Source organism: Melopsittacus undulatus, chromosome 5 (genome assembly GCF_012275295.1).
Source record: "Melopsittacus undulatus isolate bMelUnd1 chromosome 5, bMelUnd1.mat.Z, whole genome shotgun sequence".
Taxonomy (NCBI): Eukaryota; Metazoa; Chordata; class Aves; order Psittaciformes; family Psittaculidae; genus Melopsittacus; species Melopsittacus undulatus.
In genome coordinates this window covers 82259930-82332018 of record NC_047531.1, presented here as the reverse complement: position 1 = coordinate 82332018, position 72089 = coordinate 82259930, and the positions used below count along the sequence as shown (strand labels likewise).

General features: G+C 41.2%; 1 protein-coding gene across 1 annotated transcript; it reads right to left on the bottom strand.

Annotated features, from left to right (window-relative positions):
• Positions 1-19880: 19880 nt before the first annotated feature.
• On the bottom strand, positions 19881-44281 carry LMNTD1 (lamin tail domain containing 1). Its single transcript, XM_034063335.1, has 7 exons — positions 44258-44281; positions 42225-42337; positions 26476-26662; positions 24123-24242; positions 22651-22856; positions 21334-21506; positions 19881-19963 (listed from the first exon to the last, which is right to left on the bottom strand). Exons 1-7 carry the CDS (start codon positions 44279-44281, stop codon positions 19881-19883), a joined length of 906 nt encoding a protein of 301 aa, XP_033919226.1.
• Positions 44282-72089: the final 27808 nt, after the last annotated feature.

The following is a 72089-nucleotide window of genomic DNA, read 5'->3' as shown; positions in this document are numbered from 1 at the left end:
TTATTGTATCTTCATCATGTAAACCCAACAATTTTCAGACAAAGACAATCAAAAAGAGATAATGATAATGATCCTGATAATAAAATGTGAAGCACTGTTTAGTCTAGAAATGCCAGTTTAAAAGTAGGACTGATCAAACTTAAGGCAGTCTTAGGAGAACCAGATGGCAGTCTTAAATCTCAGTAAAGAAGATGCTAGTGCTGTGCTTTCACTCTCCTTGCAAACACAGCAAAAGCTCTGGGTATACTTCATGCATTTCCTTGCTATTCCTCTTGCTTGGTACCTAGTATAGTAAACACAAATTATCTTCAAGTACAAGATTTGAAGTTCTTAACATGTTGCACTCATGTAATTTTTAGGTGCTCCTTCAGTATGTTGAGTAACTGAGCTTTTGGCTCCCCACTGAATCACCTTCTTATGCAAAAAGATAGAGTCGACACTGAGCTTGAGAGCACCCCAAACAGGTGTACTCAGCAAAGTCAATGCACACAGCTTTTATAGTTAACCTCATCACTAGGCAGAAGGCTCTCTGCTCCATGGATCTTGTGGCCGGAGCAGAAGGCACTTTGATGTGGATACTGTAGTCAGAACAGATATCATCTCTGCACATATGGGCACAGGGGGTATGGAAAAAGAAACTAAGAAGATAGTCACTGCTTAGTTATGTAATGTGGAGGTATCAACACACACAGACCATGCGTCTTGAGCCAGCTTTTAGAAGCTTTCCAAGGCTGATATGCAGTTCTTCTCAGGAGCCCATCTGCTCATAGCCACTATGCACCTCTTGCCTTACGAGTGGAGGTGGTTTTCCGTATGTGGTGTCTGCCAGTTCCACCTCTCTTTTAAAGTGACTGCGTGAACTGCCTTAAGTCTTTGTGTTGCATCACAGTAATAGTAGTGCCAATGATTAAAAACCCCACAAAAATTAAACAAAACACCTTGGCTCCAATCATTCACTTCACAGTCTCCTTCTCCCTCTCTCTTCAACCGTTCCTCTAAATAAGGTCTTTTCTTGCTGGAGTTCCGGCCAGCTCCAGTGATTTTTTCCTGTCTACCTGATCTCAATCTAATTAAAAACCAGTCTTTGCAGATGCCTCTGGAGGATCACCAAACTTAAAGTGAGTTTTCAGCAGAAGGAATACAGTCCAAAAACATTGGATGTATATTCCAGTAACAAATTCCCATGACTTCAGGTCGATTCCTTTGATGGAGTAATCTGGCAAGGTTCATTTCTGACAACAGAGGTATGCTGGTTTATACCAGCTGAAGGTTTCATTCTGCCTTTGTTTACTGAATAAATGCTGAGCTTCCAAAAACTAATGAGGTTAACAGGTCACACAGCTGCAGCCTTCCACTCTTGATAGAGAGGCGGAAGGGTTGTCAATCCCACTTTCCTCCTTTCCCAACAGAGCCCTGTCCCACTAGCGGTGCAGAGATGGGGGTCCTTGAGGAGCCTTCTACACTCATTAGTGTCTCCATAACTTGGGAATCATTAGATTTAAAGCAAAAATGGGTAGATATTTGTTCATACAGCAATAATTGCATAAAAATAGGGACTGATACATTCATAGAAGATAGGTGCTGATGATAAAAACTCAGTATTTAATAATACCTGTCACGAGATTCAGCAGGACTAAAAATTGATGACTTTTCATTGAAATTAAAGCAACTCTGAAATTTGGACAAAATTAGAAACAGTTCAAATATTTCTTCCAGGTTCTCAAGCTATCTGCTAAATTCTAGGAGAAAAAGACTTCCAGTGATTCTCCTGCTTCTTTTTAATTAAATTTGCAAACAGGAGTATAAACAAGAATCTAGCCTGTGATTTATTTATCTACTTGGAATATGAACTCTGCTGCTTTGAAAAACCACTATATACAAACTTGTTTCTAGTCAAGGATTTCTTTATAGCAGGAGATTCTTAGAACAAGAAGATTTATGTTCTTCATATCTCTTTGTGCAACCCCACAGAGAGGGAGAGTGTCTGAGTGTGAGAGTGTGTGTATGGATACAAAATCTCAGAGGATGCCCTGCCTTTCAGAAGAGCCAAATATATTCCATAACATTAGTATACAACATACCTTGTTATTTTGGTCACAAATTACCATGGGGACACAGAGCTATTCCAGCTGGGTGTAGATATTCATAGCCTTTGTTTACTACCTACTTGGCAGGAGATATATATGGAACTATCTATATGGCACAAGTGGACTAAGCACCACAGTACTCAATTCAGCCATAAAAATGCTCTAATTTATTGAAGTAGTGTGGTTGGATGACACAAAAACTAATCAAGCTAGTGATTCCACGACTGCCTGGAACAAATCACCCCCATGTACCTCTGTTCAGCCCATTCCTCCATCATTTAGAAGTAATCTCAGCACTATTAAAATGTGCAAGATAGATAGCACTTGAAATTCAAGTTTTCTGTTCTTCTGAGAAACAGATCTAACTAAGGAATGGCAAGGCATTTTCATGCTTGCAATGAGACTGTGTGTTATTCCTGCCAAAAGAAACAACATTACAGCCAGCTCCCTCTTTCCTGCACAGACAAGTTGAACCATGTGAAATCCAAGCAGCTTCTGGTTCTTTGCAGGGCAGCCTCCAGGAATGAAGCTACACTGAATGAAACTACACTGCTTTCTCTAGAAGAAACATAACTGTGCCAAGAGCTGAGACCAAGCAGTTTTGTCTAAACAAACCTGAGCTGGCATCACCCAGTGCTAGTGTGAGTAGCTCTGCCTTAGGTACCTAAGAGCACAGGCTGCAGGTACTGGAATGACTCAGAGAAAAGCCTGAGACCAGCAGAGCTTATGCACTAATGTGCAGCATCACTCTGGACAAACTGAGCTGGCTCCCTGATGCACCACCTTGGTATCCTTCCAGTATGCTCCCCAGCATAACCTGTTATATGTGTATAACCTCAATTAGTCTATTAGTTGGATCTTCCTTGACTTCCACTATCACACATAATTAAGAACTAGCTGTCTTTAAAAAGTACTGCAGCCCTGCAGATTGTCAATATTATTTTATAAAGACTTTCAAGTGCTAGGAGATTCTGGCCATAAGCACTGAAATAATGAATTGAAAGCTCCTTTTCTAGCTGCCTGGGTACATGAAGTGTCCTAAAGGGACATCAAAACTGAAAAACTGGACAAGTGAAAGCCATTTCTTCTGGGTAAAGGGAGAGAGTGGAGGAATGAAATCAGCTACTCTCACTGTAAGCCAGTGACATTGTTCTTCTCTTCTAAGAGAGGCCTATAATAAGCACAGGGTGTTTTGATCCTCAGATCTTCTCAGTTCTATACCATGTAAATTAGCCAACTGTGAGGATGTCTCCTGGCCAACTCATCTCACAGGGTGGTATCTTTATCATGTGCTTCAACTATACAAAGTTAAATAACAGGCTGAGTAACTACTGGGTGTAACTACTAGGCTTCATTCCTTAACAACCACAAATACACTTAAATCTGCTAGCTGGAAGGGCTAGCCAGCCCATGACCTCTACCAAAGAATGTAGTATTTCAGTTCTAGGTGACCTGGAGTTCAATGTCACCACTGGGGAGGACAGGAGGGGCTGCCTATGTTGCATTCACAGAAGACAAGAGAGTTGCCTGTAGATACGTGCCTTTAAAAGAGTTTGGGAATAAGCATTTGTTTATATTTTGAAATAAGAGTTTGCTCTCTGGTATTGCCAATTCAACATTTCCTTTCAGTGAAATGGCAGCAATGCCAAAGGGTATGGTTAGGACAAAACCAATGAAATCATGAAGACAGAGGCAATTCCCTGTGGTTTGTGGTTGTAGCAAGTGATACCATCATACATCCCGAGCAAACCACAGAGCATGTAATCTAGTGAAATGTGGCACAGCTATAAGGCAAGTGTATTTGTCGTGCAATAGAAATGGTTGGAGCAATCATAAGTCCTTTTGTGTGCCCAGGCTTCTTTGCAACGCAGTGCACTGCTGCTGAGTCAATTAACTCTGTGTCTGCAGGTTCCTGCAGTAAACCCTCACTCTGCAGGATGAACGTGACTAGGTGTTTCTCACTGCTGCACATTACTTTCCCATTTGTAATGGGTTTTTTATAGGCTCAGGTTTTGACTGAGGACACAGTGTTCTGGCCCAAAAGGACATGTCTTCGCAATGCATTTAGAGTGAGACTGCATCTGCTCTTGGAGAGGTATGAGTCTAATAGGCAATCTGCTTGATTTATGTACCATGAAGCAGATTAGAGTATGGGTAAAGATTCTCCTTCATTACATAATTTCTTTGAAATGATGAACCTGGTGTGTTTGTTATGAGATCCAAAATAAAGGATCATTAAATGTAAAAGGACATTTTCAAGGTTGGCTTTGAGCTTGTATTTAGCAAATCCTTTTTTGTTGTTCCTCAGACCTATGATAATGTTGTGGATTTAAATTTTTTCCTAACGAAATAAACTTTTTTTTGGGGGTTTTTTTTTGCATTACTTAACCCCATTTGTTTCAGGTACTTTTAAAACAAGCATCATTTAAGCTTCACAAAGGCATTATGCTCTGGATTCAAATGGATAAACTGGGGCAAATGGGCAGCTAAGAGAGTTCCTAGAGAAGCTGAGCTGAATATACACTTCCAATGTGTTAACTAGCACACTGTTGATTCTTAAATATTGCCCAGTTTCCTGGGGTGAAAAATCAATGCTGTCTTCAAAATGCACTATAAGAAAACACAGCATATTCTTGACAGAGACACATTGGCCAGAGATTTCAGTTTTATGCAGTTGTTCTTCATAAAGGGGAACCATGACTTCAAGAGCATAGAGGCATACCTTTAAATAAGTGGTTTCCCACCTGGGCAGGATCCTTGTGCAAAGAATGTTTAGGACCTGATCCAAAGTCTATTGAACTTTTATGCTGGCTTAAGTAAATCTTGGATTGGGACCTAAGGATTGTGCAGAAATGTCTCAAGTGTAAGAAGCGACAGATCAGTTTACGCACAGCTTAAATGAAAAAATAGGGGTAACAAAGGGAAACAGTATCTGCAAAAATAGAGCATGGAAATGGTGGAAGATCATTCAGTTGTCATTATCTTTTTTAAAAGCCAACTGTCAGAGAGGAAGGAGAAAGTAATAACTGGGAAATGAGGTGCACTCCAGCTCTGAAAAGTGTCCTTAAAAGAAGAAAAATCTAATATAGCATTAATTGAGAATCACTCTCATTCTCTCTCCTGTCTTTTTCTAAGTATATGTTTATCTTTTTCTATACAACAATAAATATATGAGGGTTTATGCTATTAGGAGTTAAAACAAAAACAGTTGGACAGTTTCCATGAAATTACTGTTTGAATTTCTGAGACTACTTGTTAAAGATCTTCAAAATACAATCTAATACTCTCTACACCTGCTCCTCAACTAAGGTAAAAAAGCATCTGTCCTCTGAAGCCAATAGAACATCACCAAAAGGAAGATGAGATCTCTTTATGTTGGGTTTCAATTTATACTGCCTGTACAACTCTGTCTCTGCAGCATTCAGAGATGCCTTAGGACACAGAGTACCACTGTCTGAAATACACTGCCCATGAGGCGGGACTGCAGCAACTGGGAAGCATCATACAGCAAGGGAAGTCAATGTGTTGTATATTTGGATGATCATTGTGGCAATTGCTTTGGACTACGGAAAAGAAAGATTGTGAAGTAGCAGACTTTCTTAAGTGATTTCAAGATTTACCCAAACTTTCCTCAAAGTTTCAGTAATAAAGCTTGAGATCAAGGTATTTTCCTTAGAATGAACATGGTAAATAGAAGTGTGCCTTGATAAATGATGCTTCATGCTGTGGAGAGTTTAAGAGTTCTTTGCTTCTCCTTCAATAGACGCTGTGGTCAAGGTCCCTGTTTGGTTAGTTTACAGTTGTTTTTTGCAGATATTAAATGTAACTCAGAATCCATATATGAGAGAAGAAGAAGCTTTTTTTCAGAGACAGGCTGGAACTGTTGAATTCAGAGCCCAGAGCCAGCCTCCTGGCACACAACATTTGCCAAAGTCAGTCCATTTTCAGACAAGAAACACAGCCTTGGATTTTGCTTCCTTCAGGAAAGAAGAGGGAAGAAAAACTATTTCTTGATCTTAGACTACAAAGTATTAGCTGTTAAGAATGAATTTAAACTATCTGTAGGCTGCATGACTTCATAATGAATTATTAATGTAACTTAACTGTCTGCTTACATGGGGAGACATGAAGGGCCATGCTTCCGCAAAAGACACAGCTATACTCTTTCCCCAGGCTTTGCAGGAAAAGCACAACATGGGCATCAAGAGACCTGAGGTCTAGCTAGGCTGATGGCACACACTGTGTAGGAAGGGTTACTTCTGCTGTGTCTGTTAGTGCATCACTCACTACATAAAACATGTGAGATAACTGGGTACAGTACACTGAGGTTGTTGTGTATGATCAGCTTGTCTGCTGCAGCCAGCTTCAGATAGGAGAAATCAGACTCAGACTGAATGAACCTGGAGTTACGTGACCTCTGAGGCACTGTTTGTGCCTTTGCTCTGAGCATTTCTTTACTCTATTTTGGCAACTGCACCTTCACACTGAAAGAGGCAGAGCAGGATTTACATGTTACTGCAGAAGGGAGGAGTGGGAAGAGATGAGCTGAAGGTACCTTCTCAAGCTCCTCACCACCCTGAAGACCAGAGCTCAGATAGTACCCACCTTGCACCTCCTTTTCTGTCCAGTTCCCAGCGTTTTATGTTGCCAGTTCCAGCCCACCATAACAAGTCAGTTTAGTGCTACTTGGCTAGGGAGGAAAGACCTCAGCCATGATTTATGGGGGACTGGGACAAGGCAGGGTCAGGGAGTCTCTCTAAATGACCCCAAGCTTGTTTGCTGCCCTATAGACTGCAGTATTGCCTAGGCTCCCCAGAACTTCTTTGTTGCTCATCACTTTTTATTAAAGGTTCAATCACTGCTTGAAACTCATATGAACAATCTGGCTCCATAGAGGATAAAGGATAAAAGGGGCAAGCTCACAGACTACCTAATCTGCCAGGGCCAGTTTATTGGATAATTCACTCAAAGCAAATAACACACCCAGCACTATGAAAATGTGATGTAATGTGCTTATTTGGTGACTTCTGTGAATGATTAGTTGCCCTTAACCCCACCCTTACTGAGATATTGTTTATCCTCAATAAAGTCTCTACACAGCTGGCAGTGTTATCTCTTTTGACACTCTCAGCAGAGATACTTACAAATGAAAGGGTGCAGAGACTAAAGAATTGTGGACAGTTTTCAGCATACTGCCAGTATGATGAAAGGAAACTTGTCCTGTCATTTCTCAGGCTCCCTCTGTTTTGTGGATAAAAGTTAAGTCCCAAGGAAGATCAGCTTGGAAACTCTGAGGAGCCCTGAGTTTTGCATGTACAGAAGCTTAACAAATGTTGCAAATTAGAAAGGCAACTTCTCATGATTGAAACAGTCAATGATACTACACCACCAAAAGAATTTAGTTCATTCATTTTGAATTGTAGGTTTAGGTTTATATATTTGTAGTAACTCTTCATAGATTCTGTAGCAGGGTGTTGTGAAAGCAATGAAATGACAGATCTGACTACAGCATTCTGAATTCATTACTGACTTTCCAGATGGCAATCATTGGGTCTGCAGAAGAGCTAACTGAGAATGATCAAGATTTTACTGCGGCTAGATGCACAGTATCTAGCACATGGGACTCAGCATGTACAAACAATAAAACAAACAAACAAAAACATAAGTGAGGAAAATCAAATAATACAAAATTAAGTGTTGTCATTAATAATAAAAAAATCAATTCTCTTTAAAGTCAGCTCTCAGGCTCTGTTCCTCTGCACATGCAGAGAGCATACTGCATCTCCTTTGCTCCTCCTGCCTTGTGTCATGATGGGCTCACTCTGGATTCCTGCCTGCACCTCTCACTTCTGTTCTTGCAGTTCCACACACTAAAGAAACAGCTGCTCACAATTTATTTAATCATTAGCTAGCACAATCATCTCCCCACAGTCACTAGGCCAGTGATGCAATGCTGCAAGCTTAATAATGCACCTCCAGCCCCACGTGTCATTCTGAGGCATGCACACATGTACTGATCTTGTACAGCTCTGCAAGAATTGTTTCCAAAGCTGAGATAGATTGGACCTATCTTTCCAAAACGTAATTCATAATTAAAGAAGAAGAAACTACCCTCTGCCTAATTTCTACCTTGCAGCCATTTGATACACTCATATTCAGCATACACTGTGAAATGGTCCAGCACACACTACAACAGCTGCAGGGAAAGCAAATGAAAACACAGCACTCTTAAAGTCTAATGTCAGCTAATGAAACAAAGCTATTTAACATTGTGTGTTTACTTACCAGCTGTTTCACAGGCTGCAGTTCAGTTGCTTTTGGATAAATGGAAACGAATAATAAAGTTGTGTTATGATGGAAGAAGACGCCAATGTCATCCTACACAGACAAAGAACAGATGAACACAAATCCCATGTTTTGAAAGTCAAAGAGGCATGAAAAACAATACACTTCTTGTTGCTTGAGTCATATTGATTCCCTTCAAGAGCAATGGAAAATAAACTAACAAATCTTTTAGCAATTAATTTACTAAATTACCATTGCTGATTTCAGAGGATTGCTATGTCTTTACCATTAGCTACCACAGTGACCTCTCAGTGGCTGCCAGGGATAATGCAATGCAACTTGCATTATCTCTTTTCTGGGACCACACAGTATTTCCTACACACAGAGGCACTGGTCTTGTACATGTCTGCATAAACTACTTTCAAAGCCAACGTGGAAAATGTGATGTACATCACATTTGAAGGCAGAGACTACAACACAGATTTGGAAGAGACAGAGATACATACTTGGGAGGGAGCCAGTAATTGCCCATAGGAGGATGGAGTAGCTGGATAATGAGGTGGTAAAAACAAGGAAGGAGAGCTAACTGGGGAATCTAGGACAGCAGCCAGCTAGCAGAGGTAGGAAGTGTCTGTTAAAAATGCTGGAAAACATACCTGGAGAATACTGGGCCTTGCTAGCAAGCTTGGGCCACGCATAAATCACACAATACATTGAGAGCAGAACAAGACAGGGTGAAGGGCAGAGCTGTAATTCCTCAGGGATCTAAAGGAGGTTGCACAGGATGTCCTAATTCTGGCATTTCTAAGGTTTTGCTCACACAGTTTTGCAAAATGAACAGTCTCTTAATGTAGCTTTTTTCTGTGTAATGTATTTTTTCACTAAAGTAATGAATAAGATGCAATTGCTTTGACTGAACTCAAAGGATCTATTTTCATTTAAAGTTCTTTTACAAGCAGTTTTAGGCACTTGCATGTCACTGTCCTAAGTAGCTTTCCACTATAACACTGGGAAGCCCTGGGCTTGCCTGGTGGGATGCATCAGGACATTTTGGCAAACTAGTCAGAACTGAATCCTTCTTTTCCCCTTTAGTTACATTCTACTTAAAACTGCCAGTGAAACACAAAAATGGGCCCTAAGCTGAACAGATGAAGTTGGTAGTACCTATACTTACTCATAAAAATACATGCACAGACTACTATCACAGAATCATCCTTCCAGTGTTTATGGCTTGAGCTTTGAAACTGTAAAGATGCATCCGATGACAAAGTTTTTTGGCTTTAAGCTTTGTTAGGAAAATTTCTCTCAGCACTGTGGGGAACAAAAAGGGATTGTCAGAAGTACAGCCCTTTTGTAAGGTTTTGGGAATGCATTTTCTTTCAGCAAGGTTACAAAGTAGGTTTCTACAATGTCCTGAGACTCACAGGAACCCTGTTGTCTTTCTAAGCTCTATTACATCTCCTGCCTTTCTAATAACTGTGGTACAAATAGTGTGTGACTCTACTTTGCTTTCAGAGCTCTAGCTAAAGAAAATATGCAGTGACACATGGACATGTACCAGCTCCCTGGGGTTGCACACAGTAATATCAACCTACAGACTGGGCAATCAATATTTAAAATTCATATCAAGTCCATGGGGCATTCACTGTGTGTTACAGGGTCTCCTGGATGGAGCATGCAGCAAAACTGTGATTCACCAAGTACTTTGTTTAACAGAAAAAGAAGCAGGCTAAAACAGGGCACTCTCCATCCACTGTGCATTGTCTGTGTGCTCCTGTGACTGTGCAGTTATTCCAGAGCGGGGTCATGTCTGTGTTGCTGTTGGTTGGCACTTGCACATGATACTCCTGCAGCACAAAACAATTAGGGCCTAAAACTGTGGGCAAAAACTGCTGGTGCATGTGGTATGATCTAGATGTAAGAACTGGTACCCAGATGCTGGGGAGGCCCCTGCACCTGTCTTACTGTGTGCACACACCCCTCCATGCAGGATACGTCATCCGAGTTCCACATTTGGTGGTGACTTTAATACACTCATTTTGCCAAGCTCCTAAAATAACATGATGAAAAAATCTAGGTTTCTCCTATCTCCCATTGAAACACATGAGACAGAGCCTGAAATTCACTTCCAAGGGGAATAACTGTATTCTCTCAGTAACACTTGAATCTACCTAATAACCACTAGGTTCACCTTTTCCTTATTTCTATCAAGTCCTGTATACAAGCCAGGGGACCTGTTTACAACTTCTCATCTCTTCTGAAGTCATAGTGCAGTTAGTGCACAAACATCACCTGGGACACCACCAGTTTTGCACTGCTGTTTGTAACCACCGTGTAAGGATGGGCAGGTGTGTTGTAACCAGATCGGATGTGCCGCCTGTAGGCGTAACATACATGCATAGGATTAAGAATGAAATAGAGCCCTCCCCATGCTATCAGTTTGCTTTTCAGAACTACTTTTTCTCTCTACTAATACTCAAGCTTTTTCTGAAACAGTCTCCTTCATTAAAGGGTAAAACAGAATAGGCAGTGGCCTTGCCCCACATTACTTAAATGGGAGAGAGGACTTCCACGCCATGAAAACTGTCCCATGCCATGAGAACTGTAAACTATAGGGAATATGACAATCAGAGATAACGTACAGATTGATTTAATTTCCTTGGTTTGGAACACCCTGGTTTATCCTGCAGTTTCCAAAGAAGCCTTAGGGGGATATGAAGAACTGAATGGGATAACCCTGCACCAAGCCTTTCTTCATGGATCTTTAGAAGTGTTTTGGTCTATTTTGAGGTATTTGACACTCACTTTGCTTGTAAACGAAGCAATATGGCTAGCCTTGGAGACCAAATGTCAGAGATCCATAAACCCACAACACAGGGTATTAGTAGAAACAGTGCTCTTATGCTACCCATATAATTTGCCTTAAAAGTGTCCCACAGATTTGCTTCTCTTTTATGCCCATGAAGTCCCTGTCTTTGCTATCAGGTTTGCTACTAGCAGCACATAAAGCAGTGACTTCTCTACTAGAGACCAAACTGAGACCTACGAACATGCCCCCACACAGGTTGCAATCTGCTTTTGACAACAACTAGGTCATAACAATCCACACTGCTGACACACAGGTGAGAGAACCTTTGCAATTAAATCCCAGTAATTAGCATCCCCACTGCTGGAGCCATTTAGTCTCAGCACTGTGGAAGAAAATGAGGAAACAAAAGGGTACCAGGAGAGACTACCTGCTCCATCTTTAACAGTAATGTAGAGTGTCACTTGCTCCTGAGCTATTCCAGATGACCTGAAATGCATTGAGGAGGATATCAACATTAATTCTGCACTAGTATTCTGACAATTGCAAGCAGCAGACTGTTTTATCTTTATATGGTTTATTTTGGGATTTTTTCTTCATAGGAAACACTTCAACCAGATTGATTCCTCTTGTCCTGTCTTCAGAAGCTGAAAGATTGAGGTCCAACAAGTTATTCCTGTTTAAGCCAACCAAGGTTTACATTTGCTGTCTCTCCTTCCTCCTAATAGCTGGTGACTGGATACCACATCCTGGGAAGTCCTACTCTTCACTAGATATTTGTGCCTCCTCCTAGAGAAAAGTAAAATTGTAGTGTATATTAAGACGTGAACATCTCTCTGAGATGGACTGAAAGGGAAGGCAGATGGGATCCTCACATGTGCAGTTGTTCTAAGTGAATTTTTAAAGCCTATGGGTCATATGGCAACCTTCCTCACTCCATCTTAACATGGTACTTCTATCTTGATTCAGGAGCCGGAAGGGCCAGATGTCACTCCTATCCCACTCCGTTTTTCACTTGTCTACTAAGACAGCAGATGAAGGAAAGCTATTTATTATGCTGGCAAATACTGTTCACTTGGAATTGGAAGGAAACCCACAGTTCCTCCCAATACCAGATAGCCACTCAGTGCCAATTGAAGATGCATTGCTAAACCAGGAATTTATTGTCATTATTAAGTTATGGGAGCTCAGCTCATACTGATAGTTCTCTACAATTAATATATAGTACAGGACATGTTGCCTATAGGATACTTTGTGAAGGTGTTTATTAAGGTAGTCTGTGGGAAAACTTACTAGTGTAGCCAATGTGACCACCGAGGTCCCAGGGATCTAACTGCCTCTATAGATATCCCATCCAAAATAAGTGGGGGGGAGGAGAGGGGGTGTTGTTATTTAGCTAGTGTCATTTTGAAAGTGAAACAGATTAAGCCAGAAAAAGGGTGTTCTAGTTTGGAATAAGACTATCCATATAGTATGTATCAAATTATTTAATTTTACTTGTTCCAGTTTCCCACATTGAAACCACATTTAAATGGGACTAAACCTTTGTGGTTTCATGACTGAGAAGTTAGGACTATATGAGCATTATGATTGTTTCTATAGGCACATAAGACCATAGTGAGTGAGTAGACCTTACACCCAAATGTTGTCTTAATACTCATTGTTACAACACTACAAATACCTACAGCATTTGAGAAAATCATTAACAACTGCCTGTAACAATCATTAGCAGTAAAATACATAAAATTATCTTTAGTTTATAAGGAATTAGCATGTGAATTTGCTTGTGCTTGAGAGGCCATTCTGCAAAGCTGTGAGTGAGTTCACCTCACTGTATGCACCTTGTGTTTAGAAGCGTGTCCCATGGTCCTTTAAGCTGCAGTAAACTCAGCTGCTCTCTTATTTCTTACCCTTTGCAAGAGCTTACATATCTGTATCTCTCTGTCTCAGCTGGTTTGGACACCTCTCCATGGCAAAGTGGGAAGTGGCCAGCCCAGGTGAGAGTTTCTCTTGGGATTTAATCTGTTGCTCTTGACAGAAAGCATAACTCTATCAGGTGAAAGGATACTGCAAGGAGTATCTGAATGAAAGCTTGACTCAGCTGTGAAAGCAGATATATTTTTAGGGCTCTGCATTCAACCCACCATGGTTTAATGAGTTACTACAGGACAGCAAAGTCAGTGTCAAGCTAAACTTTTAAATGTACTGTAATCTGAAGTATTCTTTTAAACCTCTTTCTCTGAAGATAAAACAAACATCCTTGTTTTCATTTGCTCTGAGAGAACTGTATGCACAGAGTTAGTTACTGCTGATAACATTACAGGTCACAGGACGAGCTGTTTCCTGAGCCGGGAAATTTTCACAGTGTGAACCAGCATCAAAGTCCGTAGCACTAAAGGCTTCCTCCCCATAAAGCTTTAAAATGTCACATAGTTGTATTTGGCTATTGCAATAGTTCCACTGAGCCCTGAATACTGTGTAGCAAATGTAGAGATTAGAAAGCAAGTTACTTGGTCATGGTTTTCTTGAGTGTTCAGCAAGTTTCTCAGGAACTGTAGGATTCTCAATCAAAAAGTATTTAATCTAGTGTCACTGAGAAAAATACTAATTCATTGCACTTCTAAAGTGCCTCTCATCTAAAGATAGAAAAGCTTTTTTACAAACACTGCTGACTCACACTGCCCCTAGGAGATATGTGTTATTACTATCATTTTACATAAGATAAAGCTGTAGCACTGATATGTTTATTTAAGTCTGTACCTGGGCAAAGAACCCCACTTCATGCATACAGTGAGCAGACACAAGCAATAATTCTCCAGTTTCTTTTCTGATACTTACTTCTTATTACTTATACATATACATATAAATGTATATAGAACTTTGGAGAACAGAAACCATGGTAAGTAACATCACTACATATTTCACGCTATAATAATTGTAATATTTAGTTATAATAATTTATAACTAGTTTGCTGGACAAAATCCATCAATTCTCACAGCTTTTGTAACAGAAACTAAGAAGTAGAGATAGGAAATTGGAATGATATTTAACATGTCACAAGACATTTCCAACATCTGCATATCTAAAGATATTTTGTAGTACAAATATAGAGGAAATATTCTATGTTACAATGAATCATGCAACTGATACTAAGTCAAATCAAGCAACCAGCTCCCAAGGAAGGATCTAGAAATCAAGAAGCTTGAAAGAGGAACTTGCAACAACTGAAGTCTGAGGGTATACCCATTTATATTTGAGGACTTCGTTACTGATCCCAGATTCTAGGTCTTTAGGTGAGGCAGTGCAAGCAACAGAGTCTTAAAATAGATAAAATACATATATATACATGGGTGTGCACTTAAACCTTCTTTTTTCCAGAAGGAACAGTGCAAATAGATTCCAACTCAAAGCAAACCTAAGATGTACACATAAAGGTCTCTAGACTGAAAGCAAGTTGCAATTCCTGAATCCAGATGCTTTGTATTTGTGGTCTGGCATAGGCCTTTCTCACAGAGAGAAGACTAAATGAATTCCCAACAAAACAAAGAAATCCTTGCATTCCAGACTGTGGATTTTCCTATGCTCTACTGTTCATTGTTGAGCTTTTTATGTTTGTTTGCTTTAAAAGCTGTATTGCAGCAACTCTACTCACCACTGCTAACAGAGGAGGCTGACTTTTGCCTTTCTCACTCACACAGCTGGGGACTGAAGGACTCTTCTTCTTTCTCACTCCTGCATACAGAGTGCCTGTTGATGACAACAGTCATTATTTCCACATACCTACTTTAGAAAGAAAGTCGGTTTAGGAAACAAGGATGCTAACAACAAAAGCTCTCTGGTTCTTCTGACATGAATGAAGGTGAAAATGAAGAACATTTTATATAAAGCCACGTTGGGATAAATATACAATCACATGCAAGGTCACTAGCTGTCACTAAGACACCTTTACTTTAAAGGATCAAACCCTCTCTAGCAGACTTTCAGTTGACTGGATATTAACAAGCATTCATTGGCCAAAACCACAGTTGCGCTGGCTGTCCAGGAACAACACGTGCTTTTCCAAAACCTTAGCAGCCTCTGAATGGAGATCATGTCATTTTCCTCCCCACTGTCACTTTCCCTCTAGTTGATGCTCTCAGACTATCTGCCTTACACCATCTCCACAAGTTTCACTGCAAAAATCATTGTCTTTGGCTCCCTTTTTTTGCTGCCTGTGGTTCTCCATAAATTCCCGGCAGGGAGGGAACAAACTTTTTCACTCCTTGACCTTAGCTGTGTTCAACCCTAATCTCAGCCCTAGACATACTTTTACCATGGAATCAGCTTTTAAATGACTCCACATTTCTACAGACATGATCACCACCTTTAAGCAAGTTCACTTGGAGATTTTATAAGTGCTGGGTGTTGTTATTACATGAGAGCAATTTTCAGAGGTGAATCTCTGGACTTCATTTTATCACTCTATTATGTGACTCAGTCACAGACTGTATGTTGTAATGGGTGACAAGAAGATAAAGGGTCATCCTTAGTCATGGTTTCTTGAAGGTCAGGTTGTTCTGCCAAAATTATCTGGGAGAGAATTGCTTATTCACAGGCCAACCTGACACTTGCTACCACAGTTTTTCCATAGCAATAAGCTTGCAAAAGAAGCAAAGGGCAGTAAATGTACTTTTCATCCAGACAGCTCTGCTTAGCAGTGTTCGCATCTCAAAGGCACTGCAGCTCTCCAGATTTTCCTTTCAGTGGCAACTGGAGCTTAAAAGTACCAAATGTGTTAGCACATCTCAGCATGGTGACAACATTTTGTCTGGTAGGTGATGCTAATGACCATTAAGCAAGCTGGCTCTACTGTCTTTCTGAGGCAGTTCACAGGACAGCCTGCTTCATACATCCTGCTGTTACTTCTGGTTAGCCAAATCAAAAGTAGCAGAGGTATCTGGATTTCTTAAGTTCTTAAGAAAGCCTCTTACCAAGCTGCTCTCTCTCAACAAACCATTGCTAAATGTTCAGTTCTTTTCAGTGACACTGAAGTATTCACAATGTAATGTATTTGACCATGGTGGAGGTGAGTTGAAAGAGCTGTGCTTGTTTATATTGTTTGAAGATGTTGGCAATAATCTTGTACACATATTTGGCCACAAAGAATTATTATTCACCCCCCCGATTTTCCCAAGTTTTTCCCTCAGAAACAGGTCAGAATGATCTGTTTTGTTTTGTTTTTCATGGAACACTGAAAGTACACAGATGCACATTACATAAGTGTTTCTTAAGCAGTGGATGACAAATAGCTAAGCAAATAATTTTGACAGACTGACATCCTCCCTGACAGGTAGGGAAACACAGTCAGGTCATAAGATATCAAAGCTGAGAAAGCAGGGATAAAGAAACCAGAATTACTGTGTTTCTCATAAAATGATGGTACAGCATTTGGTACCTAACAGACAAAGCCAGTGTATTTTGATAGATTCCTGTCACCAGAATGGTGTCCTTTACCGGACCTCCTTTTCCTTAGCACCACAGAACCTTGGAATTCCATGTAATTAATCTGCACCCAGTGAGAAACTGAAAACTTATTTTAGGGTTTTGAAGGCTACAGAAGAACCTAAGCTGGCAGAGGGCACAAACACACTCAAAGGTGTAGACTACTGGAGCACTTGACGGTCAGCCAGCATGAGTGAGGAAACTGAGATGATTTGCTTTCTGTCTTATTAACGATAGGAAAAGTTAATTGATCTGCACTGGTCAATTGAGATACTGGAGAAAGCAGCTGACTAGTTTCTTACCATGGGATATCACTGTAATATCTTGATTGACCTCTTGCTACTCAGAAAGAAGCATCTGTGTGTTTGTACATCACTTACGTTATTGCCAATAATGTGTCCTCCTCCTAAAGTGAAAGAAAAGAATCTGCAAACATTTCTCACTGCTCCATTAAAATTACATGGGCAGTGCCACAGACAACGGAATCCCTTGGGATAAACCAAATGAACAATGTTGTCATGGTGTAAGTGCATCTCATCTCACCCAACTCTTCAGTTTCTGGAACAAAAACCATGAGAACCAATGGGGAGAACAGAAAGCTAGCAGGCTTGTTCAACTTGCTAGAGAAGGTGGTGATAGGAATCAGCTCCTTTCCACTGAAATGTGTACTAAATATGCTCCTTGTCTGCAGGTTCAATTTGCTACTGAAAGCTTAATTAGCTTTCTTCAGGAACAGGAAACATTGTGATTGACAAAACATGCTGGTTTTGGCTGAGGCTTCAAAGTGCTTACTTCACAAATACGTTCTACTGTTATTTTTAAACTCCTTCCAAAATTCACAGCTGAGCATTTTGATTCAGAGTGAAATTCATCATCAACAACAGAAAAACACCATCACCAGTGATGCATTTCTGAGGGGAATGTGAGGTAGAAGCCCAGCTTGAACTTTGTGAGCTATGAAAGCCACAGTTCTTCCCCTCTTATCTTTCTGTCCAAGGAGAAAATGGGGCTACTTGAGTGAAAAGTAAACCAAACAGTCATCTCAACAGCTAAAGACTCTAAATTAAAGACAGTGAGAAATGAAGCTTTTTGTAGGTAACTTGCAAAGTCTTTTGTTGTCAGCACCAAAGAAAACTGTTCAGAAGGGCCTCAGGAGGGACTTGTAAGGCAAAAGAGGACAAATGGTGTCAGGTAATATTTTATATGGATGTGTATGTGCTGAAAGGAACAGCTACCACACACACCCTACTATCATCTTTTCAACTGCAACAACTCAAGGGTAAAGTGACAGGAGTCACTGGAACCAGTAGTGAAAATCCTGTTCTCTAGCAGCTATAAAGATAAAATGCTGAGCTGCATAAGGAGGGGAGAGGCAAAGGGTTCTCAAAACACCATTATGTCATTAAACAGACTTTGTTTTCTGCTAGAATATGGTGAACTGCTGCTATTAACATCCCCCAAACACAGAGATTAAAGATAATGTTTTATTATTGTAGAGGAGAGCTAGGAGCTAGAAAGGATACAAGTATATGAGAAACTAAATACTTTAAGCAAATACCATCAAACAGTATCCTATGTGAGGCCCATCCCTGCAGTTTTGACTGGGCCTTTGTGCTTCTGAAATATGAGCATATTCTGAGCTGATAGTCAAGTAAAATTAACTATCTAAGAGGGAAATGTAAAAATACTTGAATCACTAACTCAGTTCGAAGGCATTGACCTAACTGTGCTGTTATGGCATTAGGAAAATAACTAACCATACTTAAAGATAACAGTGGTTAAAAATGTGCTGGCAGAGGGAAACAAGTTAACAATACTGATTTCTGTAAGTCTTGATATTATGAAGCATTTAAGAGCATGTTAATGAATAAGGAAGCTTTCTTTGACCAGGATCTAAGCAAGACTGCATTTATGTATATGATCCTGGACCCCAGTGTTCATGTCAGTTATAAGGCTGCTAGTTAAGCAAGGAAACAAAAATCAAAAGGGGAAAAGAAAGTAGTTGTACATTTCAAAATCATTATTTCATCATCTATTTGAAAATCATCATTCCACCACCATCAGTAGTAATGTCTAATGGTATAGTTATAGAAATCTGATTAAAGCACTTGGAATTTTTGTGCTGTAATGAAATAAAAATGACACTTGCATCTCTAAATTAATTTCTTTAAGAATCTGTACCCCACATGAATATTTATCAGAGGAAAACAATGGTAATACTTACACTTAATTTTTAAGCTGAGATCTCAGATATTGTTAACTTTCCTGGCAGTATTAAGTGGAATAATTTCATGATTCAGTAGTGAAAAGAACTGCAAATGGGTCGTAAGTAAATAAGCTGAATTATTTTTTGCAAAGATCTGAGAAAGAGAGACTGAGGGTATGCAGGTTGCATGTGAAAACCTACAGAAACCAGCTATATATGTAATATGTGACAGATCACCTTGCTTTGAGCTCTACCTTCAAAGTTCCCACACTCAGGAAATACATCTGCAAACAGGCACTCTCTACCTGCCTGCATCCCTGTGCCCTGGAACAACGTGACTGCATTGGAGTCTCAGGAGCTGGTTTGGTTTGATTTGATACCAATTGCTTCACTGTAAAACATTTCAGTTTTAACAGTTGTTTGTAAAGAAAAAAGCTTGAAACCATATTAGCTCATGACAGAAGATGGGAATGTAGCCAAGAGGACTGCGTGCAGGTCACACATATCATAGCAGCAAACTCCCTTTGGCTTGGGAAGAGCCATGAGAGATGTCCTGCATGTGTCCATAGCACTTTGGGTCCAAAAAGGAGCATACGTGTGGAGTGGAGATGCCACTTCCCTCACTGGCTGTGCTCAAGTTCACATCACAGACCACTATCAAGTGCATAAGCTGGCTTCCTCTTGAATGAATCTGAGCCAGAAGATGTCCTCTGGAGACATTTCTCAAGAACTCTAGCTATTAAACAGGTATTCAGACAGAAACCACCTTGTGCAGTCCAGTGGTGAGCTTGAGTGGGCTACACAGCAGCCTAGGAAGTTTCATACCTACACCATGCAGAAGTAGGTGCCTGTTGGATCTGTCTAGAGCTGGGACAAAGTAAATCACCCTTGAAATATGTAAGGGTGGATACCAGGTTTGCAGCATCAAGGGGTGTGCTCTATAGACTTGTTCCTATTTGTCTGCAGCAAACCCTAACCCTAACCCTAACCCAACTTCTGATGCCACCAGCATCCTCAGGTGGCAAGTGCTGATTCCCCTTCTGTCCCAAGCTTTTCCCTGTCCAGGAAGATGGTAGAATGGATATGGGAGCCCAGCTCTGCAGAATACCAGAGCAACACAGAATAAGACAAACTAAGTTTTAGTAAATGAGACAAACCAAGATTATACATAATAGACACCTGGTAGCTGATGCTACCTGTGATTAAGACAGAGCAGGAAATAAACCATGACATGAGGTTTATTTTTATTACAACTGGCTTCACCAGGTTTTAATCTGCTTTGTCTGGATTTAACAGCTGAAAAGGACCTTCCTGACTGCTCTCTCTGGTTGTAGGATTACTATTTAGGTGTGTAAATCTAAGCAGGTGCATTAATGCTTTCCTGGGTCAAGCTGAAAGGCTTTCCCTAGGCTGGAACTCCTAGAAATGGGGAAAAACTGACAGCTGTGTAGTCACATATCTACACCAGTTACAGGGTCACCTCCTTAGTGTATATAAATAATTTAACTAGGCTGGTTTTAAGTGTTCACCAAATACAGAATGAGTGTCTCAAAGCTGTCTTCAGAAGCTGGATACCTAGTTCCTTCAAAATTAATGGCAACTGAGCATGTAAACCTTTCCAGGGATTTAAAATACTAGGTAATGAGCACATCTGGAAGACTGTACTATAGATCATTAGAGCTCCTTTTTATTTACATATTCAACCTAAGCTTTTCTGTGTTTCACTTGGTCCTTTTCCTTCTAGTTCTGTTTCCTGGATCTAAGACTGTTTCATCTCTGGCTGTGATGGTTGAACCCCTTTGCATGACAATACCCTTGCTTGGCTAATACAAATTTAGCTCTTTTCAGTCTCCCTGAACCAATCTCTTCAGATGCTTTTTCACCCTGTCATCTCCTCCTGAAGTCTTTGCAGTGTGTCCACAGCTTTTTGCATTTGATGTACCCAGATTACACACTGGCTTTCTCACCACTGCCTAATTAACAATTCACAGACAATATAAGAGTCTCTTACTGATTCTTTACCCATCAGTATTAGTAACAATAGCTTCCTCACAGCTTACTGACACATGCAGCTCTATAGAGCTGCCGGGGGCAGTGCAAGACAATCCATTGGGGTGAGGGAGGAAAATATTTTTGTAATATTAATAAATAGAATTAAATTTCAAAATACTTTAAAAATACTTAAAAAAACCCCTTTATCCTATCCTCTTAAATTTCTATTGATGTGTATGTTTTACAATATACTTAATGTATTATTGCAGACATAAATGTATATAATTTACACATAAATAAAAGTGCACATTTTGTTACTGGAATGCGTGTACAATTTAAGTTTGGAGAACTGCTGCTACAGAAGTAAGAGGTGGTAACATACATGTATTTAAGTCTTAAGCTATTCGTGTCAGAAAGTCTACCCTGTTGCCACTGTGCATGCTACAGCATATACCACATCTGCTGTTGAACTCACCTGGAACAGGGTCAGGCCTTGATGACTGACACCGGGACTGCCTGCACAAGCTGCTGCCATCATTCCCCATGGTTAATGGTCTACCCAGGGAAAAGTGAGGGTGTGTAGGAGTGTTTGGGCTTTGGCACCAGGCACTCTGATTAGGGTAAAGGGATGAAAAGGTCTTTTTTTCCCTGTAAACAGAAATTCAGTTAAGTTTACTGTATTTCACACATTTAGCACATGCATGTATGTGCACAGGATATAAAAACCAAGTATATTCTATCTACTACTGCATTATTTATTGTATTGCATTAGCATATTTATTATTGTATTTTGCCTAGGTTTACCATGTTTAATGCACACATACGTTACATTTATGTGATATATCTAACAAACAGCAGACATAGATTTTACACATTCTGCATTTAGCTGTAGGTAGAGGAAATGCAACTTCTGTATTGCTTGACATATGCATTATAATTTACCAGTTGCCTTTGGTTGTAATTTTGCCAGTCTTGAACTCTCTGCACTGAATCTTTTCATCTTCTGAACATCTCCAGCCACAGTATGGAGAAGAAATTCAGAGAAGAACCATTACCCCAAACACAAGAAGGTTCACCCAGTTTTTTTTGGTGAAAAGTATATCCATATTGGTCAATCCTTTATTTCTGAAATATATGTTTTTCTGTTGTGAACCTGGCTTAAAAGCCCCTGGAACCAGTATTCTGGAAGGGACTTATTAAAAACCCATCAGTATTGCATTCCTCATTTAAAACCATTGAATGACTCAGCTCAGGGGTCCTGTCTGAGAGCTGGGTGCCCAAACTCAACTGCAGCAGCTAAAGCAATGAATACAATTTTTCTTAGCACTGCCGAGTTTAAGTTTGATACAAAGGCCAGAAGACATTTCTGAAGCAATGGTTATAAGTCCCTAGTCCAGTTCAGAGTGAAATGACCTGAGAGCAAATTGAGTTCAGGCCCATCCTTCTCAAGACAAAGGAAAAGAGTTCTCCAACATTAACATTTTTGGCTGAAAGCTTCCCAAGTTGTGGTCTCCAAGTGGTACCAGCCAAACACTTGGGACTCAAAGAATAATATATAATAATAAAGTCATATTTTAAGAAGAATTTAATGTTCTGCTTAGTCTTGCTTGGACATGAATACATTCCTATCTGGAGCTCTGGTCTGGATTCCTGTTTGAAGGTTAATTCCCATTTTCAAAATTCCCCAGCTTTTCAGGATTTGCTTACCAAGATACTCATTTAAAGCTGTTCACTGACAGAGCCAGTCTGGCACAATGCTGCTATTACAGTACACACAATAAACATCAGATACCTTTTGATGAAGCTTGGTCTTTTTTTACTTGTTTGCCATGGGTCAGCCACGTTCCACTCTGTATCAGTTATTGCAGATTCCTTTTCACATTGCTCTCTTGTTGTAGAGAAAGTTGGTATAACAATGTTCTCAGGTTCTTCACTTTCCCCTGTCGCCACCAATTCTTGCATGGTGGTCCAGTAAAGAGAAGTATACCAAGCAACAGCCTGATAAAAAACCCACCAACATATCACTCCTTATTTATATTCTACATCTTTTCATCAAGATAATTGTTTGTTGTGGACAACCTAGAAGGACTGAAAGGGTAGGCACTCATGTATTTCAGAGTTATTTACCATTAGAAAGATAAATACCCATAACAACCACCAAATTCCAGTTTTTTTCCATTGGTCTGTAAGATCCATTTCCAGTCTTTAAATATAGTTAGGGTAGACTCATCTAAGAGCCTTGACATTCCACTGCTCCAATTCAGTAAATGAAGCAAAGAAAGAGAGAAAAGAGAACATGACAATTCTGCAAGTATGTTAAAGGCTGCTGAAGGAAGGAAAAGCAAACTGTTCTTCATGTCTACAGTGGATAGGACAAGAAGAAATGGACTAAACCTGAGGCAGAAAAAGCTCAGCTTAGGCACTAGCAAAGCTTTTCTGAGCATAGAGAGAGTGAGGCACTAATGCAGATTGCCTGGGGACATACTGGAGTCTCCACTACTGAAAGGCTCGCAGAACTACCAAGGTAAGCCACAGTCAGAAGCAATCCTGGCAGAGATAATCACATCTCAATTTCCCCTTCAGCCTCTGATTCCCCGGTACTGATGTAATAGCAAGTATAGCCAAACTGAGCTAGAAGAGGTGTAAATGTGAAAAGGTGACACCAAAAGTCAACGTTCACTTAGCAGTTTGTAAGGGGCAAACTATGCTACCTTGGGGAAGCTGTATATCTTACACTGTTTATGGAAGTCACAGGTCTTTTCCATATTGTCAGTAGTGTGAGTTTGTCTAGATAAAAATGGCCAAAACCCACAGTTGCCACTGGATAACTATAGGGTAAAAAACCATCATCTTGGACTCTCTCTCATCCCCAAGCCAACACGAGTTTGCCTAAAGATATTCAACACGGTTGCCAAGCTGATGACAATTACTAATGAGCAGCTATGGGCTGAATAGCCCTGGGCATAGCTGGATCTTTCATGGCTGTAACACAGTGGGAAAGGACAGTGTGCTGGCAATTCACACTGCTTCAATTGCTGTGAGGACGTTAGCCTTTCATTCAACAAGCAGTGTTTTTCTTCAGTTCTTCAGTTCCTAATAATTAACATCCACAGAGACAAGGTTAACATAGAGAGATCACAGCTTTGCTATGTCTGGATTGCTTGCACTTGATTCTGCAAGGACTTTAACAGTATGATTCTAAATCTCTGAAAGAGGTCCAGTGATACAGCTATCTGGGTAAGGAAATGCAGTGACTTTGCTCACTTGGCCACTAGGCTCACAGAGAACGGTAGTACAGTCAAGGCTTGTCCTAAATCTCTTCAGGTCCTTCCAAAGAAGATCTGAGGGAAATCTGTGAATCACCATAGAATCTGCTGCCCAAACCTGCAAGGAACAAGCAGCCATTAGGTTAAAGATAAAATGGCTCCTGAATATTTATGCAACATAAGAAGGTAGTAAAAACATGAGGTTTTCCTTCTTCTATTTCTGTACCACTGGTCACTATTTGATCTGTGAAATCAAAGATGAAAGAACTGTGCTTCAAGACTTGCAGCTTAGTTATAGTGATTATTTTCAAGTACCTCTTCTGTGGATTAACAGAGATTAGCAAAGGCACATTTTTCAAGGTGTGCTAGTAAATCCTGGGCTTTTTGGTCTGGCTTGCTGAGAGTAAGATTAAAAGTAGGCAGTTTCTTTTACTTTATGAATTACCAGGGGCATTGGGAGAGATCTGTGATATCAGCTTTAAAACTCCAGTCTCTGATTTTGGATTCCCTCTGTTCATTTTCAATTCCCTCTTGTCTCTACTGGAGACAAGAAATTTTATGTCCTTTTATCTGTATACAAAAGATTTAACAACATTGTGCTTTATAAAGTGAACACAATTATCTGTGACCTTTATCACTAGCACAGTAGCAAAAGGACCTGTTATGAAAACATTTCTCTTACATAAGACGACCACAACAAGCTTTTGCAAACACTGTTCCTAAAGGATTTAGCAGTTGCCATCTGTGAGAAAATGGCTTCAACCATTTCCTGGGAGCCAAACCAATTATCATTCAATTTTAAAGGAGAAGCATCTAAAAATATATATATAAAATGCTCTCTTCCAAAAGTGCTCACCATACAGCACTTTTCTAAGGTGTATTTTGTGGCTTTTTCACACATACATCAGAAGACACAATTGACTGTAGCTCTTTAGAGCCACTGCTAGCTTGCATTTCCAGCTTTCTTGTAAGAGGGCTCACAGAGAGCTACATTGACCTGCACTGAGCTTGGTGATGAATATGGACTCTGCCTCATCTGGTGCTCTCATGGGGAGCTGGGGCCTGGAAGTCCTCCATGGCTGACTATCAGACACAGACACTATTGTACATGAATTTTAGATGCAAGAGTTGTCAGCACAAATACAACCGTTTGAAATTAACAGAAAGGCAGATTTTTTCTGCTTGTGTATGCTGAAATAGAAGCTGTGGTGGACCTTCTGCCTTTGTCTTTTACCTTGTTCACCCTTTAATTATAATGGGAACAACCTTGTCAATGACTTTAGCACTGATCAGAGCACTTCAGAAAGTATCTTGCAGCCAGCCAAGCAGTCTGCATCTTTACCCAGTACAGCAACAGCTGTGCCCACTCTGAGTGTGTTTACATCCCAGAGGTTGCTGGAGTTTGCATGCAGATGCCAGCAGCGCACATTCCTCAGCTAAACCTACAACTGAGCCTTGGTCACATTTAGTTCACATGTTCAAGCCTTTTTCATTACCATAGATACCAGATGCTTATATTTGTTATCTATTTAAAGCTTTTCTGGGGTATGATGAAGACATCTGACTCTTTGCATCTTAGATCCTACTTACCTCTCTAACTCTTATTCAAATAGGCAAAAAGATACATCTGAACTAGCTGGAGGGGAAGTAATCTCTGAAGAGCAGCAGCCCATGCACTGAATTTTTAACGTATGGTTCTGGCACAACATCAAAGGAGTGCACATCATCTTCATTTTACAGAATAGGAAACGAAGGCACAGAGTCTCATCATTCTGCCTAAAGTCATCCAAGGCAAAGCCAGGACTAAAGCCCCATTGCCAGAACAGTGGTTTATGGCTTTCTCTGCTGGGTAACAGCTGTCCTCAAGTAGTGGGCACAGTCTGGAAAGCAGCATCACTTTTCTTTTTATTTCAATTCAGGCCCTACTATAGTGGTACCTCAGACTATACACAAAACTGTATTGCTTCAGTAGCAACACATAAACTCATTTCCTTTCAGGTTCTATTATTTGTAGGTTTCTGATAGGTTCAGACCCGTCATTGGCAAACACTGGCACAATTCAATATTCTGGCAGTAGGGTGAGCTTTTTAGAGGAACAGTGGCTGGAAAAAGTAATGTATCAAATAAGGACTTTCTAGGATATCTTTTCATTGCTGGACAACATGAAATATGTGATGAGTCATGAGCATGCCAGGCTTGTACTGGTGATCAACACCAGGAACTTCTGAATTCATCATTATTTGTGTTAGCCTTTCTGAAAATATAGACTTAAGTTGGACTCTATACTATGAGGCTAAGAGTGTACCCTAGTCTGTCAGCTGGGAAAAGACACTTAAAGCCCCCACACTCACTGTCACTGTGGAGTTAGGCTCCATCCTGGTCTCGGAGGGAAATCTAAATACAGCTACTGGTTGACCTTTGATGTCCTGCTTCAACAGATAACCCCCAATGTTCTCATCTTCCTTAGTGGCATGGTTCCGGATCTTTACAAAGCGACCACCTTGATCAACTTCATCAATTTTCAAGTTTCCAATAGCACTGAAAGAACAGAAGTTGATTTGAAAGCATAAAAGCATTGCTTAATTGAAAATATACATATATTTCCTTATAACAACTAGCCTAGAGGTCAGTAATTAATGGTAAGTAAACATACCACAGGCAGAACATTTACAGCACTGCCATTCTGCTTTTTATGCAGTGTCTTTCATCTGAAAATAAAAACAAATCCATTTGCATGAAAATGAGAATATTCTGTTTCTTTTTCACATGTAGGTAACATCCATTTCCAAGAGAAATAAAAAGATTCTTCGTGGGGCAAAAGTCATCAGTATACCATTTGAATTTGGTTTTGTCTAAATCTTTTTAGGCTACAACCTCTAAGGCTGCCTTGGGTGTTCAGCCTGGTATGATTAGTAGAAGTTGTGTAGCTGACCCTCTTTGAAAGTTTAGAGAATGCATCTTTATCAATATGTTTTTCTCCTCCTGCCTCTCATTGTTTTTTCTTTACTGGAGACAGATATTCATTATTAACTTGGAGAGGCTCCATGCTACCAGACTGAGATTTCATCCCTCCCCAGTTCCAGAATCACAGCAAAGCAGGCTCTGGTTTGCACCTGCAGTAAGATCGAGGACTTCTTGTGAGCAGGGGAGCACTCAATCTCCCTTAAGCACTGGAAAACAAATTTATCACTTGAGTGTTCCCTTAAGTGGTGTGTATGTCAAGTGATCACTTGTAAACACTCAGTCCCAGACTGTAATACTCATCATAGGTCTTATTAGACAGGATATGAACAAAGTCTAAGAATCAGCTTTTGGTGCAGCATCTGCTGCAATAAATGTAATTATTTAGCACTGGTGCAGTGTCCTGTCTGTCTTATGTGAACGCAGTGCATTTGCCCTTGCCATGTTCATCTAGTTCTAGTAAGTTTAAGTCATACATCTCTGTGTGTATAGTAAAGGTTGACCCAACAGCCTAGGCAGCTTATGTGCTTCATTAACATAGCCAAATCCTCATTCACAATGTGACAATACTGCCCACCCACTCCAAATAATTCAGCTGTGTGGTGTAGCAGTGAGTCACACTTGCTCACGACAGCCAGGCTGCCTCCAGGCTGCTGCTGGCACTGATAGATTTGGAAGCAGAGCCGCAGGGAGCTGCCTCCTCCCTGGCCATAGACAACATGGATATTGAACGCAACACTTGGCTGCTTCTCCCCTGTCTTCCTCAAACTTTGGGATCTCCAGAGCATCCCTCCTACCACTCCATCATGGTCTATTTGTGCTCCACATCAGCAAGGACAGACCTGGAGACGGCTCACCAGAGATGCAGTGCCTTACAGGGGCTTTGACAGCACAGCCAGGCTGAGGGGCTCCTTGACTTCAGACTCCATACCCCCTTCTGGCTGCTTGCTTTCATCTGTCTGCCACAGTTTGGCATGTTTCTCCTTCCTCCCTTCTCTTAGGACCACACTAAGCTGGACTGCTGACATAACCTGGCGTAAAGGGCTTTGAGGGGATGTTATTTTAACCTGAGTATTTTTGGCAGTCTCTGCAAGCTGCTGCACCCATGCAGCTGATGAGAAGAAGCTTTGCAAATGCTGTGACTCAAACCCTATATGCTTTCTTCATGTATTGCTCCTGTCCTGGAGCTCCAGCAGTACCTTAGGACTCCACTGGGCTCTAAAAACAGAATGACAGCAGCAACAAAGAGAAATCCCTGATATTTTTACCCTCTGGAAAGATGTAGAGCCCTTTAAGTCAACGGGAGAGGGTTTTTTAACCATATAGAAAGCAAAGAACTTCCAGCTTTCCCATTTTTCTCTGTCTGTGCAAGGAAAGTGAAAGAAAAGTTTGGGTGCCAAAATGTATCTAGGAGGAGGACAGGAAAAAGCAGATGAGGAAAGACACCTCCTAAAGTGGTCTTAAATGGCCATTTTATGATGTAACATTTTAAATAGCAGAATTCTGGTCGATAAAGGAGCGAATAATGAGGGTCAAGGGTAGCGTAACTTTCCCTAAACAAGGCCTCAGTTGAACCTACTGAAGCTGAGGAAACTTGGGAACATAAAATGGGGCTGACAGGAGTTTTTGATACAACACATAGGGCTGGTAAAGGAGCAAATGATGGGACATGGGAATTTGGTGTTGGAAGCTGCTGAAGCAAGCAGCACAGAGCTGACAGCTTGCACCTGTGCAATCCCCTGCCTCCCAGCCATGCTGGCTGCTGCCTCCCATCCAAAGCTGCAAGAGTTAAACCTCAAGGTCAGTTCAACCATGCCTAAAGGTGAGTATGGCAAGAGCTGTTAGTGATAAGGAAGAATAAATGGGTTTGATCATCCTTCAATATCAAATGCTTCTGAATCAATTGGGCATGCTCCTGTGCCAGCTCAGCGAGCACAGTACTTTTGATGGGCATGGGACGTGAGCTCATCATCATGCATTTCTTCCAGGCATTAAAATACAGCCTTCTGCTGACAGCTCTCAGTACCTAGAAGAGCCTAGGAAGAACTGTTAGCTCTTGATAATCCTGGTCTGGGTATGTGGCTCTCTGGCATCTCCCTTTTGCTCCTGGGAGAAGCCATCCACCAGTCCCCTGACTCAGTCCAGGACTACCAGCACTATGTATTCTCTGCCCATACACCCCAAACAGAGCCTCCAAGTCAAGAGCCCCTTTCTTTTGTTGACACATTCAAATCTAAAACTTAAAAATCTTAACAGACTTTGATTAAGTCAGTTTTTCATACGGGCATGGGGTCTGCACACAGCAAAAGAGAAGGAAGTGGAAGAAGAAAGGAAGGAAAGCAGATAGGTCTGCACCCAAAACCAAGGACATTGACTCCACTCACCACAAACTTAAGAGCAGGCATAATGCTCTTCACACTACTCCTAAGAGAAGGCAAAGCTCTCACACAGGCATCCTCACACTCTTTCCTCAGAGACTTCTATCTTCAGTCAGTCATCTTTGCTGTATGTGTCTTTAAATCATAATTGAATAATCTCCCACATTTTTGGGGACTTCTTTGCCAGAGGAATTCCTGGGAATATGACTGCTATTTGATGAAATTCAGAGGGACTAAATTAACTAAAGGCTGACTAAAGATAAGATTCTTTGTTTGAACTGGAAATCCTGTTTTATCAGCAACTATTTTTAAAGAACCCTGCAATGAAACCTGTATGCTAGTGCCTTTATGTTCCGGTATAGTTTTTTCTGCCAAACAAGACTCTGAATTTATGAACATCATGATCCATGTGAATGTCTCATTGGGAATTTGGACCTTAGCCTGTGCACGTACTACCCTTGACCTTAAAAATCCCAAATGAATAGGCACAATTTGAACTAATTTCCCCAAACCCATTTGGGTTTTACTTTCTCTCTATGTATGTGTAGCTCCTAGTCCCACACCTAGTAGCTCCTAGTCCCTGTGCATAACAAGAGGGAGGGAGCTTGTATGCAAAGTGAGACCAGCAGGATTTCTCTAAGAGCTTATATAGGCAGCTAGCTGCTGGATGGCAACAGATTCTTGTGAGTTTAAATGAGGGAATATCTTCTCTAAGGAGATGTTCACTGAAGGCTTCGAAGCTTTTTTAGCAAGTTAGTTTACCTTTCAAATAGTGAACCAGTTCCTGTGAGACAGGAGCTAAAGTGCTAAGGAGTGTGTGGGAGAGGTTGGATTGTGTTGATGCTGTAGTTTCTGCTGCTACATGCTAATGTTCTCTGGTGGCACAGAATCCAAAGTTTTCTGTAACATACACAGCACTGTACGCTGCAGAGGGGATAAAATGTCAGTGCTGTCAGTACCATAGGGAGCATCAGCCATAGGACCTACGACCTGCTATTAGAATGCTATTTGAGCTTGCTCCTCTTTGAGCTTGAGCAACAAGGCATTTGAACTGTAAAACACACCATAAATTCAAGCCTTTCTAAGCTCCTAAATCTTCAAGAAAGTCACAGGTTGATACTACAATTGTGTTGGGAAAGGTTTATCTGCAGAAGTACAAATCTGTTTATTTGTATGCCAACATATTTAACTGTACTGGAAGGACAGGGCAGGAAAAGCCCTGGGAGAAGGCTCAGCTCACTCTTTCTGAAAGGCTATGAAATGCTGCATGCATAATAGCTGTACACAACTGTAGGCCTGAAATGCCAAGGTTCAGCTGGGATCCCAAGTGCTTTACAGATCACTGCTTTAACTTCATTCACCCTTAGTATGTAGCATATGCACTTAGTACAGAATAGATACTGATGATTTTCAATAGCCATGCACAAAATATCAAGTATCGGTTTCTATTTTTCATGTTTTCTGCAAAAGAGACACCCTAAAAATACAGCAGATTTAACACTGCTCAGATGAGAAAGTCAGGGAAAGGTTCAGGGAACATTCTCATTGACCAGACACCACAACTGTCTCTATGCATCAGTGCAGGACACATCTTACAGTGCTAGGACACATCTTACAGTGCTATCACCCTCCTAGCTCACAGCTGATACCTGAAAATCCTAATGCAGTGAGTCCCAATGCTTCTGAAAAGTCTGATGGCTTAAATCCCAGCCATTTCTCAGCATGACATTAGTTAACAATATAATTAAACATAGAACCCTCAAGGTGCTTTAAGTATTTTCACATATTCTCAAAAGCAAATGGATGCAAATTAAGTTCAATTGTAAACAAGAAAAACAAAATATCCTAGTTGGCCAAACCCACATATTTCTAATAGTTTGTGTGTTGTGGCCTCATGACAAATCAGATCCAGCCATACTGCTTGTCAGGTCTCTATAGAAGTATTACTAAATTACATCTTCATACTGTGTACACTCACAGGATGTTGTATAATGCAATACCAAATTAAAACATTGGATATTGTGTACTACAATGTAGTTTTATTTACTTAATGTGTATAGCAAGAAAGGGTATAGCTTAAATTTGAATTGAGTGGAGTTAAGAACCTCCAACCTGCTAGCTTGCTAGCACAGTGAAATATTATAATAGTAATGAATCAAATGAGAATGAAAACAATTGCTTAATTTATACATTAAACAAGTTTAACCACACACAAAGCAAACTGTCATTGCCTCTTACTCTTTATCTTCAACAATTAGCAGAGCTAATGACTTCTTTTACTTTCTGTATGAGACAAGATGTGATTCAATCCCCACTGGAAAACAGTTCACACAAAACAAGGAAATGCATAAAGGGGAAGGTGATCTCTTTTATCTTGTACTATTTATCTAGAGTTATTCTCCTCAGGCCCAGTCAAACAGTATGGCATCTCTCATTATTTGAAAACAGCTTTAGAGCTCTGAACATAACTGGAGCTTTCATGCTGGCTTTCAAAGGTATCTTTTCATGGCTGTCCCTGTAATGTCCTGAGAATTACACAGATCTCTTTATGCAAACCTATGGAAGGAGCACCATGGGTTTACAAAGACTAAGTCCATGAGAAAAGTGCATATAAAGTTGAAAGAATTACAAAATGAATGAGAGCAGGGAGACCAGCAGGCACCAAAGAACTGGAAGTCAGGAAAGCACTTGGTAAAGTGCCTCTCAGAGTATTACCTCCCATTGGCTTAGACATAAATACTGTCACAGGAACTGTCTGAAGGACTGCAAACAAGGAATAATAATAGACAAGGGGGTTGCATCTCATATGTTTCCTACAGGGACAAAGAGTAGCTGTCGTTTCAACAAAGCATTTCCACTTGTGCAAGGGGGAATAAAACAGCTGGTTAATAAAATATGTAGATAACATCAAGTTGAGAGAAGAGGGTAGGGGAACACAACTGAGTTCCAGAGAAACAGTACAAATAGCCCTGGAGAGCTTAGAAATACAGGAAGGAAATAACTGAGATGCAGCTCTTGGAAAACAGCACACTAATTCATCAGGGGAGAAATAGCATTCACTGGAGGGAAAAGTATGGAGAGCAATAATGCTGAAAGAAGGCTAGGAGGAAGCCAATGATGCATTTCCAATTTGACAGAACAAAAAAGGCTGTTACAATTTTAAGGCACTGTCCTTTTGGAGTAGGGAACACAGAGTGGGAGATTGCCTTTGTGCAACTGCAGAAAGGGAAAGATGGAAAAATCCTGATTCTGATGTTCACAAGCACCAGTGTCTGGTGTGACCAGGCTTCACTGACTATAATAAAATTTATCCTAGAAGTAAATGCAAGGAAATAGAGTTGTTCTACTTCTAACACAGGCAACATATTACACATATGCATATTACAAGGTCCTGCACCTGTGTTAGGGCAACACCAGACACAGCTACAGGTTGGGCAGAGAAGAGATTCAGAGCAGCCCTGCAGAGAAGGACTTGGAGGTGTTGGTTGATGAGAAACTGAACATGAGCCAGCTTCAGTGTGTGCTCACAGCCCAGGAAGCCAAATGTATCCTGGGCTGCATCAAAAGGAGCGTGACCAGCAGGTCAAAGGAGGTGATCCTGCCCCTCTACTCAGGAGGTGATCTTGTCCCTCTATTCTGCTCTCTTGAGACCCCACTTGGAGTACTATGTGCAGGTCTGGTGTCCTCAACATAAGAAGGACAAGGGACAAGTCCAGAGGAGGCCATGAGGATGGTCAGGGACTGGAGCACCTCCCATATGAAGACAGGCTGAGAAAGTTGGGGCTGTTCAGCCTGGAGAAGAGAAGGCTGCATGGAGACCTCATAGCAGCCTTCCAGTATCTGAAGGGGGCCTACAGGGATGCTGGGGAGGGGTTTTTCATCAGGGACTGTAACAGGACAAGGGGTAATGGGTTTAGAGTTAAACAGCAGAGGTTTAGATTGGATATAAGGAAGAAATACTTTACTGTTAGGGTGGTGAGGCACTGGAATGGGTTGCCCAAAGAAGTGATAAATGCTCCATCCCTGGCAGTGCTCAAGGCCAGGTTGGACAGAGCCTTGGGTGCCATGGTTTAGTGTGAGGTGTCCCTGCTCATGGCAGGGGGGTTGGAACTAGATGATCTAGATGATCTTCCAAACCTATCTAATCTATGAGTCTATGAACACAGAGTTATCAACTCATTATATCTTCGCTTGAGGCACCAAATATATGACCTCATCCATGATGTTTTAAGTATTACTCTGCTAGAAATTCTAGGTTTAGGCTGGCACAAAACCAGAATAAAATGTACCAGCTTCATTTTAGGACATTTCATTACCAGAAAAATACTGATAATTAACAAGGAACTATAAAGAGGTACGAAAATGATGAATGATCCAGGGACTAATTTATGGGGGAAAAAAAGCAAAAGAGCTAAAATGATTGTCTTCAAAAGATAATCGCAGGGACATGTGATACCAGAATTGGCATAGCATGTAGTGGGTGGAAAATCCCCAAAAGGAAAAGGCTTTGTGTGACTGAGCTATCACCAATTAAATATCACTGTAAAAGGAGAAACGTAGGTTGAGTATTGTAAAAACAACCTTGGCAATAAGTATATGGAAGCCTATCCACTGAACAACACAGTGGGAAACAGTCTGTAGCAGACAGTGTCCACGTAGGGGTTAGCCATAAAACTGGAGTTGTCAGCCATTGCCATTTCTCTGAAGAAGACAGATTCAAGATAACAGAAACCAGCTGAAGATCTGTTTTGATAGGGCATTCCCACCATTAGTATACACGAAGCTAAACGAAAGATGGCAAATGTCTTTGGGGGACAATTAGCTTCTCTAGGAGACAATATTTTACTTTTTAGTGGCGTTTCTAGGTGGATATAAACCACATGCAGCCCAGTTACTGCTTTAGTTGCCTGTCACTGCCTTTGATAGCTTCATGCAGCCCACATAGTAGTACCCTCTGAAGTCCTCTGGAGTATCAGTTCTATTCTTGGATTCAAAGTTAGGCAGGACCAGTTAAAGACAAGGCCAAACCAGCCATGGGGTACTGTGTTTCTGCTCTTTTTATTGACTACCTTCACTAAGGAGAGGTCTTTGAATTTGTATTCATGGACATTGAAAGGGACCTGGTAAAAGAAGGGTAATTAAGCCTTTCTGAGAGTGAAGTCCAATTTAGGGCCAGTTGTCCCTAAAGAAGTGAGACAGATCCTTACATTTCAAAGCCTTTGATGTTCTCCAATATATAAGCAACATATAAACAATATAAACAATAACTCAGTCTCTTATCAAGGGTTTGCCTGTGCTTCATAGCTCCTATACAGGAGGCATTGCAGCAAACACCATCTCTTCCCTACAACCTGAAGGTGAGCAGCAACTCACAGTGCCTGTACCTGGATGCAAACTCTTGGTACTCCTCATGAGCAGAACGTCTCCTAGGATTCTGCATGCTTCTAAGGCTCTGGGCAATCTTCCTTGAGTCAGTAAACAAAGGGATGGAGCTCCTCTGTCCTGGCACTGTCACGAAAACACTAAGGTTTCTTGATGAAGCAGAGTTCCAGCTTGGTATTTCAGTACCGTGTTTGGGCTGAGCTGATGAGCAAGCAAAAGACAATGACACTGAGTTATGCAATATTAACAGACAAATTATGAGAAACAAATCTTTTCTTTTTTTCCTTTTTGTGGTAACAAAAATGAACATTTTACTTCCTCTTTTGCCTCTGATTGCAGCAATGCTTAGCAAACACTCCTCTCAAAGTGTTAAATCTATGGCTATAAAACAGAGCACAGCTGGTAAACTGAGCATTTTCTTACTGACATGTAGATTTATTACCTCATTGGAATTACCTTGGGTACCGAAAAAAACAATAAATTATGCCATCAGTGGTGTAATTGTCATCCTGCAATTTCAGTCCTGTTAGAGAGCATAGCATCAGCTGTGAGGGGATAATGAATATATTAAGGCTCCCTTCCAATTACAAAATGAAAGTGATAACATTCCCTGATCATCTTTTTGTTCCTTTTTTCAAATATAAGTGTTCAAGAGGGACCTTGCCAGGACTTCCCATTCTGGCAAAGGCAGGTAGAACCAGAGGTGGGGAACTTAACTCTCACATCAAAGGCTCTACACCGAACTAAACCCTTTTCAGTGCCTGTTTCCCAGACTATACATTCGAGGTTCCTTCAGTACTTTATGTTGCGTCTTATACAAGACTCACTCCACCAGAAAATCTATCTCTAACCAGACCTGGTGGGACAGCCCTAATCTTGGGGGAAGATGCATCCCTCAGCTCATATTGGCTCTGAAAAGATATAGCAGAGCTTCGCTTGCGTGAGTGTCTGGGTCAGACAGCATTACTGCAATGCAGATAAGCCTCACCAGATCCCTGGGAGTGTTGTCTACAGTGTTACATTTCTTCATATGAGGACTTTTTAATTACCAAAAAACGCTAGAAATTCTGTAGTCTCTTCTCCCTGTGCATTGCATCATGGCATGGCGATGGCACAGCATCTGACACTCTCCAGTGCCATTTGTAATCCCTTCCCTTGGGATTCCTAGGGAAGCACTACTCCAACCCTTGGACAATGCTGCTTGTTCACTTGCCTGCATAAAACTAGCAGTTAGTGGCAGAAAAATGTAATAGCACAAGGGTAATAAGAAGGTGAAACGCTACAGCACAAGCAGTCTAAAGGGAAAGGTCTACAGCCTAAGTGTGACTTTGATTGAGGAAGAACCAGACTAGGAAATACTGAAGAATGGCATCTGGGCTTTTGGTAGCAGGCAAAGAGCACGAGGGGCAATGAACTCCCTAAGCCACGAACTAGAAACATTAGGCTTTGTTTTTCTGGGCTGGAGCCTTTGGTAGATCAAACACCCGGAGCGACAGCCAAACTGGCAGCCGCAGGGTGAGCAGACTGTGTTGAAGCTGCTTTTCACTGATGTGTCAACAAGCCAGTCTGTTCTGAGATCAGACCGGCAGTTGCTTTTGCTGTTGCTAGGATCTCGCATTCTTAAAGAGGACTTTTAGGGGAGCCTCTAGGAGGGGCCCTGACACTGTTGAAGTTCTGTGGGATCAAATGACTAATTTCCTTATGTTCCTTTGGAAACTACTGTCTAAACTGTGGTAGTGCTCCACAAACACTCAGCAGGGGAAAATGCTGTGGGGGAAGCCTCCAGGAAAGCATCTGTTGGGCAGACAAATTCTCCTCTCCTATGGCATCTCGAACTCCAGGAAACCTCATCTCCATCAGCCATTAAGCTGCCATAAGTAGTTCATCCTGGGGCACCATCTCTGTCCTGTAGGCTCTCCTTGTTTGGGTTTTCTTTTTGGTGCTGTTTTCTTTGGTTTTGTGCCACAGCAAAGGACATCTGTACCCTAACATTCATAGTGGAGTGCTTAGGAAGCTTTCTTAAGGGAGAGGAGGCTCTTAGTTCAAACTCACCCTACCCAAATTAGTGCAATGATTTTAATCATGGTTTTCCACTTAGGGGGCTGGATTAACTTCCAGGCAACAGTGTAGAGGGGAAAAGGGATCTGACAGCAAATCTTGCTCTCTAACATGCTTCATTGTTCACTGGTAAACATACAGGAATCTGAGGGAAGGACTTGAGGTTAGTGGCAAGCTCACACTCCGAAGGTTGGAACAGGCCCACTGCTTTCCACATATCTACCTTGCATCACATGTATAAACATGCCCTGATTTGCTTGAAATGGATCATTAACTAAAGACACCACTGGGAGGACAGACACAAACAAATGTGAGCACGCACACACATGTGCACGCACACACTTCTCTGTGGGAGGTCACATCAGCCCCTTTTCCTTTGAAGACTAGGCCATTAAAACACTTTCATAACCTTTTTTCCCTTCAGAGGGCTGTTCATAGCAGGAGGAATACACTCCTTTTGGATAGCAGACAGACTGGGGTCTTTCATTGTTTTCTAATATGTGGGGTGAAATTCATCTTCATTCATCAATACACTGGAGTGATCAACATTGGCAAAACCCCCTTTCCCACCCCTGGGCAGACAAGTGCTGCTAGAATAAGCTGCAGCTGCTCCCTCCAAAGACCCCCATCACAGTGCTTCACCAAAGCTAAGTGTTTTGGTTTGGTTCAATAGGCAGAAATGAAACATTTCAACTGAAGAATGTCCAAGCATTTTGTTTAGGTCAAAAGAAACACCTTGACCTTTCCAAACATGCTGTTCCCCCAGCAGCTGAATTAATGAAGCCTAATTTAGAATGACTTTTCCCCTTCTTTCTGCTTCCCCATACCCCTACCCTGGCTTCATCTGGGCTCTCTGATGGTTAATAAATGGGAAGGAGGAAAGGACATACCAACCTTTTCTTCAAGAACAGTATCAACTGTATCTCTCATGTCTGACCGTTTACTTCTAGAAAAATCTATAGGGTCTCATCCCTGAAGACACTATTGAAATATCTTTTTTCCCCCAAATGTCAGTCTTTCCATTGTTATAGTTGTGCAGCTCTAAAACAAATGCTGAAATATCAGAATTGCCCACTGACAAGAAACTCTAGTCATAACTGCGTTTCAAGAGGTGTGCTGCACCCCCTCTTTGCAGGATGTTGAGCAATCCCCTGGTACAATTGGCATCATTACTCTGGTCTGTGTTGAAGTAACTAAAGAGAATTTAAGAATCTATGGGGACACGGGGCCAAAATGTCATATTTAGCTATATTGGAGAGCAAAGCCTCCTCTCAAGTTATATGGTTTTATTTTTACACTGTGTGCACATGGACAAATAAAAGACTCTGGTTTCTGTCCTAAATACAAATCAATTGAGTCTCCAGAAGCTTACCTATGGAGCTCCTTTGCAAAGCCTGAGTTAGGCCAGAAGACTGTGCCAGACTGGGTATTTCTGTGGTCCTTCTGTCAGATGGAGGAATAGGTAAACCCACCAAGTTCATGACTGAAGAATTCGGTGACTCATCTAGTATGGAGCTTGGAGCGGAGGAGCCTGCAACTGATAGCTGAGACCAGCAGGACATCATGTCTGTGCTGTATGAAAGAAATGACCCTTCAGTAATTTGTCAAGTAAACAATCTTTAAAACCAAAGCATACATTGGTCTCTTTGTCTACTAAATAAGAAAGAGAGAACAGGATCTTATACAGGGACAAGTCAGATCACTGTTAACGTGGAGAACGATTTCTCCACCTCTTCCTCATTTTAAAGTGGACACAGTCCTAACTAAGCAATACTGCATCGTGATACAGCCAACAAACCTATCTTCAGCTCTGAGCAATATGCTTGTACCATCTAATGTGCCTTCATGCTGGGTTGACTATTTGTCACATCCTTCCATCTGAGCAGGTCCATATCTGTGATGAGATCTTTGTGTTCTTGTAGACAGGTTGTGGCAGCTTTTGGCTGAAATCTGTAACTCTTATTCTCTTCTGTGCGCCAACATGGGCACGAGCAGACAAGAGTTGAGCAAGTTGTGTCTTCTTCCTGAGCCAAATGAACTTAAGCCAGTTACCATCTGGAAGCTACCTTGCCAAGTCAGCACAGCACCCATCCTAACTAATATAATCACTTATTAGGTTTTGGACCAGAGCTGGCTTATAGCCATCCTTCTGGGAGCACAGAGAGGGATTTGGATTTGTCTGTGGTTTTCTTAACCACGACATGCTTCTAGATGCCAACTATGTGGACTGCTCCCTTAGAAGGATGACCAGACACCGTACAGGGCCTCTGTGTTTGCAAATATCTTCCACTACCATCTCCCAGGAATTTCTGAGTTCCTCACATTGAGTCCTTCAAAAGAAAGTCTTTGTCCTTCTCTTGAATTTAAATAATTACATGGCTCATTTTATGTCATTCAGGGAACCCTGTGGAATTCCTTACTGTGGCACCAAGCTGCTGCTGCAGAATCAGGACAGCAAGAGAGGTTTAGGGAAGGTTCAGCCTTGCCTCATGAGACAGGACGTGGGGGCTCTTCCAACAGGCTAAAAAGGTTGCAAGTTGCATGTCGTGTGAGGACAATGTGGTGCCCTAGCAAGAGTTACTGTTCTCCAAAGCATAATTTCTCTGTCCCACTCAAGGCATCAGTCCTTTGAATTGCCTCTCAGATGGGCTATGCCACTGCAGCTCTGTTAATCCTATGCAGCCACTGAAAACTGAAGTCATTTACCTATCAGAGACAAGTAAGTTAAACTATGCACTTTTTAAAGGAACTGATAGGAGGAACTGATACTGACATGTGTAGGACTTCTTTTAATTAGAAAACTCAAAGCTTAGCAGCATCTGTTGAAAGCCTCCAAGGAAGAAGAAATGTGTGTGTATTCATCCTTGTAAATATTCCCAAGAACACTATTTTTGATCATGGCAACACAGTTGAGGCTGACATTATACAAGCTGGCGGCTTTAAGGCCACATTGGCAGGAAAAGAGTTTCCTTCCCAAGCATCTGGCTTTCATCTGGGCAGATACACTTGGTCAGGCTGTTTATTTTATGAACTCCACCTGCATGTATGTACGTATGCCTCTGCCTGTGTGGGTGGGTAGGGCTGAGGGTTTGCTCTGTGTTAAAGAATTACAAAATTAACTTAATTACCTCCTGCTTCCAGCTACAGTTGTACAAGTCCAGAGCAATTTCAATAACTTTAGTGGAATTACTTGTGGGTTTATACAGGTGTCAGGGAGAGCACAGCTGAGCCCAGAGCAAGGCTCTGCTGAGTGCCAGCTCATAGAAAACATCCACAGAGACTGGCAACCTGATTCTAGTAGCTAACAGAATCCCTGCTTGGGCAATAGATGTCATCCACAAGCATTACGCATTAAGACACATTATGAAATCTAAAATACAAATAAAGTTGTTGTGGTCTTCCTACTAGATAGAGCAAGAGGATGTTAAATTGTTCCCCCCACCCTGTCACTGCTTAGAGCACAAATCCTTGCATTACAGGCTGTGATCAAACAGAGGAGTGGACCGAAGTCTCCCTGCAGTAAAAGAGGCAGCTAATGACCGCAATAGTACTGGGATGAAACATCACAATTAAAACCACTCAGATTTGTTTGCCACATAAATCTCTGCAGTTTCCAACCAGAAAGGCTGTGTTGATTAAAATGGCTGGGGATGTCTCTAGTTTATCAGCTAGCCAATGGCTTCAGCAGACAAAAAACCATAAACTTTATGGCTTGCTTTATATAATGCATAAATTATATTTATAATATCTTATGTTAATTATACTATGTTATGCTATGCTACATTACATCTGTTTTATGACTTTATGCATCTATGCACAGATACCTATATATGTCTGTGAACAAAGGAATGGTCAGCAAGATTCAGCAGGTCATACACTCCTGCATGAAATCAAGTTGTGTCAGTGTAAAACACACCATGTGTGACAGGTGGACCAGATCACTGAACCAGGTTTAGAGAATTTGCTTCTTGTTCCTTTAGACTTTCTAATCTAAAGAGATCCAATAGGTCTATATTTATTGATAGATATGCAGCAATTACATTTTCCTTTAGTTATTGATTCCTTCAAGAGGACCTTTATTCTGTGGGTTTTGACACCACAGCTGGCTAGTAAATCCCCATCCTTCCACTCTGGTTTGCAGATTTCAAGTGTATGCAGTTTCAAGCTACAGGAATAGCATGAGGAGAATTGCATGAGTGAAATTCATGCCTACTCCAGGAACTTGCAACACAATTCAGCTACTGACTGCTAGGTGGAACCTGAGCAAACAGCTCTTGTTAAGTGGATAGAGAAAGCAGAATGAAAACTGCCGTGGTCATTTCACACATTTCCCTCACAACTGTTCTTCCTCTGCCTTTTTCAGGCACAGCCCTCCCAGCAGGTACCTGTGGCTGTCTTGCTTTTCTCTAAGAGAAGGAAGCAGTTGCCTTTAACATTTATGTGCAAGGAACAAAATAAGGTGAGAAGGCCTAGGTTAGGAAGCTGGGTATGAGCTTCAGCAGTGCCAGGTGATGGCTCCCACTCTGAGTCTTCTTGGAGAGGTAAAGGGCTCCTTGAGTTCAGTGTCTCAGAGACAGATGGGGTGAGGCTGGGCTGGCAAGTCTACATAGGTTGTTTTGCCTTTGGTGAGTCTCTGTGCCTCCCAAAGGGTTCCTGGTAATTCAGCATGCAGGGGACTGGAATTTGGTTTGGAAAAATACAGGGAAGAAGCTAAGAGCAGGTTGGATCCTTTCTAGGCTTTACAAAACTACTTCCCCCAGAGGCAACGGGTATTAACAAAGGTTCTAGGAAACAAAACCTGTTTATCTGAGAGGGGAAGGGAAATAGATTTTGGCAAAGACTTAGAGTACACATAGTACTGGAATTAAAATTGCTGGACTTGAGCAAGTTGGAAGCTTGAGAAAACTGGGGATCCAATGAAAGCTTTACCATGTAGGCTCATGGGTACTTCTGAAATAAATACGGACAAAAGAGTGAACAGCATGTGAACAATATGCTCTGCTCTAGGAGATCAGACGGGGTAATAATGGGCCTCTCCAGAAAGGAAGAACTGCTTGGAACGTGGGAGGTAAAATTGTGTCTAGCACAACATTACAATAATGGAAGAATAATTCTACATAATAATCTTCCATTGATGCCTTTACAAACCTGATATTCCTTTCTTTTTCTGAGACTAATTAGAGGGCCGGTGCAGAGACCTTTCTTTGCCTACTGTAAAACCCAAAAAATCTGGATTGTGACTACTTGGAGACAGATTTAAAACAGTTGTATGGCAAACCAGGAGACAAACAGCAATTGATTTTTCCTATTAACTCGCTCACCTTCTTCTTCGTCCAGCCACATCTCTGATTGACTCGATTTCAGTTTCCAGAAAGACATGCTTCTCCTGAACCCCATTCAGTGCTTCCTTCTTGGCACGAAGATCTTGTGCTTCCTAGAAAAGATTGCATGAAATCAGAGGGAAAATATATTTTGAAGTTTGTGCTCATCACACCAGCCAACCTAACATGGACTTTGGATCGGAAAAACAAAAACCTCATATTTTGATCATTGTGCCAAAGGAACTTCCCATGTTTTGTAAGTTTGGCTACCTATAATGTTGATTTAATGAGCCAAACAGGAGAATGTTCCTGTCAACTGCCATCCTTCCAAAGTGGCCTTGACTCTCAGCCAGGAAAAAGCTGGAAGAACTGACATCTCTCCACACACAACAGTTATGTGACTATGATGGAAGATGCTGTCCACAGGACAGTGTGACTCAGGTACAGCTCCTCAAATGCACACCCAAACATGCACTGTGTGTTGCACTGAGTAACTGGGCATGCTGTAGAAATGTATAGACATCTCTCAACAAGTTATGCACTGACCACTTCTGAAGAAGGTTAATACCACTGCTCTTGGAAGCACATGCATTGGGAAAAGAGCTTGTTTGGCTCCTGGGAAATGACTGCTCTGCATGACTTAGCAGGGAGAGCAACATGAGGCAGTCTCTGTGCAGCACATAGAAGCATAGAATCATTTAGATTGGGAAAAACCTTAAAATCATTGAGTCCAACCATAAGTACACAACCTTCCAGATACACTGCAAGCTGGGAAGCTGTCTACCTCACCCAGGCAGGGCCAAAAAATCTCAGGGTCAATTGGGACAGTGGGCAATGGGTGTCTACCAAAAAATACACTGCAGAGCTTTGCCATAGACTGGATTCTGGAAGCCACAATAACCATTACTCCAGTGTATCATTTGATATGCAGAAACAATTTGCTCACTGAGTGGTTTGACCTTCTTTAGTCTCTGTACAGAAGGCAATATTCTTGTAATCTGCAAACAAATTGAGCTACTTGTTAGCTTGAGTAGGACAGGTCAGTGCCCTATTGCTGAGCATCACACTTCCAGTGTCATCATTTTTCTTTTACCATAAGAAAAACCTTCATTTTATTCCAGCAGCATCCCAGATGATTTGTGCAATCAGTAACATAGACCATGGTTTCAAAGTTCGAGAGACTCCATATTAATTATGTACACACAGTACATGACAGTTGAAACATTTCTGGATTAGTTATCTTAAATCAGACTTGTTTGTACAGCCCCCTCCGAATAAATGAGTAGGTCTACTGACATCTCTGTGGTTTGATTGCTGCCAGTTCAGTGCATGTGAGAAATAAACTTGTGACTGCCACAGTACGTTAGATTTAGGAGCATAAGCACTGCGATATAAATACATCAACAACCATCTCCATGCTGAAATAATACAATTCTGGTCAGGGTTGAGGCACTAATAAAGGAAACTGCAGCATAAAATCTAATAATGTCACAATATACTTACAAAGAGAATTAGTCTGGATTAAAAGACATATCCTTAATACTAAACAAATACTACTTCACATATAAACAGGGACAAGAAATAAATACAGAAAGTCATGGTTTTCACTTCGAGGAATGATGATCTAGCTAGTTAATGTAAAGAAAGCATTGCCTTTGCTCGGAATGGCATGATGCCATTTATGACCTCATTAAAAAATAAAGAGACTATTATTTCGAGTCATGGAGGTAAACCAAATGAAGTTAACTGGGGTAGCCTTTAGAAGAGCATGTCTCCAGCTTTTCCTTCCCCAGAGGTATTCCTGATGCTCCTGCAAAATAATGACAGCATGTCTGTAAAGGCCCATCCGAAACGTTGCCATAGCCTAGCCAGACTCCTCTCCCTGTGGGAGGCACAGCTCAGGGCCCAGCTGGCTCACTGCTCAAGTTCAGACAAGCAAGCCCTGTTGGCAGCTGCATCTGCTGCAGGGACCTGAAGGGGTTTCCAGCCTGCTGGCTCCACTGCCTGCCAGACTTCTCCTTGCACGTGCTTACCCATTCGCTTGACCAGTGAGACATGTTTCCGTTTGGGTTTGAATGCACTGCACAGAGGAAGTGAAGGAATGTGTGCAGAAGAGCGTGTCCTGCTCCATCTGTGTGGGAATGATGCAGAGCTGGAAATGTGGTGCCCACCAGCTCCTGCTACCTGCAAAGCTGCAGCCCCCTGAGCCCTACCATCGACACCTGAAGCTGGTGAAGGTACCAAACCAACCACTCCTACACAGAAAGGAAAGTGACCTTTGGCTACTGCATCACCCCAGTATCACAACCATGCAAGGACTGTCCCCAGGCTCTGGGGCAGATGTGTCACCAACAGTAAGGCTAGGGAGTGGAGAAGTCCTTAAGCCCACATATCTTTCTCTTCTTACAGACCTGGAATGGGGATTTCACAGCAATATTCATGGGTCAGGTTAGTTCCCCTGAAAATCAAACTCAAAGCTTTTGATTTCTTCATTCTACACTGCAAACTAACAAAGGGGATAATAGTAATTAACCCTGCATCTTAAATGTTAATTACAAACGCATAGGTCTGAGAGTAAAATGTTCATTTCTAGTGAACTTTAATTAACCTCAAAGCCTAGTATTGTTTTACTTTAAGACTTCTTACTAGACAATAGAAAAATGTCTGGTATTTAGATTTGAAGCACAAATGTTATTTAAGGACAGATGAGTTACAAAGTAAAGGAGCCATCTGTCTGATCCAAAAATATTTTGCTTGAACACGCAGTTATCTCTCTTTTAGTTAATATTTTGAGTTGTTATTCACTGATTTTGCTAATGCTGTACTACATATAGGACAGCTCTTGGGAGCATCATACACGCTGAGACTATCATATATATATATAACTCCTACTTATATATATATCTATACAAACATATATATGTAGATCCTACTTATATGCCTTCATCTAGGGGCAGCTCAGGTTAATCAAATGCTGATTGAGGTTCATTTCAGCTGAGCGCTCCAGACAGGTCTACATTCATCACTTCCAGGGTGAAAATTCATCCTGCTCTTGCTAGTTGTTTTCTAATCAGCTGACTGCTCAATTCACTTGATTGCTCCCTCTGACTATACTATGCCTGGCTGCTTCCTTTGCCTCCCAATCACACTAATTGACCTCTTAGTCAAAAGTATTCCAGGTTTCAGTGCTCTGCTCACAGATAATTGCATCCTAACAGATAATTTTGGCTGAACATTTGATGCATATTTCCAACATAGGTACTGAGAACAGTGACTTGGGAAGCATTTTAGTTAGAGTATTAGTGGAAATAATCTGTAGGGAGTCATGTACGTAGTCACACAATCACACGCTAACTAGCTAGATAAGCATGGCAATTAACTTCTGGGTCTAACCAAGAGTTAGGGCAGGTGATGAAAGTTGGTCTCCATAAGTAATCACAGTAGCTCAAACAAAACCTTATCAACCCAGTTCTGTTGCATCCTGTGTGAGACTAGCATCCATACATGAAAACTGATGGCCTCTTGAGTGACTTCTTCCAGTTACCAAGATTAGGTTCTATTAGAACCTCACCATGTTCCCCATGCTATTCATGTGCCATCCAAAGTGAGAGCTATCAGGAGCCAGTAAGATCTAGATTAGGCTCTGATTTAAAAGTAAGGTGTCAAGTATTCACTCAGCTGTCATCAAAGGTTAAGATAATGCTGTGTGTATGAACTGCACAAACAGCAGGGGGCAATTTGAATAGTGCTCAGAGACCTTTGTGAGGAAAAGTGTGTGTGGTCAGAAGACAGGAATTAATTTGGAGAAGTGCATTCTAGTCAACACCTTGTTTCCATTATGTGCTGCTAGAGTAAATTAAGCATCCATGAAGTTTACCCAAGATTGCTAAAGACTTGCTTGCTGCCAAGAAATGAGTTTCTTAGATTAGCCATCTCTGAAAAATCAAGGAAATTCAGCACATAAAGAGAGACCAATTTGTTTACTGAAAAAAATAAATGTAACATCTGCTATATTTAGAGATTTGTCTAGAGTTCTGCTATAAGATCTATTTTTAAAGACATGCAGTTTTGCATATACAAGCTTATTGCAGATGACTTTCCAGAACTGTAAGGCACATCAAACTGTCTGCTCAGGAAGCACAAAACCTCAAAATTGAAAAACAACATTATTTCTGCAGAGCTTTCCTTAGGGATAGTACAGTTCTGTACCTAGTCTAAGCCCAGAAACCCACCTGCATGCTCAAAGATGAAGATACCTGAGCCCTTCCCTGTAATGCAATGCCTTTCATGGGGCAGGCAGTCACACAGCCAGCCCTGTGCAAGAGCCAACTCCTCTCTCTAAATGTAGAGAACAGTACAGAAGGCTGAAAAGAGCCTGTGCTACCTGTGCATGCAAAGGTTTGGGCCCTTGGGCTTGATAGATCAGATTGATGCAAACTTCAACTTGTCTGCGGGGTCCCTTCATCAGCTGTAAGCAGGACTCTGTATTCCCTGACAAATGGGACTTCAAATACTCAGCAAGGACCCTTTTTTCTATAGCTGTTTTATGAAATGGCTTGAGTTACATTAAAAAAAATATGCTTTTGTTGATTCTCGTATTAGGGCAGAAGCAGAGCTTGGGGGGGGCTATTAATTTGAAGGGACATGAAACAGCAATACTATACCATAGTGCATCACTCTGTGCATAGCCTTTTGGGAAACACTTACAAGGAAAACCAGCATCTGATATCTTCTTTCTGTTTCAGCTATTAAACGTTACAGCAATGAACTTTCAGTGTCATTCCCTAATACCCAACAGTCAAGGTTTAGATGCAAACCTAACATTTGGTTCATACTGATTTCTAAAAAAGGAATGCTGTTTTGGTTCAGATTTTTCCTTTCCTTAGTTTCCATATAATCATTAAAATAATATCTGTGATAATGTTAACAATAACATTCTGATACTATGTCTTCACACAATTTGAAGGGACAGCAGAGGGCATATGTGGTCTTACTACCAAGAAACACCTATCTGACAGAGCATGTTTTCAGAAGTATAAGCTTTGGCATCTTCTTTAATGATATCGAGCACTGGGAGAAAAGAGCTATTCCTATCTGCTTAATTATAACTTGGTAACAATGGTGGGGCTGCTTTTGAAGGTGTTATTAGAAACTGAACAGACAAACCAGCTTTTTAAAACCCTAAGTCAACAAAAGATCAAAAGCAATATATTAATTTGAATTCCCATAATTATGAGACTATTTAAAACCCAGCTAATAACCCTAAGTGTCACCCTGTCTCAGGTAACACTAAGTCCTGTGCTCAGGCAGGAGCTTTGCCCCAGGGCACAGGGTACCCAACTGAAGGAGATGGATGAGAGCCCCAACACCCACTGGTGATAAGCCTTATTTAGGGCTGATCAAGCCTTAGGCTCCTGTAGCGGAATTTGGGTCAAGAAGCACCTATGTTTAAAGACTGACACTGGTGCTGGTATCTTCAGAGAGAGGCTGTAGCATTTTGACATTTCAGACATGCCTTGCTCCACTTCCAGCCTGTCATCATTTAGACCTGTGAAATACTGACAACTCAGGTGCTTTGCTGAGGACATAAGCACAAAGGAAAGAACCAGACAGGCTTGAGTGACGAAAAGTATTTAGGATTCAGAATCTTAACATATCAATTCCTTTTCCCCTAAGTACGATGGATTCCCTTATCAGGGAAGTGCTGTAGGAGTACCTTCAGGATGCAGGGTGTAACTGGAAGTAGGGGCAGCTTTCAGAATATGTTTAACATTCAATCTCTATTTGTCCTCTCAGGATGGATGTGCAGGTCCTGTTCAGTGTTCCACTGCTAAGGCTACTCCCATAGCACTACCTGAGCCTCCTGTATGCAAAAGGCAGCCCAGGAGGTGTCTATGTGAACCACAGTCATTACAATCAATGCAAGGCAGACCCATTCTGAGTCGTAATCTAACAGTGACTGCAGATGCAGTCTTCTGCAGACCATTTCTGCCTCCTTCAGACATCCTCACTTCAGCAGTAATGCTTAAAAGCAAGGAGTAAAAATTGGCTGGGTATCAGGACTGATACTTGCTTCATGATCCAAACCATCTTTTATATACTATTCTGTCACAGGGGCAGAACTTTATTTCACTCCATAGTTTTGAGTGTATTATGATCTTGGAGAGGCAAAAATTAGCTCAGGAACTATGGCTTGAACTGAAAACATGACAGCTGATACTGTTCAAATTTCCTGTTGCAATATCAGCACAAATTGCCTTATGGTTAAACACACATCTCGGGGAGGAAACATTATTTTTGAGAATAAAACACAAATTTAAACAATAGTGTTAAATGGTGATATGCAGATAAAGCCCTTACATAGAGCAGTTATCAACACATATATGTATATACACAAATAAAGATATGGGAAAGCTACAGATTGTGTCGTGACTCTGTGTTCCTGTTACTCAAGCCAAGAAATTACTAAAATGCTGAGAAAAAAGAATAAATTGTTCTTCTCTTTCTTTTGAGAACAACTAAATTAAAAAGAACAAACCCAGCCCACATTATCCTGACCAAAATTGTTGACTGGAGACCCCAAACTAGCAATCAGAAACAAATATGCACAAAGAAAACTTACTCCCAATATCAATGGGAATTTCTCTTCGTCTCCTGTAGACATAAACCCATGACAAGAACTCATTCTTTTCAGAAAAGAAAAAGATGAGCGACATTGTCAAAGTACATCCCTGCCTCTGTTCCCTGCCTAATTCCCACAACATGTTAGATGACTGCCCCCTCCTAAAATGCGTTCTTCTATCTGATGCTGAGGTTTGTATTTTATTAGTTATCTCTCTGATGGCACAAAAATTCTCATTATAGTTTTGTAGAAAGCTATTACAGTGTTAATGTCTTTGTGTTGTGTTTGGTTACACTGTGGCAAGCATACTTTAAAAGATGAGAAACTTTTAGTGCATTATTGCTCTGAAGATAACCATTCTCCTTATTATTTGTGTTACATTTATTCCTAGAAGCCCTGCTGAGATTGTACTAGGCAGTTTTGAAAGCCACAATATGAGACAAGTGACAGACATTTTTCCCATCCTAACACATGAACCAAACAAAGGCAGAGAGGCAAGTTAGGCTCAGAAAACAGTGTGTTTACCCAAGGGTGGTATCTGTAGGGATAAAAACACATCCTGACTCAGGTACAGTCCTCATTCACTAAACTGTAGATCATCTCTGCTCCTGCTCTATATCTTGAATTACTTTCAATAACTTTTACCAAGAACATGTCTATCAGTCTTTTCAGGTTAAATGAAACAGCATGCAGGGTACAGATCTATACCTTTGGTACATCATGCTTATTTAGTTATCAAAGGCTGCAAAAACTTTCAGAGGCTTCAGTTTAGTCACTGGAAAGGAGATGAGGAATAATCTGCATGAGGAAAAGTCTAGTGTGTTTCAGTTTCCTGGTTCTTTCCTCTTTCCAGGTGTAAATCAAGCTCTCAATATAATGAAAAATCAGGCAGGCAAATTTTAATGATCCCATGCCCACTGATAGTGTTGATTACAAACAAAGCCACTTTAGTAATACTAACAATGTAATATTCATCAAAGCAAGAAACTGATTTCTGGTGTGATTTAGGTTCACAGGAAATTAAACTCTACTGAGGTCAATGGGATACAGGTTCCTGACTTGCAGGAACATCAGTTCCTGAAGAACTCTTGTGACCATGTGTCCACATACCCTGATCTGTAAAAGGACAACAGTGTCTTTGTACATTGTTGTAAAGCACCTGACAACATATTAAAGTAGTATCTAAATGCAAGCTTGACATATAAAATCAGAGGCAGTTTTAAAACAGAAACTTCTACGTCTCTACTGAGTGTGTGCACACGTGCACAAGGGCATGCATATTTCAGCAACCTTCTTGGTGTACTTTTATGAGTGGCAAAGAATAATTTCAACTGGCCTGTCCTAAACAGTAATCAATGTCATTTACAAGGCTTTTTTGCTTGGCTTAAAATGTATTCTTCACTTGGTGCATGTGTAAATATTGTCATTAACCCTGTGGAAACTACTCAACTGAACAGAAAGGTTTGATAGAGAAGTTGACAGAACTGGAAGATATTTTTCCTTGAAGATCAATCAGGTTTTAAATTTGGTGATGAAAATAAAAGGAGCATGTGGAAAAGATCAGAATAAGTATATTCTCTATCTTCAAAGAGTCTCAAAAAGTAATAAGTGAAGTTCCTGCTCCCCTGGAATGGCAACTACCTTGAATGTGTATTACAGAAAGAATGGGATTTCCAGAAGATCTCATGGGTGGTCCAACACCTCTTCACTGAGCACTGACCTGAGTGAGACCAGATGGGGTCCCATGCAAAACACTGGAATATCTCACAGCAGGCTTCTGTGCTGAGGAGTAGCTGACACATGGAAGGATGTGTCTGTTCACTCAACTCCTTCCTTAGATTTGGCCTAACCCAGGTCATGCTAAGGCCTGATGTATGAGTGCGACCAACGCTATTAGGTCAAGGCAAGAGCACCAGGTAGGCAGGAGAGGTGGCCAGGAAGAGCTGAAGGGCCATTATGCAGCCATCATCTTTCATCTGGTATTTTCCCCAGAATCTACTAACTTGTGTAAATGGTACAGACCAAATCAAGATGGAGAGTATAAAACATCAGCTTACCCAACAAGCTTCTGAAGTGGATCCAAGAGCAGCTGGACTGCAAAGGCTTTCATACTTCCTGATGTGATACAGGGTGTATCACCATGACGGAGGAGGAAGGATGACTACTCTCACCACCAGCTAGGTAACTAATTCTTTTCTTTTGATCATAGGTGCATGATATTAAGAGTCACAAGTTACAAGTTAGGAAATCTTATGACTTGAATGGTGAATAAGTGAATTAATGTGTCAGACTAGTCTAAGCAAAGAAGGATCAACCCCCTTTTTGTTATGTTTGTTCATTGCATTTCTTAATGAGCTCATGAAATAAAGTTTAAGTCACAGAGTACATTGTCCTGTAAATTTGAGAGATCCAAATGGACCTTGAGAGCCAGTGCAGAAGACTCCCAGCTTAGAATATCAGGCTGCAAAAACTTGCTGCTCCTCAACTCTTTCCCTTGATGGCCATGCCTCCTTGCATCAGCTCCATAGGCCCTTCCTGCTTTCTGGAGACAGAAAGGGTAGGGCAGGTATGTTGCAGAGAGCCAGCATCCTTGGTTTTATCAGGTTCCATTTCTCCCCAGAAAGCATGGGGGAAATTACTCTTTACATTATGACAATCTCTTTAACATTTACAGCAATCTCTTTCTGCTTATTTCATACCAGCTTATTTCATACCTTCTTTCATGGACCCCAGATGCTTGAACAACCAAACCCCTGGGCAGAAACTTTCCTTTGGCCACAACCAAAAACGCGTGAGATGCCAAAATTTCCTTTGTTCTCAAAAAAGTTGTTACTAGTTCTCTCCAGTAACACAGGAAGAGCCTCTCAAGATTTCTTCCTTACCCAGTGTACCAGTGCTTGTCTTCCATCTCTGAAGAGCACCATTAATCTAACCCATACTTTACAATGACACAGATTTAGACTGAGCATACATTTCCACGTGCCCATCATTTAGCATCCAGTAAAAAAAGCATTCAGAAGTACTTATTAAAATTACTTGTACATTTTATAAGTTAACTGTATCAATCAATAGCTAATAAATAGCTCAAAGCTGACACAAAACTGAATTAATAATGGAACACTAATAACTTATTCAATGTAGTCAGCCTCTTTGCCTTTTTCTGAGATGACTTCTCAAGAATTATCCTCTTTTTGTGTCCAGGGAAGGATCTTCACATCTGTCTCTGAAACTACTTAAAATCTTTCCTTCTCTTGAAATGTTATTACTTCCGAAGACTGATCTCACACAATCTATTGCAAGTATGTCACACTAAAGATTCAAGTGCTGTTAAGACTTATGATGAGTGAAATGCATGACTTTTTTCTGTTCTTTCATTGAGTTATTCTTTCTCATTTAAAGGAATAAAAACCCTCTCAATCTCTACCTTTTTCAGAGACAGACATGAGGAAGGGCAGAGGGAGCAGGTAACTGGCTACTGGAATTTGGGAATATATCACAGCTTTTCCTCTCTGGCACAAAGATTGGCTGAGGCAGCATCACATTGGAAAACACAGGCTACTGTGAGATTACTGCATTTGCAAAAAGATACACACAGCATTTTAGACACCAAGGTTGGTGGGGTTTTTTTGCCTTCTCACTGCAGGAAAATAATGGCATAATCAAAAATAGGCTGAAATCACTAAAAGCCTTTGAGTCTTTCAGTTGACTTCAGAGGGCTATTTATGTCATCTGAGATGCCAATACACAGAATCGCTTGGTGAACACTGACATTTTAAGGACAGATACTGTATAAATGTATACCTGTAAGAACAGGTACTACATGTGTACCCAGCGTCATACTGAAGAATTAAAAACGTGTTTTTTTCTTTAGCACATCCTACTAGTGCACAAGTAGAGCCAGAACAAGTTGAAAAATTGAGACAGAAAGGGAAAGTAACCAGAATGGTGACCTTTATGTAATGCACCCAAAGGACACCATGACAGAAGATCCACAGTCTTTCAGATGAGGAATCTGTGACCCATGTGGCTTCAGTCCACACTGAAGCCTCTGTGCTAACAAATAAAGCTGTGAGCTACAAACACAGCACTTGCTTCCAAATGAGAAGAAAATAAAAGTAAATAGCAACCATCATTCCTGGTTCTTAATGCTGCCTTGTATTAGTTTCTCCCTGTTGAAAATGGTTGATCAGCATAATACTTTCTCTGGTTTGCTACAGATTTAGGGTTTGTATAATACCACTAGCTTGGGAAGATACTGTGCTTTGATGCTCTCCCTGTTAATTATTTTAATGCAACTTGAATTAACATTTTGCTCATTAACTATTTCTAGACATGAGCTTGAAGCATAACATTTGGAGGCAGTTTTCTCTGAAGTTCAGGACACACTGCATCCAAGGTTTTAATGCCACTAGCTAGGATACAGGACGGAAGATCAACTGCTAGCACTGCCACTGAGCTGCAGTGCCTTAAGGAAATAATTGTATCTTTCAGTACCTCTGTTTCTCTATTTGAAACTAAAACTAATGACAATAATGTCTTTCTTTGTGATGCCAGTGTGTGACAATTGTTAAGTGTTGTTCTTTGTGAGAGTGGTTTGTCTGGTATTTTGGGGTTGGTCCATTTTAACTTGTTTCATTTTAAAAGAGTTACTCACAGTAAAGATTTAGTTCCTCAGGTAATTAGGATGCTAACCAACACAGTCAGACCTACCGATACACAGAGCAAAAACTATAAACTTCACACCATATAGATAATTCATATTACTTCACAAATAAGTAAATAACAAGCAGTAACACAAAGCAAAAAAGATGGTATCTGTTTTGCCAAGCAATAAGAAATCAAAGAAATAAAATAATGGCTCAAAAATCTCCTGGCTGGCACTTACCACTCTAGCTGTTTACTAGAGCAAGGCAGAATTCCCTCCTGCCTTGCAGAGAGCTGTAGTTACCAGTTAGCTGCATTGCAGCTATAGGTCTCAAGTACTGCACAGTCTCTGAATGTCAGCACAGAAAACACAGGCCAGGGAAGAGGCTGGACTCAGAACCTGGGCATATGGGGAGAAATAAATCACCTTTTCAGAGCTGCAACAACTTCCTTCCAGTCATCCTTCTACCTGACATGAAAAGGGTGCAGAGTGGTGCTTATGAGGATCTGAGCAGGTCTTACTGCTGTTTGGCGTTCTCCAAGTAGTAGTTTTTCCCCTGAAAGATCAGTCAAGCACAGAACCACTAGGAAAACATGATCAGATTTTGCTGTGGAATGACTTATGTTTATATACTTATTGTGGGTGGGTATGTTCATATACAAATCTGTTTGATCAAACATGCTTGAGATGCAATTTAAAATACAGCAGTCACTGCAGCGACTCTGAAATGAAACTTTTCACCTCTTTAATATTAACTGAAGTCCCACTGCAGCAAAGTGGCTGGCTAATTATTTCTACGTCATTAAGCAAGGGTTTGTCAGCATGTAGAGACCTGACTTCCCCGGTAACCGCAGACTGATTTCAGGGCAAGTCAGGCACCACAATCTCTCTAATGTACCAGAGAACCTGAAGGTGTCTACAGTCTAAATAGAGAGCAAAATGAGAAAGGGAGGAAACAGCAGCCTTGACTATATTTGAATTCATTAATAAAGGCCTTGGACAACTCCCTGGAAGGTATAGTGGTGCTTGGGTTTGCAAGCGTCTGGCTGAAACACTGTGCAAGTACCTGCAAGGCAGAAAAGGAGGTATTCTCCATAGGTTAAGAAGCACAAAGTGGCTCAGGGATGCAGCAAGACACTGTCTCCTCATTGCTTTTTCTTTTACTCCAGACAAAAGCAGGGGAAGATAGCAAATCAGTGGTAAAGGCAGCCTGGCAGCTACCTGTGCTTTGGGATACTGGGCACACAAGGGCTGGGACAGCTGGCTAATGTTAAAGCAATGTCAGTGTCAGGTCTCTGATCTCCATGGGTGTACTGAAAAAAAAAGAAGAGCTTTTAATTAAATATTGCTCTATTGTGCAATGAGTGAAACTCTTCCAACATTATCTATGAAATGACTCGGTGGGGATGGAGTGAGAAATGACAGGCTAGAGTCAGTCTTTGCAGCAAGGCTTGAGGACAACCCTGTGAGCAGCAGTTGTGGAAATGCTGTCATGGTGAAGAGGGGTTGAACCTTTTACAAGAAACAGGAGGTATAAAGGAAAGACAAAGTGGTTATCTTTATATTCCCTGGTGCATGAAGGGTTAAAACAAAGATAATAAATGGAGAGATGAACTTTCTGAAATCTTTGGTGGTCTGGATTAATTTCAAGGCTTGGATCAACCCATCCCTGAGTTGAGAAAACAAGACAATAGTGTCCGCTTGGCTCAGCTGCAGACTCTATGGATTTTTATTACTAGCGGCTGGAGTTCAAAATGAGTGAATTGTAAATAAGGAGAAATGAAACACAATAAAAGAGTCTCCAGAGATTTACCTAGAAAACATCTGGAGTTTTGGCACTAACAAATAGAAATCTATACCAATGGGAGCACAATGTATTACTGTGAAGTGCAGTAAGAAACAGCACAGATAAATGAGAAGTTAAGGCCTCCTATATATCACAATAAGGTATTTCAGCTCCTTTCGCTTGTGCGAGTTTCTAACACTCTGAAGTCCTGCCAACAATTTCATTGCTACCTTATTAGATGTTCTTGGTTTACTACCTTTTGCTTTGTAAAGCACTGATTTAGTGTCACTTAATTTAATTTTTAAAAACATAACCAGATGTCCTGTTCTTTTAGCATATGAGAAAACAGTATCAGAAACATGTGTTTTTATGCATTCCAACACAGATACTAAGACTTCTTTCTCTTGCTAAAACAATCTCACTTCTGAAATAAGTTCCCCCTTTATCTTTGACATCAAATGCCACATTGGCACACAACACTAGTTGAATCTTTATAAATCTCTCTTAATGCCTGTATTTAACCAAAAGATCCTTAATTTGGGGGTCCATCTTCTGGATTCCCACAGAGATTTTCATCTCTTTTACAATACTGACATCATTGTTTGCATGCTGGACTGACCTGGCCCACTCTGTTTAATGGGAGACAGCGGCTGGGGAAGCACTTGAAGCAAGGGGCCCTCCCAGAGCTGGAGGTAACCAAGCGTAATGGTATGCTCCACAACCTACCCACATTGTTTAGGTAAAAGAGTTTAAACACGGGCAGCACAATGACCTCAGAGAGCAAAGGTTAAGGAACCTCCCAAAATTCAGTCTGGGTGGTGCTCAGCTCAGCAGGAACATGCATCTCCTCCCAGTCAATGTTTAACTGGCTCTGCTCCCTTTTTGCCAGGGGTGTAATATCATCCTGTTTAAATGTAATAGTTGAGCATGAAGCACTCAGCACCCAATGCAGAAAGTGTAAATAAAATTATCTCCGCACCACTGCAACCCTGAAATTTGTCCTTTCCTAATGTATTTTGCAGGGACACACATCTGTGATTAGCAACTATTCCAGAACAGCAGTAAGTTTGTAAGGTTACTCTAACTTGAGAGTTGCCTTTGTTTGTGGTTATGATCTTTCATTGGCCAGATGAGGGATTATTTAGATGTTCTGAAACCCCACAGTTTCATTGCTTGCCAAGATAATAATTCTACATTTGGTTAAACTTACAAGCTTTCCTTTTAAATTATTTAGCCAAGAACAACCAAGGCTAGATGCTGCCTATTGCGTCAGTACCACAGGCACAGATGAGCCTTTTTGTGGATGTTTACAGTCACCAGAAACAACATGGGCACACAAAAATACCAGAGTGATGGACAGACTCTCACCCTGCCTGACATTAGCACTGAGGCATCATTATGCCTCTCTCTTATTTTATAGCTGTAGCCAAAGCTGATACTTCAGGCCAGCTCTTCATAAACTCCTCCCCAGCCTGAGGAGGAGCCCAGCACCCTTTATGCCCAGTACTCAGACTCTTGCTGTTTACCCCAGGGCAGGGGCAACTGCTTCTGGGAATCATGCCATGACTGAGAACTTACATGTTCATCCAGTACCTGCATCTGGTGACCACAATGCTCCAAATCCATCTGAATCAACAGCACAAATCTTCCTACTCTTAGGCACAGCTAGGAAGAAAGCCAGGACCTGGAGTCTGAGTCGACATTCATACCAATACCCTTGTGAGCGCAAGCCCTGCCCCTGGAGGTTGTCCACTGACTTCAGTGGGTGCCAAACTGTGACTCTAGACAGGGACAAGTATCTGGCTGAAAAGGCTGCATGAACCCACTTGATTCAATGTCTTTGCTGACCCTGAACCAACACATGGGTTCACTGTTACTTGCATGTCTGAAGGCACAAAGTAGGATTTCAGTTGTGGGGCCCAGGCCCACTGTTTGTAACATTGATCCTGTTACTCTCCTAACAAGCACAGTGACAGGATCAAAACAGTTTCTGATCCATCAAGGCCTAACAAACTCAGTAAGATCCCACCTTTTGTCCCTTTGGGTTTCTTCAGCCAAACACAGAAGCAGAAACCTGAACTGACCCCCCATGTTCAACCACTTAAAGCCATCTTAGACTCCTTGATTCTGTAATTACTGGACAGAGCCATCACTTCCCATTTTCCAGCCACCAATTAACTGGAGACTCTCATATGCATGATAATAAAAACCCCTTTCTCTTACTCATCATGCAAAAAAAGAGAATGTAGACAATGTAATCACATTATAAATGGTATTCAATTAATAGTTTGCTAAAAATTATTCAGATGATGGCTCATAGACTGAATAACTAACAAATGGGAAATGGACCAATTAAGCAAATGGACAGGCTAATGATTGCAAAGTAACAAAGTGAGCCGAATGACAATTTGATAAATTAATAGAAAGCTTCTAGGTGAGATGACACATAAGGCACAGGGGAAATGGGCATGGGTAACTGACGTTCTGCAATCAGAATACAGCTCTATTATGAGACAAAGAAGGATTTCAGGCAAGCAGAGCCTATGGAAATCAGACATTATCCTTTGACACTCTTCACAGAGCTCTATAGTGGTATTTCAGTCACATTGCTCTGACCCAACAGAGCACCATGACATCAAGCAGTAACTTGTTTTAAATACAAGCAGAATGATTTTGATATAACAAAATACATATACTAAAATCTGTTTATGAATAAAAGCTAGATAAAGGAACTGACTGGAATTAAGACATTTTAGAAAACTATTTAAACTCTAAGAAAGTGAACATTTTACTCTAAAACAAGCAACACAGGCTAAAGGCTAACAGTTGTACCACTGAAATGACTGTTGCAGTCTCAGCAGCTCTGCAATACAAGCCCAGTGCAGGAAGACATTGCACCCATGAGTTAGCTGCCAAACGATGCCAACACACTCTAACAGTTAGAGCCTAAGTCAGTCTTGTAAAGGTTCATACACAATTTCCACCCCTGATTACCATTCTCTGTGTCTTCCCACTAAGAACCTCATTTTGGTGTTTGATTGTAGCCAGATTTTGTTTGTAACCTCATAAGGAAGTGATCTGACGTTTCAACCCCAAGCCAAAGTTACAAGCATCTGGAAATGACTGAATGACAGTATTCATTTTGCCTGAAAAACACCTTTGCTAAGTGAAGACTTGATCTGTGCTATAAGCACATAGGTATTAAGGAACAACAATGACAGGACATTTGCCATCTCCCCCTTTCTCCCAAGGTTAGAAAACCCTCTTCCTCTGTCCTTCAGTTTTTCCAGTTGTTTACTTAAACTGAAGTTTCATCTAATTGAATAAAATCATTCACCTAAACTTTCCTGCATTCAAAACCACTGCATTATATGAAATAGTAACTCCAAACATATCTCTTTTAATGCAATAAGATACCATGAGTGCTGGAGCACAATTACAGAGGACTATAACACTCCTCTTATTCAAAGAGAGACAGGGAAAGGAGGTGACCTGCTCTGGGCTCCAAGTGACACTAACAGGAAGTTAATAGATGGCAGCACACAATTCCCAAATCAGAAAAACACTGCAAAACCAGCAGGACAAGAAAGTCAGTCCCACTCATATCATGGTTTCTTCAGCCTCCCTATTACCTTTGAATAACAGTGATCCTATTCATTATGCTGGAGTTAAACAGTTTTTGCACTAAGTGGTCCTTGCAGTAATATAGAGCAGTGCAGCATTTTGTGGTGTGGAGAACCGGTTCATTTACTTGTATAAGATGCTTACAGATTCATAAACCCTCATTAGGAATTATCCCAAAGTTGCAGCATGTTTTCCAGGGTCATCATGTTACATGAAATGCTCAGCCCTGCTTCAGGCATGCTAATATGTAAGAAACACAGATATGCCTCAAAGCAAAACAATAAAAGGAGTTTTTTTGCTTACTCCTATGATTCTTGATGTCGTATGGTTTTAGCACAAGTTTACTCTTCATAATTCATTTCATTTCTAACATTATTTTAAAAGGACTTTGAACACTTTCCAGAGGCCATTTCTTGCTCTTACTTTTAAGTGACTAATTATATTTAAGATTCAATCCTACTAAAACATAAGCATTATTTTTTAACTCTAAGAGTAATGTACCAGTGACATGCATGGAGATTTGTATTGGCAAGTTAAGGACTACATCTGGGAGTCCACAAAAGTATTTCAGTGCTGAGCCACAAGATATCCACCGACTGCCTTAGGCTTTCCAGGAACCTACAGTTTTCCAAAAGAACCTCTTACCCAGCAATTATACCAGGCATAAAGAGAAGATCAGACCTCTGTGGGTGCTGTTCTACTACAGCATAGTCTACGTCTTCAGCGCTGCAGTGCCAAAATCATAAACTTTGCCTTCGCTTCCTGCAATTTACTTGATAATATATGTAATTTAAGGTAACATTATCATAATTGTTTTTAAAGCTAAATGGATTTTCCAGGGGAGTTAAAGTTATGATCTAAGAGCTGGAAATTCCAGGTCTGAGACAGACTTTCACCATCTTCAGTCTGTTAAAAAGGTAAAATTTTGTCCTCTTCTGAGCACTCAGACATGAGCTAAGGCCTGGCATGAACAACGCAAAAATATGCAAATTCATCTTATAATCATAGCAGATCATGGGAAGTTACAGGGCTCACAACCACAGTTACAAACCAGTCTCTTCTTCTATACTTAGAATCTGTATAGCCACTACAAAAAGAGGTCTTCTCACAGTGGCTCAGCATCACCAAACTTACACAGCTCCAGTAAGTGTTGTAAAAACCCCAGACAATGGCAAGTGGCTTAGCTGAGCAGCTCATATTCAATAATTTCAATTGATTTTACAAAACAAGCCCGCAGAGCATTCTTCTCACAACTCAAACCAAATGTATCCTACCTGTCACTAAATGTACTGTGCTCTAACAACAGTTGAGTTTGCAATGCAAAGAATGTCACTTGTCCACATAAGACAGTAATGTATGTTTTTACTGCCCACTCTGCAAAATGCACAGGCACATGCACATATATAACAGTCCTCAAGAAACAGCTCAGAGCTTTATCTTCAGTTTCCATTCCTGGAAAAGGATCAGATAGAAATCTGGTTTCAGTCTGAACCACCCTGTCCTTCCCAAATTGGCTGCTTTTACCCCCCCAGCTTTCTAATTCGGCCCATAGCAATCACATCAATTTAACTCATCTGTCATACATCTCTGACAAAAAACACTGCCAGTTTTCATGACTTCAAGAACACTTAGACTGGTTTTGTGTGCATGACCAGAGATGGGATCTTTTTTTTCAGGTAATATACAGATTCTGACCTTGTTTTGTCAAATCTTTTTTAGCTGATCCCCAGTTCGATAACAAGCCCTTCCTGCACCATTCTCTTCCTTAACAGTGGTGCACACTGCAATAATCTCAGCTTTAGTCCCTTCCCCTATATATCCCCGTGACCCAAAGCATGCATGCTTGCTTCTCAACTCTGTTTCAGTAACAGCTACTTCAGCTTCTTCATAAAATATACATTTGCTTCTATGCAGTTACATCATCTATAAAATGTTATAGCCACCTCACTGACAGTACGATCAGAGATCTTAGGACATAATTATGTTTCTATGGATCTGATTCAAGACTATGATGAACAGCTAAAGTCCCCTACTCACTGGGCTGATGGACTACCTGCCCCTACATATGGAGAGATAAGTGTAAGGTTCAGCTGGGTTTAACACTGAGAGCAGTGCAAATGGTCTTAGCCCAGTGGAGGACACTGAAGGCAGTGGCAATGTCTGTGCAATGTAGGAAGGACAACATGAAAGCTGTTCTCCTAGGCACCTTGCCCATCTCTGTGGCTGCATGGCAACATATGCACTGTCAGCTCTAACTGGAGCATCACCTAAGATGCCCAAGGCATAAGCATGCCACTAGGCATGCCTGCACAGGTACTCTGGGAGGCAATGGCAGAAAGTGGGTAGGATGCAGGCCCTGCCAGGCCTATGGCTGCCTTGCAGACTACTTCCACAAGTAGCTATAAGGAGCTTGATGTCAAGTATAGCGAGAACAGAACTGAGCCTATAATAAATACACTCCCTTTAGACTCAGAAATCTCTCCTTGAATATTCTTTCCACAGAAGAATTAAATGATCTGCTACCTCTCTACCAACAGGGAACACATGAAAAATAAGCAAACTGAAACTGGCCCTCTAATACCATCTGTAAAGTTGCTGCTGGCTATGGCTTTCCATAATAAGGTTTTATATTGATGTTCTCAGACACTCAGGCCTCCACCTTCATAGAACTTAATAAAATACAATTGTGGAAATAAGAAACTTATCTCAAGGTGATATTATTGGAAAAGGAGAGAGATTACCTGGAAGCTATAGTCAGATCGTAGTTACCGAAGATCCAAAACAGACCCAAAACCTTATTATATGCAGATGTTTCATTTCACTCCATTCCACAATCTGATATATAAAAATATACTTACGACATGCGAGGCACTGTATGTTCCAAAAGTCTCCTTCCTTTTCCTAGACTAATTAGGCATCTTTTTTTGTGTCTTTCTATTTAGATTTTATTTCTCAGCAAGCAAATGTGCTCAGAAAGTGTTCATCTCAGCTGAAAACTACCTAAACCTTTCAAAGAAGTTTCTATTTTGCTAGATAAAACCCAGTCAATGTATTCTAAGTTTTCATGTTAAGACTGGTTTTTCCCCTCTGCAGACCCGGATTTTCTGTGTCACAGATGTATTGTAAAGCAGACAGATTTGTTTACCAGCAATACCTAACTGGTGTGAAAGCAAATAAATGAACTGGAATATTTTCAGGAAGAGAAAGTAGACTTTATTGTCTCATTTCTGTGCTTCATTTAGAACGTTCATTCTCTCTTATCCTTTTGCTATGAACAACACTGCAAAGATGATGTGTTTGTATGCTTAACATCCAGTGCATGATGTGATCCCAAATCAGCATGCTGGAAGCAGTAACAGCTCTACTGCAGCCCCTAAACTTCCATCTACTTTCATTTCCTGTAATCATATATTTGGGAGCAGAGACCACCCTCAGACTTATGGAAACACACAACATACAAGAGAAAAGTATTAAAGTGTTTCTAAAAAGTGCTGGACACACAGATTTAGCCAATATTTCTCACTGCATCTGCTTTAGAAAGCAGCTGTGGGAATACCCTTCCTCAGGGGCTGCAGAGCACAGTTTCACCACAGGTTCTGCAACAGAAGTCCTGAGCATACTGCAGCAGATCCTGCCAGTCCCTTACTGCTGCAATGCACCAGTGAAAGTACAGTCACACACATGCAGCAGAAATGAACAGGCATTCATCACTTCTGCTGCTCCTCTAGGCACCGGTCCCTTGGGCTCTCCCTGTATGGAGCCACTGGAGCAGCACCAGTGGGGCTCCAAGAGGGTGCAGACACATCTTGGCAGTGTGTAAGAGCCCAGGCTTCCCACCCTGTGAGCACACCCTGCTTGTCAGCTTCAAAGTGAAGATTAACTGCTATGCTGCCTGCTGGTACCAGGGTCCTGAGGGCAGGGAGAAGGGAAGTGTTATGTTTTCCACTGAAGCTTATGTAGCAGGTCATTGAGTTAAAATAGCTCCATATGGCACATGATGGCTTTGCAGAAGCTGCTGTGCTCAAGACATCTCCCAGGCTGGGGTTCAGAACTAGGGGTTTCAGCAGCCATATAATGCAGACTTGCACCATGAAATGGCATTTGGGGAAGCCTATCACCAGCAGGTTCTCTGCAACTACAGGCTATTTTCCACAGGAATACATGTGGGTTGTAAATTGGCTTGCTGCTCTCAGGAGAGCACTGGAGTCCAGTATTTAATTGCTCTCAATGGTTTCACGGCCTGGGGCAGGCTTGTGGCTAGCCACTTTGTGTGGGAGACCCTGAAAAATGGGATACTGCATTTAAATAGAAACAATTCTTCCCTCGGTTTTAAAATAAGCACATCTAATGAAGCTTTTCAGGCATTTAAACTACAGACCCAAAGCCACAAACACACCCATGTTTGTTGGATGCTCACTTTGAGTTTTTATCAGAATAGACTTCAAGCAAATAATACTTTATTAGAGTACCAGAACACGGTAATAGCAAAAAAGCATCAAATGCTCCTAAATGCTTCCCATTGCTATTGACACGTATCTTGCATGCACACACAAATATTTGCATGTATGCACACCCACATACACTAATTTCCATTTCTTGTTGCCCTCTGAATATGTACAGTTAAACACAAGTAAACCCTTACTTAAATTGAGGAATGAATTTCATTCCAAGGGTTTCTCAGGATATTTAAGATATTTTTCCTTATTCTTCTCTATGGGGACACTATGCAAGGCATAAAGAAACGGAAACAAAAGAGAGGCACTTGGCCAGGCAGGCAACTTCCTTCGCCAGACGGCAGCCGTTCTGTTTAACCTTCTCCCTTCATCCATCAGGATTCACCTTTCCTTTCTCTCTCTAGCATAATCGCAACAAAACCCATTGAATGGTTTGAGAAGTCTTTATGGGTGTCTATGGAGGTGGCAATACTGAAGCAAAGCCTTTTATATTGCCCCTCACTGAAATGGGCTAGAGTTGCTCAGAGTCAGTTACTCTGTCTTAACTGGAAAAACAAATCAGAGCAGGAATGGGCAGGGGGAAGGGGGAACAAAAAGAGGACACTTATTTATCTAATCTCTGGAGCAGACAATCAGGGTGAACACAGGACTGCACCTCCACTTGGCAGGCTCTGCTTTGGCACTGGACATGCAGAAGCATAAAGCATACTTCATTTTACAAACATAACTTCTTTTTGGGGGGTGTTGGTTGGCTGGGTTTTCTGTTCAGATTCTCTCCAAGAACACTGTAAAGACATGAACTGATTTTTCAATCACTTGCTTTGTGCTCTCCTCATTGAGGGAACAGACTTGTGGAAAAGGCTGCTGACAACTGTTGTATTGTTGAGCCAAACCTATTTATGCCAAGATAGATTTGTTCATTTCTTCTCCCAATATTTTTCTCTCTCAGACTTTTAATAAGGCAGTAAGGCAGAAAAGCAATGAAGCAGACTAACAGTCTCAGTGTGACCATATGCACATCACCCCCAATTGCTGGATCCTGTAGCGCAGTAGTTAATTTTGTGTGTCATATTTTATGTTGTACTTACTAGCCTGAAGTGCAGTAATGCACGTTTCCATTCACAAGAGAACCTCTCCTGAGCAACAGGGCCATGTATGGGTAATAATAAAAGTATATTCTATGTGGCAGAGGCTGTGCTAATTAGGCACACTTGGAAATCTCTGTCAAACACTGTAAAATGTTACGGTGCTTATATAAATGTTTAATAATGAAAATGATACCAAACTGAATAGGGATGGCTTGGGGAAAACAGCCATTTGAAGTTTTCCAAGCAATAGGGATGAAATAGTCTACAGTTTCCACAAAAGAGGCACTTCTTTACATTCTTCCCTGGACACCTGAAGCAAGGTGTATTGTTTCTTTTCCCTGATGCTGTGAGCTAGCTGCCAGCTTTAGGATACCTCTGTGGGATTCAGTCACAGGCCAATGATCTGCATCTTGCACATTGAAAGATGCGCAGCTATGGCTAAGAGCTAGGAACAATTCCATGATTTCCAAGCCTCTCGTAGAGCAACACCAAGTACCCCCTTCATGTAGACCCAGCCTGCACTACAGCAGGGATGCAGCAGGCTACCAGAAGTGCCATTTTGGCCTGGGTGCTGCTGATGGACTACAAGACACATCCCTTTCTCTGAAAGAAGAGCAGCAGCTACAGGAATTGAGAGCAGGACACAACAGTAGCAAAGCAGCCCACACTGACAAGTGACTGCAGGAGGGAATGCCTGGAGTATTAGCATTCACCCTTCTGTTCTGCATCCTGGTTGCAGCTTCCTCCGCAGAACTGCAACACTGTCCTCAGACGTGATAGGCTACTGATGCTGATGAATGAAAATACTTTGACAAATGAAATGAAAATAGATTTCATTCCAGACAAACTAGTTGCCATGCTCAGAAGCGAGACTAAATCAATGATAAGGTGATAAGAAACCTATTCCTGCCCAACTCCAAAGACACTTTTCAGGAACATACACTTACTTCATTATTTTCAAGTGGCACATCTGCAATGACCTCAGTGGCAGAGCCCCATGGACTGCAGTTCTGCTGAGCACCAACCAGAAGTAACCTTGCCCTGGGCAGGACTTTTTCATTATTGAACGATTTTTATACTGTAATACTTAACATTTAAAACTTATGTTTTAAAAAAATAGCTTTATACTAAACCAAGAGCAATTACATTGCTCTTACATATAATTACATTATTATTACTATGATCACACACAATATATTCATGGCTCCCTGAGCTGGGGAAAAGTATAAGATCTACAGATAAGTGAAAGACAGCAGGCTTTCATCTGCTACCATTCCCACTTGTAAAGACCAAAATAATACTACTAACATCAGCATGTGGAGAGCAAAGCATGTTCTAGCATCTTTGTTGTGAAAAACTTTGCATATGACAAGACTCCCTGGCTATCCAACAGGTTGTGCCAGTACTCCTCACCCACAGAGATGAAGAGTTGCCCCAGCTCAGGGCAGCCTGACAGTGAGTTTTGCTCTGTGACCACTGAACACATACAAATGTCTTTTTAGAGCCATCTTTACAGGCTTCCTCACAGGCAACTTTAGAGAAGCTTTCCTATGGATCACAGGATAGTCTTGCTAACTGCAGCCACTGCAGGTCTACAGCAGGACCTGTTTGTGGGGGCAAACTCTTGGTACAGGAGAGAGGCTTTAAACACTGGAGCACAGCTTCCAGAATCCCATGTACATTCCTAAAGTTTGGGTTTTTAAACAGCATGTGTGAATTAGACAAATGCAGCTGGATCTGTCCTCTGGAAAGTCCTCTGCCATCACCTTGCAGACCATGGAACAGATCCCAGCATAGGGAACAGCTCAGGGGCTGCAGCCTTGAAAATCAATAGGGAACTGATGAGTTATAGCAGCAAAAGTCCCACTGCACATCCCAACCCCTGCTCATCACCAAAAACTATGATAAGGAAGAAACCATGCTCCATCATTGTAATGTGGCTCAGAAACCCAACTTTCTTGGGAGACATGAAAAAGGCTAGGCTGGAAAATCAGGGATCCCTCCTGCTCCGCTTTCCTGAGTGTTTTCAAAGCTGAATCCTGCCCAGGTTTTACTGACCCCTGGTATATGGATCATGAACCAAAACCCATGCTGGAGGAGGTGCCGGTATCTCACAGACCTGGTTGCATCCTGTTCTTCTATCATAAACTGAAGCAAATGTATAAATAGAATACTTGAAGGACAGGCTCAGGAGACTCCCCCAGGACTGGAAAGTAACATCCAGCTCTCCTGGAGTGCGTGTATATGGGGCTATTAGGACCAGCTGAAGCTCAGGACTAATGATGTATTATGTCTGCACTCTCCTGCAAAGCAGACTTTACTTGGAAAAAGGAAATCTGAATCTTGACCATCTTGCTGAAGTTAGCTAAATGAGCTCTCTGGCACAGAACTGACAGGAAACGAGGTATTAGCTGAGGGAAAATAAATGGAAGCAATGTCCTTCAGCTTGGGCCCCTTCATAAGAACTGTAGGTTTCTTCCTTTTGGTCCTCAGGCAAGCTATACACCTTCTGTTTGTAGCTTTTGATTTTGGCTCGGCATCCCTGAGCTGCTACAAAGCCAAATGTCCATAAAACTGGTATTTTTCCTTGTCATCTAAGATGCATCACTGTGTCCGTGTCTGACTCAGTAGCTGATTCCAGCTAATTTGCAGCTTTTGTTCAAACACTTCTTATGAGTTATTTTGGGATTTTTTTTTGTCTCTTCAACATAGAGTCCTCAAATAAATATAAAACTAACAAATACTGCCACACAGCTAGAATATTTCTCTTTCATTATGCAGTTGCTTCCTTGGCTTATTATAACATAAATTCTCTTAATTGCATTTAATTTTTCTCCCCCTCTATTTTGCTTATTTCACGAGACCTTGTGAAAGACACTAACATAATGATTTTCATTCCTCACTTCCTACCTCAAGCACATCATTGATGCATGTGGATTCCTTAGCAGTTCAAAGACTGTTTCACTTACTAACTCCTGGTCCACCAATAAAATGGTTCACAATTTCCTTTGTTTTTATCAGTGAAAGCTGTCTATCATTTCAACTGCTTCTGATCCCACTGCCCAGAGACCAGAAATGGTTTACTCGTTCTGACAACAAAAGGCGCTTTTGAAGTGGTCCTACAGCATAAAATGAACATGAGCCAGCAGTGTGCACTCGCAGCCCAGAAAGCAAATGTATCCTGGGCTGCATCAAAAGGAGCGTGACCAGAAGGTCAAAGGAGGTGATCCTGCCCCTCTACTCTGCTCTCGTGAGACCTCACTTGGAGTATTGTGTGCAGTTCTGGTGTCCTCAACATAAAAAGGACATGGAACTGTTGGAACAAGTCCAGAGGAGGCCACGAGGATGATCAGGGACTGGAGCACCTCCCGTATGAAGTCAGGCTGAGAAAGTTGGGGCTGTTCAGCCTGGGGAAGAGAAGGCTGCGTGGAGACCTCATAGCAGCCTTCCAGTATCTGAAGGGGGCCTACAGGGATGCTGGAGAGGGACTGTTCATTAGGGACTGTAGTGATAGGACAAGGGGTAATGGGTTGAAACTTAAACAGCAGAGGTTTAGATTGGATATAAGGAAGAAATTCTTTACTGTTAGGGTGGTGAGGCACTGGAATGGGTTGCCCAGGGAAGTTGTGAATGCTCCATCCCTGGCAGTGCTCAAGGCCAGGCTGGACAGAGCCTTGGGTGATATGGTTTAGTGTGAGGTGTCCCTGCCCATGGCAGGGGGGTTGGAACTGGTTGATCTTAAGGTCCTTTCCAACCCTAACTATTCTATGATTCTATGATTTTAAAATAATATTTTGATGGATTTAGTACATCTTTTAAAGCCAGACCTAGACTTTGACTTACAACTCACCTCCTAATCTCTTTAAAATATCCTAAGGATAAAGAAAACAGTTTAGGCTTAGAACAGAAGAGCTTTCAGGAGTCTGGATCTGTAAATCTGAAGCAAGAAAAGAGAAGGGAAAAAGTATCCACCCCTAGTATTGCATGGCAAAGATATTCCATGAAGACATTGAAAATCTGAAACACACATTAATAATACTTTTCAGAGACATACCAACATATACTTAATGACCATTTTTAAAGTACTCTGAAAGCTTTAGAATGCAAATGAACTTAAAAGGAAGACAGAAAATGGAACACAGTGAACTATTCCAGAAGTCCAACCACTAGAAACAGAAGAGCATAAGCCACTAAAAACACCAAAAAGAGTATTATAAAACCCAAAGAGAGATAAATCTTTAGCCCAGACACTATAGCTACAATGACAAGATGCATTAGCTCATGAAACTTCTTAAGAACAGAAAGTCTATTTTTAGTTTGCTTCCATCTCCTTTTACCCACGTCTTAAGAACATGCCAACAAACATAACTGCACACTCTGAGTTATCAGATCCACTCCACTAGCAATTAAATCAGCCTACGTTCCCTTCATAAAGGAAATCACTTGCAGTGGTGCAATGTGTGCTAGCAGCAAGAAGAAACAGCAGCACTGAAAGCCGAGTTGGATCCTTGTCACCTCAGCTTATTCACTGAATGTGACAGAGCGCAAGCTGCCAGCTATGGACTTGTCTCAGAGGACAGGACCTGCTGGTGGTACTGTAACATAAATAGTGAAGAGAAAACGATACCAAAGGCCACACAGTTTTCCCCATAGACCAAAACCTGCTTCAGGGGCTCAGTCTGTTGCCTGTTTTGTTAATCGAGCAGCCTGGCCAGGCATTAGGACAATCTTCTTGCTTTCCCACATCCCCCATCAGGCAGTTTCTCAGATCTTGCTGCTGCTTCCATGCCTCAGTTGTGCTGGTGGACAATAGACCTTTGAGAGAGCAGTGCAGACAGGCAAGCCTCAGGGACTCACATGCTGACTGAGGGTGGTGAGGCACTGGCACAGGTTGCCCAGAGAAGCTGTGGATGCCCCATCTCTGGCAGTGTTCAAGGCCAAGATAAAGTTTCCAGCAATCTGGACTAGTGGAGGGTGTCTCTACCTATGGGAGGGGGGTTGGAAACAGGTGACGTCTAAGGTCCCTTCCAACCCAAACCATTCTATGATTCTATGCTAAGAAATGACAGAGACAAAAAACTCTTCTAAAAACTGCTCCCTTTCTTTCCCTAAGAAGGGAAGAAATTCTCATTCTTCCCTAAGGCAAAGAAATGCCTTGTGCTGACAGCACACCTGAAGCTTTCATCGCAGAGAAGCACTAAGAGGTTTTCTAACACCAAGATGTTGCATAGGTGATCACAAACCACAGAGCTGAAAGCCAAAGGTGAAAGCCAGATGTCTCCCAAGCCTGAAAACACCTGAACCTGTTTGCTCACTCCTGTATCTATTTAAATGTCACAACAACAGCTCCTTCTGCATCTTTCCATTCTTTTGCTGTGAGCTGCAAACAAAACATGCTGGAAAGCTGATTGTGCAGGCTCAGGACAAAACCCATAAAGACGCAAAGAAGGGGGTCAGAGCAATCTAAGACAATCAGGAGAAAGGATTCCTACCTTGTTGATAAGGCACATGTGTTGTGAGTACAAAAGGCCATACCCTTCTAGAAAGATGCTGTAATTAGCTCAAAAGCTGACAAGTGCCAGAGACAAGTGTGAAAAGAAACTGGGAAGAGAACGGAGCTTACTACTGGGAAAGGCAACAGCCATAACTCACACACTGCAGGTAGCTGGGTACTTTGCCAGAATTGAGTCCATAAAAGCAACTGCCAATCTCAGTTGTATTGCTCCCCCTCAAGAGGTAGAAGTTGGAAGCTGAAGCAGAGTTTTTCAGACAATGTTATTTGGTTGATCCCAAACTCCAGTTGCTGTTCCATGTATTTACTCACTTTATTCAAGGTTAAATCACCTAATTCCAGGCCAGAACTCTGCACCAATTGGGACTGTCAATAGTTAACTGTATGGATGGAAACTCAATTTGTCTTAATTTTAACACTACACTAGTGGATGACAGCCACAGCTGTTCTGGGTAAGACAGACTGTACAGTGCATATAACACAGCCTGCTGCGGGGATAGGAAGACCTGAATGAGAACTTCAAAGACCCTCTTTTCTTCTTGCTTTCCTTCCTGGGGGAAATCTTCAGTGAGAACCCAGATCTGCTCCTGGGCTCCAGATCAGGTTCAGTTAGATAGAGTTTGATTTGTTTATGATCTTATTTTAGTGTGGAAAGGGCAGTTAGAATATCACAAGACCAGTTTGCCTCTATTATTTTCCAATTTTAGCTGCCAGCAAGAGTACAAACATATGAAGGTTCAGCAATATCAAAACTGTATCCCCATCTTAATCCTGGCTGCATGATGCAGCTCCATTTTTAATGTTATCTCTCAGACTAAACTCCCTAAGTTGCTACCCTTGAAATCTTTGCCTTTTGGTGAAGGCTACAGCTACCCACTTCACTGGGGGGATGCTGAGGGAAAGGGGAAGAAATTCTAAGCCTTTGAGGTTTGTCAATGAGTTGATTTAGATCTTGTTTGTACTACAGAATAATCTGGAGAAATTCCATTTAAGTCAAGAGCAGAGAACCAGGACAAGCAGCGAAAAAATGTTAACAGATGGAAGTTAAACTCAAGTGCCCTGAGTGCAATGTCACCTTTACTTTTAAGACAAATTCTGGCTATTAAAATGCCATTAATTTCTGAATTACTTAGATATAGGGATAGGAAGAAAACTTAATCTGTCTTAATATGGCATTAGTTATGCTAACAGAAATAGTGATTCTGATCTCTTTTAGCAGATGTGAGCTTCTTTTGATTAAACTCTCTCATGCTGATACATCTGGCCAGGACACCAGGAGTCAGAAAGCCCTTGTTTATCAGGTACCTACTTCCTCCTATTGGAATCAATGAGATCAGTTTAAATTTCCTCAGTGTATATGGAGGGCAGCTTTATTTCTGAAGTAGAAGTGAGGTCTGTAACTTCCTTTGGGTTATGCAAAAATTCATTGTGATGAGCGTTTGCCAAGACAGGCTGTGGACTCGTGTCAAGAAATAGCACATTCATCTTGCCAGATTCAGAAGAGCTTGAGTTGTTGCTGTATTTCAATCTTAAACTGGGAAATTTAATTGGTATCCTTCCATAACACTTTGGGAGGGGTTTTTTTGCTATGAAACATCACAAGTAAAAAAGGGTACAGTGAAGTCAGCATAATTGATTAAGAAGGGAAGATTTCACTGTGGGAGCTTGGGCTGTGTGGCAACAGAGCACGCAAACTAAGCTATCTCTCAGCCATCCTTGATATAAAAGAACCAAATGCTGAGGAACAGACATGCATTATTTTTCTGCTTTAATGTGCAGCTCTCTCAGCAAATACGTGCAAGAGAGGCATTGAGGCTGGAAGTGAATGAAAACTACTGTTGTGTGGGTAATAAAAAGTAAAAAGCAAAAGAGGAAAGACAAGATTCAGGCTAAATTTTTAATAAGGAGCATTTAGAAGCTCCTAGTTTCTTCTGCAAAGCCAGTGAATCTTTAATGCAAAAATTGCCTCGAAAAGGCAATTATCCCAAAAAGAAATTGCTCTGCAGTGGGACAAAATTTAATAATTGAAGAGCACACTTAGAGATTTTACTGCTGTTTTAAGTACTTTCCTAGTACAGCCCCTACTATGAAGACTGAATTGGTGCCTCCCTTACATAAGACCAACAAGCAGTTC

Bases quoted from the DNA above. Each gene is read 5' to 3' on its own strand.
- LMNTD1 (XM_034063335.1), bottom strand. From the start codon at position 44,281: ATGTCTCACTGGTCAAGCGAATGG. The intron at 42,338-44,257 runs GTAAGCACGTGC...AATCTTTTCTAG, and splicing joins CTCACTGGTCAAGCGAATGG to GAAGCACAAGATCTTCGTGC. The intron at 22,857-24,122 runs GTGAGCAAAGTC...GTTTTTTATCAG, and splicing joins TCTGTGAGCCTAGTGGCCAA to GCTGTTGCTTGGTATACTTC.